The sequence below is a fragment of the Chanodichthys erythropterus genome, chromosome 10 (assembly GCF_024489055.1).
Source record: "Chanodichthys erythropterus isolate Z2021 chromosome 10, ASM2448905v1, whole genome shotgun sequence".
Classification (NCBI taxonomy): Eukaryota; Metazoa; Chordata; class Actinopteri; order Cypriniformes; family Xenocyprididae; genus Chanodichthys; species Chanodichthys erythropterus.
Window position 1 is genome coordinate 2,038,369 of NC_090230.1, and position 72,089 is coordinate 2,110,457.

At 42.7% G+C, this 72,089-nt stretch overlaps 3 protein-coding genes across 3 annotated transcripts; all 3 read right to left on the minus strand.

Moving 5' to 3' along the window:
• Positions 1-15,592: 15,592 nt before the first annotated feature.
• On the minus strand, positions 15,593-34,514 carry LOC137029736 (5-hydroxytryptamine receptor 3C-like). Its single transcript, XM_067399399.1, has 12 exons — positions 34,511-34,514; positions 33,338-33,510; positions 32,766-32,810; positions 32,565-32,671; positions 32,147-32,316; positions 31,885-32,051; positions 31,536-31,746; positions 25,666-25,857; positions 20,941-21,109; positions 18,565-18,764; positions 16,695-16,919; positions 15,593-15,609 (listed from the first exon to the last, which is right to left on the minus strand). Exons 1-12 carry the CDS (start codon positions 34,512-34,514, stop codon positions 15,593-15,595), a joined length of 1,680 nt encoding a protein of 559 aa, XP_067255500.1.
• Positions 34,515-48,499: 13,985 nt separating this feature from the next.
• On the minus strand, positions 48,500-55,944 carry LOC137028997 (5-hydroxytryptamine receptor 3A-like). The gene is made up of 9 exons (XM_067398492.1): positions 54,955-55,944; positions 54,171-54,343; positions 53,980-54,024; positions 51,252-51,358; positions 50,827-50,996; positions 50,576-50,742; positions 50,129-50,339; positions 49,623-49,814; positions 48,500-49,113 (listed from the first exon to the last, which is right to left on the minus strand). The coding sequence occupies exons 1-9, from the start codon at positions 54,959-54,961 to the stop codon at positions 48,815-48,817; spliced, it is 1,371 nt and encodes a 456-aa protein (XP_067254593.1). The 5' UTR covers positions 54,962-55,944; the 3' UTR covers positions 48,500-48,814.
• A 7,153-nt stretch (positions 55,945-63,097) lies between these two features.
• LOC137028998 (receptor-transporting protein 2-like) lies at positions 63,098-65,423 on the minus strand. Its single transcript, XM_067398493.1, has 2 exons — positions 65,019-65,423; positions 63,098-64,109 (listed from the first exon to the last, which is right to left on the minus strand). The coding sequence occupies exons 1-2, from the start codon at positions 65,162-65,164 to the stop codon at positions 63,767-63,769; spliced, it is 489 nt and encodes a 162-aa protein (XP_067254594.1). The 5' UTR covers positions 65,165-65,423; the 3' UTR covers positions 63,098-63,766.
• Between the last annotated feature and the right edge of the window lie 6,666 nt (positions 65,424-72,089).

Sequence of the window (72,089 nt, forward strand, 5' to 3'; positions counted from 1 at the left end):
GTCTGGGGATTGGTTATCACTTATGCTGTAATTAAAAAGAGCAGTATGACACAGACAGACACAACAGTTGTATTATTACAGTATTATTGACAAGATGTATATTTGTATAGTATATATATATATATATATATATATATATATATATATATATATATATATATATATATATATAATATATTTGATAAGTAATATAGTAGTGTAGTTGATTTCTTTAGTGTTTTAAGTCGATTACATTTAGCCATTGTGTTTATTTTGAAAATATGTTGTTTTGCACATACTAGGGATGTGCAACACTATTTACATTGACCAAGCATTCCCTTCCATTCCATTCCATTCCATTATTTGGAACTATCCATTTTATCTTTATATACTGTCTTGGCAGTAATGTTCACAGTTTGTACTTCATGTCCAGCCAGTTTAAGCTATTACTAAGTTATTTTTTTGGTTATTAACTTGTTAATTAAATTATTAAGTTGTTATCATATTATAGTTCAAGCTTATATAATAACCTTTTTTAACCTGATTTTTAAAGAGACCATATTATGTCCAAAGTTTGGATTTTGTTTTTCATGCTTGAATGTGTTAATTTTTTTTTTTTTTATTTTTTATTTTTTTTTACATATTTTATGTTGTTGCTGCACATCTCTTCTCAGTCTGTCAGTAACACTCTGTTTAGTTCCTGTCTCTATGAAGCCCCTGCTTCCAAAAAGCACAATGTGCTCTGATTGGTTGGCTGAATAAGTGTATTGTGATTGGTCAGCCCCTTTCAGCGTGTTTCAGAAATGTCACATCCCTTACCATAACCACAAGTTTCAGCACACTACTAACACAACTCAATCAGGCATCGTCCATTTATTTTGTGTATGGCAGGGGTGCAAAACTCAGTTTGTGGAGGGCCACAGCCCTCTGCATACCTATAGTTTTTCAAGCCTGAAGGACTTGATTAGGTGCATTTAATTAGTGTTGAAGCTAAACTCTGCAGGGCTGTGAAGTTTTGCATCCATGGTGTATGTCTTAGGCTGGAATTATTTAAACGAGGGACACTGTAAAATGACTGTAATCAAGGCGTTTCAAGGAGTTCAGAAACTGTGCTCACTGATAGAGAGAATAACTCCCTTTGGAATGACTTTGTGTCGCTTTGCAGACCTTTTTCATGTTCAAACAGCAACATTATACACTAAAGAAAGTAAAAAAATTTAAAAAAGCATAATAGGCTCTCTTTAATGTTATATTTTGGAACTCACAATTCATTGATAACAATATCAGGCCTCCAGAGTTTTTTTCTTGGCAGTGTGATTCTGTCTGTTCCACATTCAACAGGATCCCAACTCAAACCTTCAATATTCCAGTCCTTCATCAAAATATCAAAAAAATACATTTAATATATTTAAGATTTTAGGAATTTAAGATAAAGAATAAACTGCAAGGTGACAGTTCATAATAGATACGTAGAGCTCTTACAAACCACAGCCAGATAAATGTATCCAAGATTTGAGCTTTTTCATCCTAAAAGGGAAAACATCCACAATTTCTATTTAGCTATTTGTAAATTATTAATGTAATGTGACTGCATACTGTGATTGGTATTTTTGGTAATTCACTCACCACATCTAAAATGGCAAACAAAATGAAACCCAAACTGATCTTTGTAGGTGTTCTTGGATTAATAACTGGCCGTACTTTGGTTTTGTTGAAGACACTCTCTCTGAGCTCTTGTAGTAGAGACACTGCGGTTGGCTGTGAGCAGTTTAATGCATCTGCAGATCTCATGAGTGCAGCTGCCAGAAGGGTTCGGAACCAAAGAGAGAACACAGTACAAAGATAGTAATGAAGGAAACAAGCTATATGCATACTAAACCAAAAAGATGTATTACAGTCCTAGAGTCCATGAATGCCAGGCTCTTTTTATGATTTGCACATGTTTTGGACTTGATTATTTAACTGATTATCTTACATTGCATAATGAAGTAGGTGAAGATGAAATGAGTTGTAGAAGTTTGGCAGTTCATTGTCTAGCCTGCAATAAAAATTATAAACACTTGTTTCTGTTTTCATGAAACAACCAAATATGTAATAAATCAATAAGAAGGTTTCTTGAGAACAGCTGGACCTCTTGGGTTTGGAAAATATTTTGATGATCTAACAATAATTTTACCAGACCAGTCCTACATACATTTCTTTCACAGTTATTTTACATCTACAAAAGGCCATTCAAATTTGGACCTTGATTAGTTCTCTTATGATAGGCAGCATATGTCTGCAGCACAATAGGGTCCAGTTTATGTATTAAGACTGAGGCTACAAACCCTTTGTGAGTGAAACAAAAAAATGTTGGTCACACTTTACTACTATTGATGTGGGATATGGGTATGGTTAGGTTTAAAGGTGGGGTAAGGGGTAAGAGAAGGGTCAACAGTGTAATTATAAAGTAGATGTAAAAACAGATGTAATTATGCAGGATTTTTTTTTTTAAGTACAATGTATGTACACAGTAAATGCATTGTATCAAATTATTAATTTAAATGTTAATACATAGTAATTAATGACACTTAATATTTAGTGGGGCAAATGATAAGACTACATTTATTGGAAGGTTACAAAGCAAAAAGTTTATTTCCAGGTTTAAATTTGATTTTGAATCCCAGATTTTTAGCATTCTGAGACATTTGGTCTCCACTTTGTATACATGCAGTCAAACCAAAATTTATTCAGACACATTGAACATTTCATTCATTAATACAGTTTAGTCACTATAGTTAAAAAAAAAAAAAAAAAAGGTAATAAAATATGACGATTTCAGAGTTAATCTTAATTATGTCAGATAACACTTGAGCAAAACATGGTTAGGTCAAAGTGTGTGAATACATTTTTAATCAATTTTACTAGTAGTCCACTGCATGAAGAATTTTTGGGTATAATATGTTGCAGTTTACTTTATTTTGCTATCCTTACTTACATAAATTAACTATAGTGTCCTGCACCCACTAGTAAAAATATATCAAAAATATCAAAAATGTCTGAATAATTTTTGGTTTGATTGTATATATCTTATAGAAGACAGCTGTAAAGTGCATTAGCTTGTAGTTTTTGGTAAATAATGTAACTAGTGGAACAAGGTATTGTTTTCCATGTCTTGTTTTATTCATTACTATACATTATGTTTTAACTCGTCATCTTTTTTATTGCATTTTTATTTCTGAAAACAAAAATTCAACATAGCTGATGAAAGTATTATAGAGCCAATCACCAAGTTTAGGATTTTTTTTTTCAAAGTATATAGAAACTTTAAGATATTTTTTCTTTTTTAAAATGTAAAATTTTACAATTTGCATTACTACCAGTCCTTCTCTGCTTAGGTGTAAATTCAAAGTTTTCAAGCAAAACCATATCCTAATTATTGTCATGTGAAACCCAGCCTATTGGTAATTGTTGAATCTTACCTAGAATATTGACAGAAGATCTATATCCATTAAGTTCTTGGTCAGTGTTGTGACTATCAGTGACACATAGATTTTAATTTCAGAATCATTTCTCAGTTTGACAGGTAAAGTGTTAGAATGGTGGGTATGTATCATAAATACAAATAACTGATTTGCTTAGGCAAATATGAATTAGTCATCCAGCAGGCAATGTCATGCAACAATGATCACTTTTGTAAAACTCCACATTTTACTTCTAAACCTTCTGGAAATATCAGACATTGGAGACACAAGCCCAACATGCAAAATATCTAGTGTGTGTCAAAAAAAATAAAAATTAATTGTGGTGGTAACTGGGGTCTCTCTGGTGGAACATACTTTTGCATACTTAAAGCTAAGGGTAAGAAACGTGGCATTGTCTAAAATTGTAGCATGGATATGATAATAATTTTGGATGGTGTGACACCAATGTGAAAGTCTCCCTTTCTCATGTCACATTTCATATTAGAGAAATATATTTTCAATCTGAACATGAATAAAAACAAATAAGTGAAACCCATCAGCCACTGATCTGTGCGGAGTCTAATCAAGACGATTATGGAGTGGATCAGACACCAATGGCTAGTCATCCTGGCATACCAGATTTGTCTGCCTCAAATGTAGAGATGTTGACTGTTTTGTCCAATGATAGCTCATCCCAGTCTTTCTCTTATGATTCAGACATGTCTTCTCTCTGTGAACCAGCACTTAGTCCTGTGACTGACATGACCCTACCTGATGACTTAACACTCTCTCTTCACTCAGATGTTGCAGACACAGTGAATTAAGGAATCACTCAATATCCTGGTGCTGCCGATGAATTGTCTAAAGATGAAGGACATGCACAACATTCAGATGAAATTGCACAAAACTACCTCCCTCACCAAACTTACTTTAAACTGATTCATCACTGCAAGCTGATGCACACACTGATGCTGAGATTGTTAAACCTGTTAAAACAAGAGTGAGGAGAATAGTTAAATCTGTAAACAGACTAATTAAATCTATGGTACAGATACCAGTTTTGAGGGTTCAAGATGTTTGAAGTGTGATTAGATTTTTTTTTTTTTTTGAGAGTACTGACAATGTTTGTGACTAATGTAAAGTTTAATAGGGCCAAGTGCTGTGTGGCGTACTAGGCATCACAAATTTTTTTTGAGGGGGGCATATACCCATGGTTGGAGTGGCCAAGGCCACGGAGACCTCACCACCATGGCTCCCCGAGGCTCCTGACCCGTTTTATGATAATTGATTTAATAATGGTGTATTTTTGGTGGAGCAGTTGTTTAAAGAGCATGGTCTTTTGTTCAGGTACAGTTATGGGAGCTATCCCCTCTGTTTTATGTATGCTTTTTTAAAAATCTAATAATTCCTCAGTATTTTCTGCTAAACCTTGTGATACTCCTGTTGGTCAAATTTGTTTCTCTGAGTTGAAAGCCAAAGATTATAAAATAAGATCTTTATTTCTTAAGAATTTGATTTCTGTTCCTCCTGTAATCTCCTTTTGGAATAATTTGTTTGTTAACCTTAATTGGAAAAAAATCTGGTCTCTACAGCAAAAATTCTTTCCTTTAAACTCATACACAGGTTTTACCCTGTAAAGAAGTTGTCAGGAAATAAACACGGAGAGAGGATCCAAGTGCAAGTAAAACAATATTTATTGACAGAATACGCTGTACAATAACTTCACTCCAAATGGGCAGTCGTTGCAGTGACAGAGATGTGCTGAAGAGATGGCGTGCAGAGGCAGATGAACAGGTTGGCGCAGGGCTGCAACGGGTATCAGAAACCAAGGAATAATCCAACCCAGACGCGGGCACAAGACGAAAGTCCAGAACTCCAGGAAATCAGGAAGTGAACACAGAAACACGACACCGGGACAGCCTGCAATGAACTGACAAAGACTCCATGTAGACACGCACGAGATATAGCAAACACAGAACAAGACACGGCTGGCAGCACATCACAATCAAACACGACGGACCAAATAAGTAGGCTCCCCATCTACGAGTCGCGGCGGGGGAGGAACCAGAACCGGCGGATTAATGTTAGAATGAAAAACAGGTTTAATTTTAGACACGTGAAAGATTGGATTAATTCTGCGGTACGCTGGTGGCAATTTAAGGTGGACAGTCGCCGGGCTAAAAATTTTGGTGACCGTAAACGGGCCAATGAATTTGGGTGCTAACTTGTTATTCACGGAGCGGAGCGGAATGTTCTTGGATGAAAGCCACACTTTTTGACCAACGACTTATACGGGAGGCTTCAGCCAGTGGCGATCGACCTGGGCCTTGGTGCGCGCTCCCACCTGAAGAAGAGTCTCTCGGGCTCTTCTCCACGTGTGACGACACCCCTGGACGAAGGCGTGAGCGGAGGGGACCGCGACTTCGGATTCCAGACTGGGAAAGGCAGGTGGCTGGTAACCTAGACTACACTGAAAAGGCGACAGGCCCGTAGCCGACACTGGTAACGAGTTGTGCGCGTACTCCACCCAAGGAAGCTGCTGACTCCAAGAGGAAGGATTCTGAGCAACCCGACATCACAACATTCTTTCCAAATCCTGGTTGGCTCTCTCAGCTTGCCCGACAGACAGAGCAAGCCAAAACAAAATTGTGAATGCCGCGAGCCATGCAGGGCCACCAGAATCATTGTTTAACCAAAAAATTGGTACGACTAACCCCTGGATGACAAGCCAGATTGGAATCGTGGCCCCATCGGATAACGTCTGAACGTAAACCCTCTGGCACAAATAACCGACTCGGTGGCTTTACCCCTTCTAAGGCCGTGCGGACCTTCGACTCAACCTCCCATGTGAGTAAAGAGACAATGAGTCTCTCAGGTAGAATACACTCGAGAGTGGACGGGCACTCGGAACGATCAAAAACACGAGACAATGCATCGGGCTTGATGTTTTTGGACCCAGGATGGTAAGATAGAGAAAAATCTAAACGACCGAAAAACAGAGCCCACCGAGCCTGCCTAGAGTTAAGTCGTTTAGCGGATCTGATATATTCAAGGTTCTTATGATCAGTCCAGACGATGAAAGGTACCCCCGAACCCTCCAACCAGTGACGCCACTCTTCCAAAGCTAATTTGACCGCCAGCAGCTCCCTGTTACCAATGTCATAATTGCGTTCGGCAGTGGTCAAACGATGTGAAAAAAACACGCCGGGATAGAACTGCACCTACCCCCACCTCTGACGGATCAACCTCCACCACAAACTGACGTGAAGGGGAAGCGACAAGAATGGGAGCCGAAATGAAGCGGCTTTTGAGGTTGGAGAATGCAGCCTCAGCTGCATCCGACCACCTGAACGCCATTGTGGGGAGGTCAAGGCAGTCAGAGGAGCGGCTATTTGGCTGAAATTGCAAATAAAACGCCGGTAAAAATTGGCGAATCCCAAAAACCTCTGCAGGGCCTTGCGGGAATCTGGAATTGGCCAATCCACCACAGCCTTAACCTTGTCAGGATCCATGTGCACCCCCTCGGACGATACAATGTACCCCAAAAATGGAACTAACTGCATGAAAAACGTCTCGGGTTACGAGTGTAACCCCTGTTCCCTGAGTAAGGGAACGAGACGCTACGTCGAATGACGTGATGGGAACCCTCTGTATTTTGTGTTCGTGAAGCACCTCTGTATCCAACCAATGAAGAGACGTGACGTCAGAGGCGGGTGACGTCACGGATCAGGAAGCTATAAAGCACACCTGAACACAAAGCACGCCAGCTTCTGTAAAATGTCTGAAGCAAGCGCACCAGGTATGCAGGAGATACGGCCACGTGACGTAGCGTCTCGTTCCCTTACTCAGGGAACAGGGGTTACACTCGTAACCCGAGACGTTCCCTTTCGTGGGAACTATCGACGCTACGTCGAATGACGTGATGGGAACGCAATCCCAACTACGCCGTGTCTCCAAGTGCCTGGCTGCTATCTTGTAGGACCCTGGCCCCCGAAGTGATATTAAGATTAAGATTATAAAATCTGATGAAGGTGTGCTGGGATGACCATCCAGCCGCACCACAAATGTCGTCCATGGAGACTCCAGATAAGAGAGCTCTGGACGCGGCCATACCTCTCGTGGAATGAGCGCGCACCACTAAGGGACACGGACATCCCACTGTCTCATATGCAAGTGAGATGGCCTCGACCACCCACTTGCTTATCCACTTTCTTTCCTGATCCGAACTCGTAAAAGGAGGCGGGCAGAAAGCCTCGAGTACAATGGGACCTGGGACCCTCGTCGGAACCTTCGGAACATAGCCCGGCCTGGTATGCAGAAAGGCTTTCACCATACCAGGCGCAAACTCAAGACAAGATGGAGCGACTGACAGCGCTTGTAAATCACCAATTCTCTTCAAAGAAGAGACGGCAAGAGAAAGATAGTTTTAAGTGTCAAGAACTTGTCTGACACCTCCTCTATTGGCTCGAAGGGAGCCTCAGCCAGCCCTTGGAGCACAATAGTGAGGTCCCAGGTCGGGGTCTTTGTGCGCACCACAGGTCTCAACCTGAGTGCACCACGGAGGAAGCGTACTACTAGGGGGTCTCGACCCAGCGAGGAGCCCCCTACAGGGATATGATGAGCCGAAATAGCGGCCACATATGCTTTCAGCGTGGAAGGGGTTAAACCTTCCGAAAACTTTTCCTGAAGGAACTGAAGCATGTCAAAGACAGAAGAATGGACCGGGTCCAAATTATGCTGTTCACACCACACAGAGAACAATTTCCATTTACATAAGTACAACTTCCTCGTGGAGGGAGCTCTGGAGTGAAGGATGGTCTCTACAACCTCGGTTGAGAGACCAGTTCCTATGAGCCTTGCCCCCTCAGGGGCCAGGCCCACAGTTTCCACATTTCTGGGCGGGGATAGAGAATCGTGCCGCCCGCTTGAGACAGGAGATCCTGCCTGAGAGGAAGCTCTAAGGGAGAGCCTTGAAGTAGAGACATTATGTCCGAAAAACCATATTCTGGTCGGCCAGTACGGGGCCACCAATATTAGGTCGACCTTCTCCTGGCGAACCTTCTCCAGAACTCCCAGGAGCATTGAGTCTGGGGGGAACACATACAGACGTAGCCTCGGCCACGTCTGTAGCATGGCATCCAGCCCTAGAGGTGCTGGGTGCTGAAGTGAGTACCACAGAGGGCACTGAGCTGACTCCTCTGTGGCAAATAGATCGACTTGAGCTCGACCGAAAGTTTTCCATATCAACTCCACCACCTCAGTGTGGAGTTTCCATTCCCCCGGTCTCGCGCCCTGCCTCGACAGGGCGTCCGCTCCCACATTCAACCGCCTGGGGATGTAAGCTGCTCTCAGCGAGAGGAGCTTTCCCTGGGACCAGAGGAGGATGCGACTGGCCAGCCTGAATAACAGGCGAGACCGCAAGCCCCCCTGATGGTTGATGTATGAGACCACCGCAGTGTTGTCCGTGCGGCCCAACCCATGGTGATCTCTCAGGTCTGGGAGGAAGTGTTTTAATGCAAGAAACACCGCCATCATCTCCAGCCGATTTATGTGCCAGGAGCACTGATGGTCCTCCCAGAGACCCTGAGCCGAGCGACCACTCATGATCGCCCCCCAGCCAGTGAGGGAAGCATCCGTCGTAAGCATTACGCGACGACGAGAAGTCCCCAACATGGGTTCTGGGACAGGAACCAAGGCTTTTTCCACATGACCAGAGCACGAAGGCATCGCCGCGTGACTTTGATCATGCGAAAAAGGATTTCCCCTCGGGGAAAACCCCTTGGTCCTGAGCCACCACTGTAGGGGTCTCATGTGCAGAAGGCCAAAAGTAATAACGTTGGACGCAGCTGCCATAAGACCCAACAGTCTCTGAAACTGTTTTACAGTGAGTGACTGGTCATAAGAGACCACCGTCATGTTGTCCGTATGGACCAACATGTGGTGGCCCCTCAGGTCTGGGAGGAAGTGTTTCAGTGCTAGAGACACCGCCATCATCTCCAGCCGATTTATGTGCCAGGAGCGCTGATGGTCCTCCCACAGACCCTGAGCTGAGCGGCCACTCATGACCGCTCCCCAGCCCGTGAGGAAAGCATCTGTCGTAAGCATTACACGACGACCAGAAGTCCCCAGCACGGGTCCCTGGGTTATTAACCAAGGCTCTTTCCACATGACCAGAGCACGAAGGCATCGCCGCATGACTTTGATCATGCGAAAAGGATTTCCCCTCGGGGAAAACCCCTTGGTCCTGAGCCACCACTGTAGGGGTCTCATGTGCAGAAGGCCAAAAGTAATAACGTTGGACGCAGCTGCCATCAGACCCACCAGTCTCTGAAACTGTTTTACAGTGAGTGACTGGCCTAACTTCACCCCTTTCACGGCCCCGAGAATGGAACTCAAACGAGCAGGGGACAACTGCGCCTGCATCGTGGTGGAATCCCAGATTACACCTAAGTAGTTTGCAACCTGACTCGGGACCAGCACACTCTTTTTGGCATTGAGCCTCAGCCCAAGCCACTTCATGTGCGACAGGACAACATCTCGATGTTGAACTGCCAGTTGTTCTGTTTGAGCTAATATCAACCAATCGTCGATATAGTTCAGCACGCGGATGCCCTGGAGTCTCAGTGGAGCCAGCGCTGCATCCACGCGCTTCGTGAACGTGCGGGGTGAGAGGGATAGGCCGAACGGAAGAACCCTGTGTTGGTAAGCTTCGCCCCCGAAAGCAAACCTGAGGAACTTCCTGTGTGAAGGATGGATGGATACATGAAAGTATGCGTCTTTCAGATCTGTCGCTACAAACCAGTCCTCAGACCTGATCTGAGGGATGATCTGTCTGAGTGTAAGCATTTTGAGCTTCAGCTTCTTTATGGATCGATTTAGCACACGTAAATCTATGATCGGACGCAACCCTCCATCCTTCTTCGGAACAATGAAGTAGCGGCTGTAAAAGCCCGACATTTTGCTGGGAGGGGAAACCCTTTCTATAGCCCCTTTTTGCAAAAGCGTCGTTACTTCTTGCTCCATCATCAGAGACTGCTCTGGGGTTACCACCGTAGGAAGCACCCCATTGAACTTGGGCGGTCGTGAACCAAACTGAATTCTGTAGCCCTGTTCTATCATGAGCAGCACCCACTTCGAAACATTCGGGATTTTTCCACTCTTCCAAATATTCTACTAAGGGAACCAGTCTCTCGAGACTGGTCTCTGGTGTTTTTTGAGCACTTGGCTCGTCTATCTGACGCGGCGCACCGGCAGACAGACGAATCACGTGCTGGCCGACTCTCCTCGGAGGATCGGTGGAAACTGCTGTGCCCTGACTCACGCTTGGTGGCAGGGTTGACAGAACGGGCCCCTGAGGGCACCGAGGAGGACCCGATATCCGAACCCCCCCGGAGGGGGCTGCCCTCGAGAGATCCTGCACTATGTCAGGACCTCTTCTTTGAAGCCTTCCGAGAGATAATGACGGTCCTCAGATCCATCCTAGTCCGGAGGCTTTTAAATTCCTCAGAATTTAATGTATTCAATATTTCATTTAATCCTCAAATTAAATGCAGCCAGTTCTTATATTTTTGAACAGACTGAATATATTTAGAAGACAAAAAAAAGAATTATAGCTCGTAATAATTCGCAAGGTATTTTAGGGAAATAGAGAAAGGGAACTCCCGTCTACTCAGATCCCTTAATATATACATACACATACACACACATGCATAATTACGGACACGTGATATATGCGCAGCCTCGGCAAACGCAAGACCCGAGCCGTATTTTCATTCTTGCAGACTTAATCTACGCGCTGCCTCGGCAACGCGAGATCCGAGCCATATATTCTTTAATGAAAACTCAGTCTACGCGCTGCCTCGGCAAGCGCGAGATCTGAGCTATATTCTTTAATGAAAACTCAATCCACGCGCTGCCTCGGCAAGCGCGAGATTCGAGCTTTGCAATAGACTTTTATTCCCTCGAGAATAAAGCCAACAGGAGTGGAGCTACAAAACTCCCGCTAGTGCATACTTTTCTGCGGGACATTTTTATGAATGAACACGGTCACTGTCAGTTGTGAGCTGACGTGCACGCTCCACTCCCAGCAAACAACACATAAATCGTGTGTATCCCAACTCGCTTTGTAGTGTAGCACAGGGGGAAAAATCAAACTGCTGTTCACGATTGATTTGTTATAAACGTGTGATTTTGAAACACGATATGTGTGTGTGACTGTGAGGTGGCGATCCTCAGATTGATATCACAATATCCACCTCCTCAGAGCTGGACATGTGAGTATCGGTGCCTCAACCCGGGGGAAGAAACCGCAGAGCGTGCTTCCACCTGGGAGACGGCGCTGAACCTGGCTGGTGAGGGCAGAGAAAAGGCGCGCCCGTCTCTATTCCCTCTGTCAGATCCATTTGTGAACCCCATGAACGGAGCCTCCGCCCTGCCTCAGCAGAAGCGGGACCCGATCCGCGGGGAACACTGCAGCAGTGTCCTGAGAGCGAGTTTTTACAGTGCACACAGACGCTCCCTCGAGAGCTGCCTGGGCTCACTCCCATTTCACTGCTGTTTCTCGCCATAATACGTGTCTTTTTTATATATAAATATATGGATTGGTGTGAGATACTCTTGTCCTCAGACAAAGAGATCTTGACTTGTTTATATGTAATAAGACAAACAACACCAAATAAGACACACAAGATACAGAGAGCGCTTGCTGAAGACAACAGAAGCTGGCGTGCTTTGTGTTCAGGTGTGCTTTATAGCTTCCTGATCCGTGACGTCACCCGCCTCTGACGTCACGTCTCTTCATTGGTTGGATACAGAGGTGCTTCACGAACACAAAATACAGAGGGTTCCCATCACGTCATTCGACGTAGCGTCGATAGTTCCCACGAAAGGGAACGCACTTCTCTGCCTTGACAAAAAGCCCATTCTTTAACAGCCTCTGGAGCACTCGTCTGACGTGTTGCACATGTTCCTGGAGAGAAGAAGAAAATATCAGTATGTCGTCCAGGTAGACATATATGAACTGATCGACCATGTCTCTCAACACGTCATTGACGAGTGCTTGGAAGCGTCTTCCACTCATCCCTCTCCCTTATGCGGACCAAATGATAAGCGTTGCACAGGTCCAAAGGCAGCCGTTCAAAGACAGAAGACATCAACGGCAAAGGATAAGTATTTTTTACCGTGATGTTGTTCAGTCCTCTGTAATCAATGCACGGCCGCAGGGACCCATCCTTCTTACCCACGAAAAAAAAAACCTGCCCCCGCGGGAGACGAGGAAGGCCGGATGATCCCAGCGGCCAGAGAATCAGAAATATATTTCTCCATGACCTCCCTTTCTGAACTAGAAAGTGAATATAACTTGCCTTTTGGCGGAGAAGACCCTGGAACTAAGTCTATGGCACAGTCATAGGGACGATGCGGAGGAAGAGAAGCAGCCCGGGACTTACAGAACACTTCCTTCAGGTCGTGGTATTCCTGGGGCACGTTTGACAGGTTCACCGACTCCTCCTGCAACACAGAACGAGACACAGAAGAACATGTGCAGTCGTGTTACCAGATCCCAGTCCATAATGCTTCCCTCAGCGCCTGAGTCGACCAGAGCCTGGCATATGTGATGTCCCAATACCCACTGCAGTCTCACCGGGAGGAGCGTCGCAGACGAGGGTTTATCCAAGGCTAGACCGCCCGACAGTTACCTCGGCCCTATTGCCGGACTTTGTCTTTTACTGGGCAGTCTTTAAGAAAATGTCCAGCTCCACCAAGGTAAAAACAAAGTCCTTTCTCCCTCCGGTGTGTCCTCTCCTTCCAGGAGAGCCGAGCTCTCCCTACCTGCATGGGCTCAAAGGGGGACCGACCGTATTCTCTCCGCTTATCCCCACAGCAACCAGTTCCTCGAGACGCGCTACAGGCTTCCTGCGTTCAGTGCGTTCGTGCAAACGCCCATCCACTCGCAGCGCGAGCTCAATCAGTCTGTTAAGAGTGGTGGGTAGATCCAGTGAATAAATTTCTTGTTGAACACGGTCGGCCAGCCCATGCAGGAACACATCCCACTGCGCCTCCTCGTTCCATTTACACTCCGCTGCCAGGGTGCGGAACTCAATGGTGTAGTCGGAAACAGGTCGAACTCCCTGCCGCAGGTCCACGAGCTTGCGAGCGGCCTCCTGTCCCGCCACCGAACGGTCGAACACTTGCCTCATCTCCTGCGACAGGGACTGGAACGAGGAGCAGCATGGATGGTTGTTTTCTCACACCGCCGTTCCCCATAACACCACTCGTCCAGTCAATAACGTCATAACCAACACTACTTTAGACTCCTCAGAAGAGAACGTGTTAGGTTGCAGAGAGAAATAAATAGAGCATTTAGACAAAAAAGCTCTACAAGCATCAGGTTCTCCACCATACCTCTCAGGAATATGAGGTTCTTGTTGCGTGCTGGCAGATGAGTGTGGAACGGACAGTGGGGCTGGCAAAGTGGGAGATGAAAGATGTAATACCTGGGTCGAGAGCTCGGCCACCTGTGCCACCAACGCTTGCACGGCACGAGCAGTGGCCATCACCTGCTCGTCCTGCTGATCCATCCGTTGAGCGATCTTGCTCAAATAATCCTGAAGATCCGACGACCTTGCTGGATCCATTCTTGGTCAGTTCAGTTTAATTAAACACACTTGAAAGTGAAAGTTATGTTACACTTTCAAGATATAACCAATATACAAACAATTGTATATTAACAGACTATTTTTTTTAAACCAAATCAGTTTGTCTTTAAACATTTATTTCATGCCTAATACAACTGCAAAAAAAAAAAAAAAAATTAAATAAAAAAATAAAAAAATCTAGTACTACATTTTATTTATCATCTCTAAATTACTTTATCTACAGCATTACTTTAGAACAAATTGTGTTTGTGATCTATTTATTTTCATTATTATTGCTTAATAATAATGTTTTCTTTTTTTACTTTTCTCAGTTCCCCTTCGAAGTGGAACTTCGATGTTGTGTCATGGTGTTGATGCTATGGGAGCGCTCCCATGTCTGAAGCATGTGTCTAATGATTCAGCATGTGTAAGCTCCTATCCTGCTTGGCTCTTTCGTAGGGATGAGATGATCTGGCATCTCAGGTCATGGGTATCGCAGGTCGAGTTGGTGGAGGCAGAGTTTGAGACAGGTGAAAACACCCTATTTCTCATACTCTCTATTGACTCGGAGGACCCATTTTGGATCTCAAAGCTCACTCTGTGAATTCTTCAGACCAAAACGAGGAACTCATGCTGTCTGCATCTGACTCACAGGGGCTGGATGTAGGCGGGTGCTTCGACAGAGCAGCTTCCTCATTCTGCTGCATTGGAGGAGCTGCTCGAGGTTGTTACTCAAGTGGTGGCCAAGTTAAGGATTGATTGGCCAAATGAGAAGCAAGCATTCATTCGTTGATGATTGCTTCCTTACCTCAGCTACAGTGCAACCTCCCTGCTGCCAGCTCTTGCTTTTCCCTGACCTACACACTGAGGTGTTGAGGGTTTGAAAGAACCCATCTGCATACATACTAAGGCCACCTCAACATATTCTGTGATGGTCGGCATGAATGGGTATGGGGCGATGCTTAAGGTGGAAGTGATGCTTGCAGGCTATCTCAGTTGTGTGATTGAACGGTTTAAAGTCATATTAAAATGCACACAAAGGAATTGATGAGGAATCAAAAATTAAATTTTATAACAAGTATTTGATTCCTGAACTTAAGTATTCGACTCCAGAATTGTAATTGAATTTTGATTCCCAACCCTACATATGCGGCAGCGGGTCAGGCTGCACACCTTGGCAGTTCGGCAGGTGCACCAGTCTGACCTGCTAAAAGAGCAAGATTATGGTGAGGGGTTGAATCCTGAGGCAGTTCAAGAGCTCCGACAGGCCACAGATCTTGCCCTCTGTGCGATCAAGCAGATGGCCCATGCCATTGGCCAGTCAATGGCTGCTTTGGTCACCACGGAGCAGTATCTGTGGCTTAATCTAACAGGGATAAAAGAAAAAGACAAGCTTTTCTCTTTGACATACTGATTTCACCTTCTGGCCTGCTCGGTGATGCAGTCAACATTTTTACTGACCCCAAACTTTTGAATGGTAGTGTATAATGTTACAAAAGCTTTCTATTTCAGATAAATGCTGATCTTTTGAACTTTCTATTCATCAAAGGATCCTGAAAAAAATATACACAACTGTATTATAAGATTGATAATAATAATAATTGTTTCTTGAGCAGCAAATCATCATATTTGAATGATTTCTGAAGGATGATGTGACACTAAAGACTGGAGTAATGATGCTGAAAATTCAGGAATAAATTACATTTTAAAATATATTTAAATAGAAAAAAGTTATTTTATTAACATTTATTATTTTATTTAATTACATTTTATTTAATTAAGTAATTAAATAAATGCAGTCTTGGTGAACAGAGAAAAACTTAAAAAATCTTACAGATCACAAATTTTTGAACAGCATTGTGTGTGTGTACTTCGAAACAAGCCAATACACATTGGCATGCGATTTTGCATTTCGTGCTACGCCTGCAACGTGGGTATAAATATGGAAGACGAGCAGGTGACCCAGCCACTCAGAGGTGGTACTGCAACTGTGGCGACAGGTCTCCGTTCCCTCCTTCAGGGAATGAGGGTTACAAACGCAACCGAGACATTCCCTTTCAGTTGGTCACGTTCAACGTCACGTCGGAACTGAACCGATGAATTGGGATCCCTAATAAAATGCCAATGTTGCTGGCCCGTCCTAGCCAATTAGGGCAGTACAACATATGGAATGTCTCTGGGGTGGCTCTGACCAATTAGGGAGGAGACTACACTGGCAGAGACGGCAGAGCGGACTCTGCCAAGGGAAAGACATAGGCTCGCCGATAAGGGAGACGTACCATGGAAGAATACACAGAATATGGGATCGCCGCAGGGAACACAACATATGGATACCCAGCCTAGCACATGGTCCACCAATGCATATGAGTGTTAGGCCTGGCGTTGGATGCCAGGGTGATGGAGGAACTCAACAGGGTTTGCCAGATGGGGAACTCTACTGGAGCAAATAAGCACATATATTTGGTCCATAGGAGGGGAATGATGCAGCAAGGTGACACTGAGCAGGTTCCTAGCACTACTGGCTACTTGGGTCGAGTACACGGGAGGATATCAGCTCTACACAAAGGCTATAGAATTGAGCAAATGTGTTGGGTGTCATCCCAGCCTTCAGCTCTACATATATTTGCCAGTGAGGCACCATGCGCCAGCACACAGTAAGAAGTGATGGTGTCTATCACCGCTTGGGGTAGATCACCTAAGTCCACAGGGTGCCACGTCTCTGGGAAAGCAGATCCTTCCTCAGAGGAATCTGTCAGGGATGGGCTGTCAAAAGGAGCATAAATTCTCAGAACCAAGTCCGATTGGGCCAATAGGGTGCAACTATCAAGATCTGCTTCTCGTCCTCCGTGACTTTGCACAGTGTCTGTGCAAGAAGGTTCACTGGGGGAAACATATACTTGCATAGGCCTCGGGGTCAGCTGTGTGCCAGTGCATATGTGCTGAGGGTCCCCTCGGTTAGGGAGTAAAACAACTAGCAATGCGACGTGTCCAGAGAGGCAAACAGCTGGACCGCCTGGGGACGGAGTCTCCATTCTCCAGAAGCTCAGGGTATTGTAAGAGCTTGTCGGCTGCATGTTTGAGCAAGCCCGGAATGTGAATGGCACAAAGCAACTTCAGATGCTTCCAACTGCAAAGAAGGAGATGGCGGGCGAGTTGCCACATGTGGTGGTAGCGTAGACCACCCTGATGGTTGATGCTCACTGTAACACTCCAGTTAATATGCCATGAGGATACACTAAATAAGTGGAACATTTGTGTCACTTAAACAGCACAAAACAAAAAAAAGAATAAATGGGAGACAGATCATCAATAAACCCAAGTGTATTTACAATTCAATCCGTGTAGACAAAAAAAAAAACAAAAAAAAACACTATAAACATACAAGGTAAAAAATGTATATAAATGTATATGTGTGCGTGTGTGTCTGAAAAGTCTCTAGAGTCCAGCGCATAAAAAAGTCTATATAGGAGGAGTCTCACCGGGGAAATAGCCAGTCCGAGAGCAGGATCCTACAGGTACAGTCCAACTGTTTAAAGTCCTCTGGGGCGAGTAATCCGTGGAAAAAAAAAAAACAATATACTCCACAAGAGTCGGTGAAAAATCAGCACAGCTAAAAACAGTCAGGAAATGAAGCAGGGAAAAAGGAATTAGATATGAATGAAAAAGACGTGCTGTGAAACACCAACGTGCTGGTTCCTTATATGGGAAAAAAACATTGTAAAAATCCCGCTGAGATGACGTGATGTCACATGACGAAGGTGCACGAGGAGAATCTCGCGGGACCGGAATCTCGTGGAATCTCGTGGGAATATAAATAAGGTTCACACACAGACAATACATAAGGGAGAAAACAGTACACAGAGGAAAGTATATATAATATTTACATATAATACTCAATGTATTATTATTGGAAATTGATACTATAATTGGCTTCCCCTTATGTGGCAACACTACAACGCAATGGTCGCAGTGTTGTCCGTCTGGACCAGAATGTGCTTGGCACTTGGAAGCGGCCCAGTGCAAGATGTACCGCTAGCAACTTGATGTGCCAGTGCAGTTGGGGACCCATCCAAATACCCAAAACTGCATGCCTGTTGTATGTGGCCCCCCAACTGGTGGCATAGGCATCTGTGTAAACCACAGCATGCCTGGACACTTGTTCTCGGGGAACTGCTGCCCATAGAAATGAAGGGTCCAACCACGGGCTGAAGGTTTGGCGACAGTATGGGTTAAGGGAAACCTGGTGCTTGCCATGCTGCCATGTCCGTCTCAGGACTTGACCGTGAAGCAAATGCTGAAGTGGCCTCATATGAAGCAATCCGAGCAGCATTACTGCAGCTGAGGATGCCATATACCCTAGGAGCCTCTGAAAAAGTTTCAGTGCCTGTCCTGCCTTTGAACAAATTCAATTCCTCTCTGAAGCATGCTGTCTGGTTGACAGAAATCAGTTCCATACCGAGAAAAAAGATCATCTGCACAGGGGAGAGTTTGCTCTTTTCCCTGTTGACCTGAAGTCCAAACTGGCTGAGGTGACTTGGCCAGTATGAGCCAGTCATTGAGAAAGTTGAGAATATGAATGTCACGTTCTCTCATGGGAACAATGGCTGCCTCTGTGACCTTTGTGAAGATGCGAAGTGACAGGGACAGCCCGAAGGGAATGACTTTGTACTGATATGTCTGACCCTTGAATGCAAAGTGTAGGAACGGTCTGAGTGGAGAGAGTTGAGACATGAAAGTATGCATCCTTCAGGTCAATCACTGAAAAACCAACCTTGGGGATGGATGCATTTGAAAATGCATTTCTGTGCATTAGCATTTTGAACGGGAGCTTGAAAAGGGCCCGATTCAATACCCACAGGTCCAAGATTGGCCATAACCCACTGCCTCTCTTGGGTACAATGAAGAGGGACTGTAAAACCCTGTCTTCATATCTCAAGCATATCCACCAGGTTCAGCCAGACATGTTGTTCCTGGACCATCATAGTGGACATTGCCCGACCCAGGGAGTGTGCAGTGACTTTCGGCACTTGTAAGGTGAGGTCCGTCGCTGAGCACAGTTCAAGCATAACATGTGGGTTTATCTATGCATAGACCATCTGTTCTTCTTGTTTTCCTTTTTTTTTTTTTGCTTTTTTTATGCAGCATTGCGTTACCGCCCACGCCACGCAAATCGGCATGCAAGTTCACTGCAGTTATCTAGAAAGCCAACCTGGGGTGACTACTGTATTTCCTGTGACACAATATGGTGTACACTGCAGAGGAATGGCATGCATGGGTGCTGTCCACAAAAGAAGCCTTTCCTTAAAGCCCAGGCACAAAAAAGCCCACCTAGAGTTTGAAAGAGGCCATGCTGACAAAGATGAAAACTACTGGGACTCTATACTCTGGAGTGATGAGACCAAGATAAATGTTTTTGGAATTGATGGCTTCAAAACTGTATGACATCGCAAAGGTGAGGAATACAAAGAAAAATGCATGATGCCTACAGTGAAACATGGTGGTGGCAGTGTCCTTATGTGGGGCTGCATGAGTGCTGCTGGTGTCGGGGAGCTGCATTTCATTGATGGCATCATGAATTCACAAATGTACTGCTCTATACTGAAAGAGAAGATGCTACCATCACTCCGTGCCCTTGGTCGTTGTGCACTTTTCCAACATGACAATGATCCTAAACACACATCTAAGGCCACTGATGGATTTCTGAAGAAGAACAGGGTGAAAGTGATCCATTGGCTCCTGAACTTCCCGAACACCTATGGGAATTCTGAAGAGACAAGTTGAGCATCACTCTCCATCCAGCATCCAGTCTCTAAAAGAGGTCATTCTTGAAGAATGGAAAAAGACAGATGTTGCAAATTGTCGCCATTTTGTTCATTCCATGCCTAGAAGACTTGGTGCTGTCATTAAAAATCATGGAGGCCATACAAAATACTAGATGTAGATGTTGTGGGGTGTACTCATTTTTGCATCACCCAAATTTGAGTAAAACTGAAAAATGTGTAATCAAAGTTATATTATTAACCTTACTTTCATATTATAAGTTAAACAGATGTTATATTAAACTTAGTTGTGTCAACATTTTGGAAATTGTTTTTGTGTTCATTGAGATATTGATTAAAATGTTACTTTTCAAAGGGTGTACTCATACATATAAGCGTTCCATCAGCATAATTCACATTCTACTTTGGGGGTGACCATATGTAATATCCTGATGTTTTTATAAAGTCCTAAATGTAAATATGTAAAGGATGTACTTGTACTGAACTGTAACGAGAAGGTAAACATCCATGGTGCAACAATTCATGTTTTGTATAAACCCACATAGCATCCTTGAATCTCATTAAAAAGGTCATGGTCAGTCTTGTTTGGCCTTTTTTATTATAGTATTTTATGGTTAAAGCAGATCCTTCAAAAATGAAAAAGTGGCACTTTTCAGAAATCATGCATGTTTATTGATTGATTTATTCATTTTTTCATTCGTTTCAAACAACAGCAAGAAGGAATTTTTTTTTGTTAATATAAAAAAAATTCTCCAACCAACCAGTGATTTCTCAAAAGTTTCTTGAAGCAGTTCTTCTACCATAACTTACTAAACTTTATACCTAATAAACATCTTACAACATGCATTTATGCTGATTAATCAATTGGATTACAAAATCTTCATTATAGACTATTTAATTTAATAAATGGCAACTTGTTTTTATAGGTTCAGTGATCATATACACTTAACAGCATTTATTTTCATGTTGTTCATTTATGTCAATTATGCATTTTTGTTGTACCAGGACAGCCAAATGATAAAAATAGTAATGAAACTCACTGAGAGAAAGATAACATACAGCCCAAAAAGCAAGCGGTCAATGACTTGACCCAAATGTACCCACTCATCTGCGCTCCCCTCAGTTTTAAAATGTTTATTGACCTGCTGACGGATGGATAGTAACTCGTGGCTTATCTTCCTCAGTTCCTGAAGAGTAGGAGATGTCTTATAGACCGCTTCGCTCTGAGGAGCGTCAACTATGGGATCACAGCGTTTGGTCTCAGTTCTGTGCTCTACAGGTACAAGAGAAGTTTTTGAAATAAATAATTTTTTTTATACATGAATAGAATACTCTTAAATGACATATGAAAACAGGCATTGTGCAGAGGGGGGTGGGGGGTGCTTTGGGGGCTCGAGCCCCTGCCCTTTTTCGAAATTAATCGAAAGTGTCCCTCTGAGACAAATAGCAATGATAATATTGTGGTCAATAAAACAAAATGCATTTAAATTACAACTAACATTAATGTATACAATAGTAACGAATCACTCAAAAAGCCAGAAAATTCCCGTTTTTATTTTTACATATCCATCAGTCTGATGCATTGCCATAACACTATGGGTTTGCTATGGGTTGCTTGCATTTTAATTGGCTGATTGGTTTTCTACAGTCTGTTCAAAACCCAGGCTCTTGAGCCAAATATGGTGAGTGCCTATATGGCTCTATGGAAGAAAAAAATATACCAAACAATTTTTTTTTTTTTTTTTTTACTAAAAGTCTTTTTTTCCCATCAAAAATCAAAGCTAGTGTGTCGATTTTATAAAAAATCTTTATATTGCATATTTTAAAATATTACATTATTCATCAATGCCCGTTTGTCATGTATAATACACCATCCAATTGTGATATGGCACAAGAAGTTAAAATTTCATTGGGCAATGTAAAGTAAAACTGAAAACTGTTTCCAACACTGATAATAAGTCAGCATATTAGAATGATTTCTGAAGGATCAGCTGACACTGAAGATTAGAGTTATGATGCTAAAAAAATTCAGTTTTGCTTTACAGAAATAAATTATATTTTGAAGTATATTAAAATAGAAAATCATTATTTTAACTAATAATATTTCTCAATATTACTGTTTTTTCTGTATTTTTGATAAAATAAATGCAGGCTTCTTGCAAAACCATAAAATAGTAATGTATACAAACTTTTGACAGACATACATATTATACATATCACGTATTACACACACACACACACACACACACATATATATATATATATATATATATATGTTACAGATCCCGTGTGCCCCTGGACTCCATTTCCCAAGATCCTCCTGTTCTCCACACCTGCACTCACTTCCCTCGTCAGCTCCTCATCGTCACTCATCACCTGCACCTGGACTCTATTGTCAGCACTCCCCATATATTGCACTCACTCCCTTCACTCCTCGTCCGTTCTCTGTTGTGTTTATGTGTAGTTTGGTGATCTCTGCTTTCTGTTTAATAAATGTATAGTTCGTCTTGTGGAAATCCGTATCTGCCTCATTCCTCTACCAGCTACCGTAACAGAAGAACGGACCTAAAAACGTTGGATTTTCACAAGGAGAAAATGGAGACTTCCCCCGGCTCCCTGGCTCCAGCTCCTCCAACGCCTCTCACCCTGTCATCCGGCGATCGCCTAATCGGGCTCCTGCAGGTAGGTCGTTCGCTGGAGAGGTATGTGGAGGAGTTCGTTGAGCTCGCTTTTTTTTCTGACTGGCCTGAAGCTTGTTTGATCTCCTTGTTTTTGGATGGACTAGATGATGACACCATCCGTTTTGGTGAACCCGATTACAGATTCTCCTTAAGTGAAACTATAAATTCCATTTTATGGTTAAATGACTCCAAATTCGTAGTTGATTGGGTTCAGGATGGGTGTCTGTCTCTAGTCCATCCAGAAACATGGTTGGCCGGGCCAGTCAGTCAACCTCCGTCTTCCTCCGCATACCCCTCCAGCAAACTCCCTGCCTGCCCCATGCTGGACCCTCATTCCGCTACTGGGCCCAGTAAACGGAGGAAGAGGAAGAAGGGCGAGCGCTCCAGTGTCTCCAGAGCCCGCTCCAGTGTCTCCAGAGCCCGCTCCAGTGTCTCCAGAGCCCGCTCCAGTGTCTCCAGAGCCCGCTCCAGTATCTCCAGAGCCCGCTCCAGTATCTCCAGAGCCCGCTCCAGTATCTCCAGAGCCCGCTCCAGTATCTCCAGAGCCCGCTCCAGTATCTCCAGAGTCAGCTCCAGTATCTCCAGAGCCAGCTCCAGTCCCCACAGAGCCAGCTCCAGTGCCTGTGGGGATTTTAATTGTATTTGAGGGGATGAAATGGCCCTCAACCCCAGTCTCCGCCGCCGAGCCAAGTTCTCCAGCCTCCTCCGCCGAGCCAAGTTCTCCAGCCTCCTCCGCCGAGCCAAGTTCTCCAGCCTCCTCCGCCGAGCCAAGTTCTCCAGCCGCCGCCGCCGAGCCAAGTTCTCCAGCCGCCGCCGCCGAGCCAAGTTCTCCAGCCGCCTCCGCCGAGCCAAGTTCTCCAGCCGCCTCCGCCGAGCCAAGTTCTCCAGCCGCCTCCGCCGAGCCAAGTTCTCCAGCCGCCGCCGCCGAGCCAAGTTCTCCAGCCGCCGCCGCCGAGCCAAGTTCTCCAGCCGCCGCCGCCGAGCCAAGTTCTCCAGCCGCCGCCGCCGAGCCAAGTTCTCCAGCCGCCGCCGCCGAGCCAAGTTCTCCAGCCGCCGCCGCCGAGCCAAGTTCTCCAGCCGCCGCCGCCGAGCCAAGTTCTCCAGCCGCCGCCGCCGAGCCAAGTTCTCCAGCCGCCGCCGCCGAGCCAAGTTCTCCAGCCGCCGCCGCCGAGCCAAGTTCTCCAGCCGCCGCCGCCGAGCCAAGTTCTCCAGCCGCCGCCGCCGAGCCAAGTTCTCCAGCCGCCGCCGCCGAGCCAAGTTCTCCAGCCGCCGCCGCCGAGCCAAGTTCTCCAGCCGCCGCCGCCGAGCCAAGTTCTCCAGCCGCCGCCGCCGAGCCAAGTTCTCCAGCCGCCGCCGCCGAGCCAAGTTCTCCAGCCGCCGCCGCCGAGCCAAGTTCTCCAGCCTCCGCCGCCGAGCCAAGTTCTCCAGCCTCCGCCGCCGAGCCAGCCTCTCCAGCCGCCGCCGCCGAGCCCCCCGCTCCAGCCGCCGCCGCCGAGCCACCCTCTCCAGCCGCCGCCGCCGAGCCCGCCGCTCCAGCCGCCGCCGCCGAGCCCGCCGCTCCAGCCGCCGCCGCCGAGCCCGCCGCTCCAGCCGCCGCCGCCGAGCCCGCCGCTCCAGTGAAAATAAATCTGCATCGTTAATACTTTTGATCTTTTATTTAAAACCTTTCATTAGAGAATAATAATTTTAAATGGGGGGAAATCTCATTATGAGAGAAATGTTTTTATCTAATACACATTGCTCACAAATAATCATACCCTTTTATTCAATACTTTTTGCAACCTCCTTTTGCCAAGAGAACAATTGCCAAGAATGCCTGATGAATTTGGAGAACACCTGACAAGAGATCAGAGAGCATTCCTTCATGTAGAATCCTTCAGATTCCCAGCTTTTACCCATTTTTGTGTTGATTTTGATGTTTGTTTTGGATCATTGTCCTGATGGAAGATCCAACCACGGCCCATTAGATGACTTCTAACAGGGACAGTCAGGTTTTGATTTTTTTTATCTGTTGCTTTTTATCTAAACAAGATGTCCAGGACCTCCAGCAGAAAAATAGGCCCAACAACATTAAAGAAAGAAAAGCTAATTTTTTATTTCATCTGACCATAGAACCCAACCTGTTTGAAGTTCCAGTAGTGTCGGTAACTTTCAAATGTTCTATGGTCAGATAAAACAAAAGAGCTTTTTGAGAGCAAACACTTAAGATGGGTTTGGTGCACACAGGGGAAAAAGTACCCCATGTGTACAATGAAATATACTGCTGTATCTTTAATGTTGTGAGCCTATTTTTCTGCTGGAGGTCCTGGACATCTTGATCAGATACATAGAATAATGGATTCTATCAAATACCAACAGATAAAAAATCAAAACCTGACTGTCCCTGTTAGAAGTAATGGGTTGTGGTTGGATCTTCCAACAGGACAATGATCCAAAACAAACATCAAAATCAACACAAAAATGGGTCACTGAGCACAAAACCAAGCTTCTGCCATGTCCATCCCAGTCCCCTGACCTGAACCTTAAAGAAAATGAGTGGAGTGAACTGAAGAGAAGAAGCACCAACATGGAGCTGGGAATCTGAAGGATCTGGAAAGATTCTGCATGAAGGAATGGTCTATGATCTCTTATCAGGAATTATAGGTGAAGACTCAGAGCTGTTATCTTGGGAAAAAGAGGTTGCAAAAAGTATTGAATAAAAGGGTATGATTAATTGTGAGCAATGTGTATTAGAGAAAAACATTTATTTCATAATGAGATTTTCCTCACATGTAAAATTATTATTCTCCAATGGGAGGTTTGATTTTTGTAGATTTTAAAAATAAAAGATCAAAATGATTAACGATGCAGATTTATTTTCACAGCCTTCTTTGGTCATATTTTCTAGGAGTATGAATACTTTTTAGCACAACTGTATACATATATATATATATAATATTTTTTTTTTTTTTTTTACATTTGAGTCCCTGTCCCTGAGGAACTCTCTGCACTTCCCTGTATGGAAAAGATTAGTTAAATATAATTTATTAAAACTTTAGCTTGTGGGGTCACCACAGCAGATCATCCATAAATTTATCTATTAGGTTTTAATTTTATAAACAACACTAAACAGACTTTTAAAAAAAATATTTTTGCATATAAGACCCACCTTCAGGATCACAGTTTTGGTCATTGCATTTCTTGCTTAAAAAAACAAGTTTAGCAAGGTAGTTGAGGAAAAGCACCCTGGCCCATTGAGGTAACGGTCCATAGTAACTGGAGCCACACTGAATATTTACAATAAGAATTGTCTCCAGAAGACTGGCCACCATCAGTGCCAAACAGAGAGAAAAAAACACATCTGGAAAGAGATTGAATATAAAAGAGAGGAAATGTAATGTCATAAAAATTAGCTAAAACATTACAATATTAATTCCTGTTAGCAAGAGAGGAAAAAGACGCTTTAAAACTGTCATAACCAGCAGTGACTGAGACAAGTGACAAGAAACTTTTGGCCAGATTTACTAAACGGCAAATTTGACTACAATCCCATTAAAGCACCAAAGGGAGTAAAAGTTTTGTGGGTGATCTACAGACAATGTTCAAATTAAAGAACACAGATGCAGCCAGCTCATTTCCATAATGAATAACACAATCTACCAAGAGAAGCACAAATGAGCAGAGGGTGGCAGCAAATTAATAATAATATGGCTTAGTAAAATCTCGGATAAAATCTTCCTCTGGCTTTCCAAATTAATTAACACTAGTGGAGAAAATTCTCTCCCCCCTACCACACACTCTCATGCCTCCTCCTAGCAGCAACTATTGCAGTCATGTCAAGCACAAAATGTGCTAAGACAATGGGCATTAATTAATGGTGCCAATACCAGTAAATCATGTTGCATAATTCATTTAAATAAATGAAATTCTGCTCCCAGAAATTTTGCATCTGAAAGTGAAACTTCTACAAATGCAAATATAGCTGCAAACATCTATTACAGTGTCACATGCACTCTGGACTCTGCCCCACTTTCTCACTTACCTGCTTTCAGTCTCCTAAGTATTAACAAGACTCACCTGGTGAAAAGAACCAACTCTCACAGTCATAAGTTGTCTGGCCTTGGTAATATTCTAGGACTCAACATTTTGCTATCCTGAACTCTTTCCTGCCGGTTTCTTTTGTTATTCTTTGTCCTGTTGTTTGGAATTACCTCATTATTTGTTTGATGCTGGATTTACTTTATACTTCCCTGCTGGAGGACTCTAATCTGTACCTGTTCAGTTAAGTTCCTGTTTTTACCCATCTCTTACCTGCAATCATTATTTGGATGCTGTTAAGCCTCCCATTTATTTGTTATTTGGAAAGGACTGAAATTACCTGTTAATACTTGCCTGTTAAAGATCCTTAGTTGTAGTTCCTGACATTGTGGCTTTCTGTTTACTAAAGACTCTGTGTGAAGGGAAAGACTGTTACCTGTTGATACTTAACTGTAATGCCAAAATCCTTAGTTGTAGTTCCTGGTGCTTTGGCTATACCTTCTGTTTCCTGTAAGAAGAAAAGTGATCATTACCTGTTTTACTCATCTGTTGGTAAGTGCATCTACCTATTTTGTTAAAGCCTACTTACCTGTTTACCCACCTGCTTTAGTTTTTTGAGAATAAATGCCTACAACTGGGTCCTAACCTATTTCTGAGTTGGTGTCATTACAAAAGGCCAGACCTTCAATATGGACCCAGCAGGAGACGTTCTGTGCTCCATATGTAAAGATGGCAGTAACATAGAACCATATGTGGAGCAATCTGTCCAATATTGCCATCTAACCACCTTGGATGACTGAGATTTGATGGATTTGCTCTTGGACAATCACATTGCACCATTGATACCAGTAGGCAATCAGACCCCTCTCCCTGAAACAGTATCTGGATTGGGTGCTGTGGATATGTGGCTCTCCTTACATGGTTGGTGATGTTTATGAGGTTGAGCACAACAGTGCCACAGAACAACTATTCTTCTGTGCCCAACCCCTTCCTATGTGGCAAGTCTTGTCACCCAGCATCAAGCAGGTATCAATCACCAAAGCCAAGCCAAAGTCTTGTCATGCCAAGTCAGCCAAACACAGTTCTGAGTGAAAAGGTTCTGTGAGTAATAGTCTGGCTTCTAAATTGGAAGATCTTCCCATCATGTCCATCCAAAGGGCTAGGATAACAAGCTCTGCAGTGTATCCATTTTTAATAAAGAGCTCCTTACATGTTCCATGCCAGCCCACTAGTCTGCTCTAGCCCAAGAACCCGCTCCATCCCAGGAGTCCTCTCCTGAGTCTGCTTCCGTGTTCCATTCAGCTTCTGAGTCTGATCTGGCCCTGGAGCACAGTCATTGTCAGCTCCAGCCCATGAGCAGAGTCTAGAATCTGCTCCAGAAATCACTTTGACCCCAGGAGCTTTGCCCAAAGTCCAGACAAGTATTCCACAAATTCTCCAGTCTGAACACCACATTGACCCCTGCCAAGAAGAGGAGGCAAAATAGGAAGAAAATTCCTCCCTTGAACATCCTGAGGGGTTCTTTATTCCAGAGGTTCCTGCCTGTTCTTTTACAACCAAGGACGTCATCCCTGAATCCCTTGCCTGTTCCTTGTTGGTCATTGAGGCTTGTTCTGTTATGACCAAGGAAGTTGTCCCTGAATGCCATCCCTGTTCAATCTTGGCCAAGAATGCCATTCCTAGTTTCCTTGTCTCAGCCACAGAGGCCATTCTGGGTTCCCAAGTATCAGCCTTGATGGCCACCATTGAATTCTCTGTTTGTAGTCTTTTTGTCTAAGTAGGTCTACTGAAGCTGGCCATCCAGATGTCTTCAAGTCAGCCGGCCCCCCAGACGTCAGCAAGTCAGCTGGCCCTCCGGATGCTCTCAAGTCAGCCGGGCCTCCACACATCCTCAAGTCAGCCAGTCCCCCAGATGTCAGCAAGTCACCTGGCACTCCAGATGTTAGCATGTCAGCCGGCACTTCAGATGTCAGCAAGTCAGCCAGCCTGTTAGACGCCCATCTTTCAGCTGGCCCTCCAGGTGCCCTCTAGTCAGCCAGCACTCCAGACGTCAGCAAGTCAGCCGACCCTACACATGCCCTCTAATCGGCTGGCACCCCAGTTATCTGCTGTCAGCCTGACCAGGGGTCAGTTTCTCCACCTGCGCTCCAGATTTCAGCCAGTTAACCAGTTCTCCAGATGGTACTGTAGATAATCTCTGTTCAGCTGGCATTCCAAAAACTTTCATGTCCCAGGTGAAAAAAAGTACATTTCTATAATATACTTAAAGTGCTCCTATTTCCGTGCACTAATTTTGTATTTAATATACTAAAAATACATCTTTAGTACTTCTTTAGATCATCCTAAGAACATCTAAGTGTACTCAACTGTGCTATTTTGAGACAGCATGAACTATGAACTAAAATATGCTTTTAATGTACTATCTCTGTATTTAAAAAATATATTTAGCTACCACTTGTGGTACACTATGAGTTCAAATGTACTATAAGTGGTATCTAAATAAATTTTTTAAATACAGAGATAGTATATTATTAGTATGTTTTAGTTCATATTTCATGGTGTCTCAAAATAGCACAGTTGAGTACACTAAGATTATCTTAAGAAGTACCAAAGAAGAATTCTTAGTATATTAAGTATAAAATTAGTGCACAAAAATAGAAATGTACTTTTTTTCACCTGGGGTGACCCAATATATATAAAACTAGAGAGATGTTCTGCCTGGACCTCTCTACTTGCCCTGTCCTGGTGGTCGCCTCCACTACCTGCTCTGCCCTGCTGGCCACCTAATCCTAGTCTACCCTGGCTCCCCAAATATATCATGTGCACTCTGGACTCTGCCCACTTTCACTCACTCACTCACTCACTCACTCACTCACTCACTCACTCACTCACTCACTCACTCACTCACTCACTCACTCACTCACTCACTCACTCACTCACTCACTCACTCACTCACTCACTCACTCACTCACTCACTCACTCACTCACTTTCAGTCTGTGTTCAGTCAGTGTTCAAGACTCAACTGTGGCTCGTTATACCCAATCCTAAAATTACTAAAAAATTAAGAAATTTGTACAATGCTGAGCCAAGTCAACACTTGAATGTATCTGGCATATCATATCAGACATTGCATCATATGGTATTTGAACCCCCAACTTTCTGATAAAATTTTCATTGCTTACTACCACGCACCACTCAATTTTTTTGTATCTCTGGAACACCAGGTGGTGTTGTGTTCAAACTTCACAGGTACCTTTAGGACATGCTATCAGTGAACCCTACCAAATTTTGTGTCTATGTCAAAATGTTTTAAAAATATCACAGATGTCAAATTTCAAAATGGCGGACACAGTTTTTCAGATCCAAAATTGGTATAGAATCTGCAGACACCAAGCTCATAATTCTGATAAACATTTCAAAAGTTATGAGCAAAAACAGACATTTTATTGGATCTCATGACCCATAGGTGGAGCTGTTCCCAAATGTTGCATGTACCCTCAGATCATGGTGTTGAACAGGCATCCAGAGTTCCGTTTCGAAAGATCAAAGTTTGGCAGAGATATAGCATCTAATATGATATTGGGTCACCATTGTTAACTTCACATCATCATAACTTTTGAACATTTCTGTGCGGCTCAGTCCAGTGATCATCTGAGCCAGTGATCATCGTTTTGCCAAATTTGAAGGTGTAGCGAAAAAATGGAATACAGTTCATTTCATAATGGTGACAACTGTAATGGGTGGAGTTTTTCCATTTTCCATTCCCATTTCCATGGTGGGTCGAGGGCTGAGAACAATCTGATTAATAAAATAATATAAAAAAGTTAATTTACATTCCAATTAAAGTTAAATGTGCCACCCATTTGGGAAGAATAGTAATAATAATAAAAAATATAGCTGCAAGCAGCAATTACAGGGCCAATGCACAAAGAAGGCAAAACAAGTCATGCCAACATGGCTGGGAGCATCAGACCAACTGCAACAGTGAGCAATTAAAGACCTATTAAGGCCATTTTAGGCAAAATAGCTGAAAAAGCATAAATACAGTCAATAATAAAGATTTACTGGTTTATCACTTTAGACCAATAGGTGGCGCTGTGACCAAATTAATGTGATATGGTCAGAGTGAGGTGATAATGACATTTGCAAAATTTGGTGTCAATATGTCAAAGCATTCCAGAGATACAGCCTCAAAAGTCATTTTGGCATCAAGCCTCTAATTCATTGCTGTGGTATACGAAAATGGTTTTGTTTATCAACACAAAACTCATAACTTTTTGCCAGCATTGTCTGCAGATCTGAAATATCTGAAGGACAAACCCATCAGAAGTTATATGCAAAAAAAGCCATTTGTATCTCCGGATCAGTAGGTGGCGCTGCGCCAAAACTGCATGTTGCCTCAGGCCATGCTTGTAATGACAAGTACCAAGTTTGGTCTGAATGAGATAAAGCATTGCGGAGATACAGCCTTATGTCTGTTTTTGCAAGCACTACATAAAATTAGTTTGTGCATTTTTTCGAAAACAGTTTGAGAAATTGACTTGTATTCCATAACGTTTTGTTGGCATGGTCTGCAGATGATCTGGTTCAGTTTTTGTAAAAATTGGTTAATGTTGGGACTGACCTCTATCAGTGTGTTCTATGGACTTCCATAGACTTCCAGAGCGGGAATGGAAGAATAAAAATAAGAACGCCAACAATTACAATAGTTGCCTATGCACCTTCGGTGATTGGCCCCTAACTAACAAATACACTAGGGGCTACAGGCTTTTGTCCATGCCTTTTCATCACTAATTTATCACTGCGTGTCTTTAGTAAATCCTGACAGCAGGTTTTAATGTCACAAAAAGGGTTTGCGTTGGCACAAGCAGTTAGTAAATCTGGCCCTTTAGTCACTTCACTTGAGAATTTTTCTTTTGGTGAAGACTGAAAACTCTGGAAGCTTGTCATATGCCTGGTTAGGACAAAGTGTAATGCTACAAAAAAGCTCCTATACAAACTTATGAGAGGTAAGGTGTTTCCTGTGACGGGCAGCAGGTCGTTCATTAGCAGCAGGAACACAGTGTAACCCAAGATGAGAGTCATTTTGAAGGCAGAACGATCCACATTCTGAGGTGGTAGAAGAAAGCTGAATAGATCTACAGCAATGAGGAAACAGCTGGGAATCAGGAGGTTCACCACATACATGGTGGGTCGACGGCGGAGAACAATCTGATTAAAAAAATAATATAAAAAAAAGTTAATTTACATTCCAATTAAAGTTAATTTAATTAAAAAATGGACAAAAGATTTTTTCCCCCAATTTATCCTTATCTAAGTTATACAAATTTAACTTCTGTTTGTTCATACATAGTAAATGAGTGTGTCAAAAGAAGTGTTTAGCTCTTCAGGAAGGATGGTAGGTTTTTCAGCAAACATGGCGACTAGCTCCCACTCTCCTTTAGTTCTCATTGCAGCTAGGGAATTTTTAAGTGTGTCTTCAACTGGTTCGGCAAAAGACAATTGAACATCCGCCGCTGTAGAGAAGACCAAACCAATGAGAGATGACGGGGACACAAAGGTACAGTAGTAGTTATAACTGAAAATTTACCCTTCAGTCAAACCAACTTACCATTAAGCTTGTACGAATTAAAAGTAAATGAACAGTTCTGAATATCAAATGGAAAGGTGTAGATGTCCATGTTGCAGGAACTTATCACATGAATTGGAAGATCATCCATTACCAAACCAGTATGTTGGACATAGAGGTAATATGTGTCTGGGGCTTTATTTTCATCCATGCTTCAAATTAAAAAAAAGCAGCATTAGGAATGAGTAGTATGCAAGGCACTCCTTCTATTATCCCTTCTATTACAGGGCATTCCTTCTATTATCCATCATATTTATTTAAGCTTTTGAGTAAGCTTTTTACTCGAATGTACTAAAATGCAAACAAGTCCTGTAACATTTCATGAGATACAGGAGAAAGATTTCAGTGTGTGCAGTGATCAGCACTGACATATTGTAAATCATATAATAGCTGTACTCACAATTCATTAATAACAATATCAGGCCTCCACAGTTGTTTTCTTGGCAGTGAGATTCTGTCTGTTCCACATTCAACGGGATCCCAACTCAAACCTTCAATATTCCAAAACTACAAAACAAAATATCATTATAATAAAAGCTGCGTGAAATAATGGGGAATCACACTTGTTTTGAAGCCTAAAGACAGCTGCAATAGGTCTTACCAAATACACCCAAATGAAGGAATCAAATATTTGAGCTTTTTCATCCTGAAAGAGAAAAATTAAGAATGTACGCAAGTTTTACCCCCACAATTGCCAAAAGACCTGCTCTCTAACATTTATTTCATAATTGATATCATTCACAAACCTACTCAATATGACAGCAAGGTGGCGAGCAGGAAAATCAAGTATTCTTTAAATTAAAAACTTTAAAAAGTAAAGTTTTTTGAATCTATATATTCCTATATTTTAATAATTCCTAAATTTTAGGGATTCCTCAGGGTTCAATGCTTGGTCCTGTCCACTTCTTGAAAATACACAACCTCACTTAGCCCTGTTGTCACAAAGGCATACTGCCTTTACTTTTGCTATCACTGCTATACAGATATGGAGCTCATTTTGTTCTAGCTAGTCAACCCAAAGTCAGCTAGTCAGCAACAAAGTCTGCTTTTATTTCTGGTCGCCTTGCCTTTTCAGATGCTTGCCTCTGCTCTGATTTTTTTTTTTCTTATGTGGCTCACTCTTTTGTCCCAACTCCCACACATTTGATTGCCAGTGATATTAAATAAACTTACCACATCTAAAATTCCATACAGAGTGAAGCTTATACTGATGTTGGTGGGAGTTTTCAGGTTAATAACTGGCCTCACATCAGTTTTGCCAAAGATATTCTCCTTCAGGGCTACTAAAAGAGCATCTGTAGTTGGTTCGGAGCAGTTAATAGTCCCTGTAGGTTTCACTAATAGTGCTGTAAGAATAAATTAATATATTAAACAAAATAACAAGAGGAAGTCATGGAAATCATTTTATGCAAATATGGGTTTTCAGTTCAGTGAAATAAGTAAAATATCAATTGAACATCTTTTTGTTTGAATTTGAGACCGAAAAGTGGAGAACAGTTTATAATAACTTTTAAGAACAGCATTACACAAACATCAGTTTATTTAATGCTTAATGTTTGGCAGATCATCAACTGATCACTAAAATGTATCACTTAACATTTATTATTTATTCAATTCCAAAATAAAAAAATTCTCTAATCAAAATGAGCCGAGTGTTAGCAAATGATGACAGAATTTTCATTTTTTGGATGAACTTCCTTTAACTTCAGTAATGATTATGATTAATGTATTAAAATATACACAAGCAACAACAGTAACCATTAAGCATTACATAATTTTGTTAATTACCTTGTTAATTAAAGCTTTTTAACTAGTTTGATGTTGAAAATGATTTGATGAGAGAACAGCTTTATTATTATTAATGAAAATCTAATTTCTTCTTACACTGCATTAGAAGACAGTAGATAATGAGCTGTAATTGTGGAAGACTGGCTGTGAATTCAGCACCCTGTAATGATGACATATTTAAAAAGTAATTTTAATGAGTCAAGGAGTAGCATTTCATACTACAATGTATATATAACATATACTGTGTAACATGTTCATATATTATAACAAACACCCAAATGTGTAAACTGCTCCTGGAAATGATTACATATTAAATACATTAAAACTGCTCATTCCATATGTAATGGCACCATAATGTACAGAAGATGAACTACAGTATATTATTAATTTCAGATGTATTAATATTTTATCTTATAAACACGCTATTTACACAGTTTACATGCAGTAGACACATGAAATGTGCTTGCATTTATGAGGTAAAACACTGTTGAAAAAAACAATTCAGAAAAATATCAGAGATTTACATTAATGCTTTACTATTTTAAGAGTATGTCTTACCCATGATCTTGAGAGCAAAATTACAGCCATCACCTTCCCAAGAATGTGAAAACAGTTGGCAATGAATATGCTATAAAATAAAATGTACTATTAAACCAACAGTTTCATGATGTCTGTGATTTAAATAGAGTGTCAAACTATATACCAAAACTGATTTGCCTAGATATGTTTCTGTATCCCATAAGTCTGAGAAGCCAAAAATATGCAAAGCAAAACATATGCGGTGTAAATCCCACATTACAAATATGGTGGTTTCTGTGGTGCTTCTATATGAAGGGCAAAATAAATAACTGATATCAGGAATTAAGAATTTATTTACAAATCTTATTAAAACAATAAAGAACATAAATCAGTAATAATTAATTAATAAAATTGTCTTTTTTTTAGACTGATCAACTGATCCCAACTGATGAACTGATCCCAGCACTATCAATGACACCTTTGTGAATGGACATACAAAGTACATAATCATAAAAAAAATCCCAAAACAAACAAAACAAAACAAAACAAAAATAAATAAAATAAAATAAAAACACAAAGTCCATTATTTAAAGAAACTTATACTACATATTAAATCCCACTATCCACTAACACAAAGCTATCCATGATGATCATTAAATATTTCATAATAATGTTGACAAGGTCAGGAAGCAGGTCATAGAGACTCTTTCACCTAGATACCATCATGTAGAGACTGTGTCTGTTCCCCGAACTAAGAAATGCAAAAAATCCCAAACCCATTTAAAGGTAAAAATGTTACACTACCCCCTAAACCTACTCATAAGAGAAAACATTCTGCATTTTTACATTTTTAATAAAATAATTGTTTAGTATGTTTTTAAAGCTATTTTAAATATAAGGAAGGACTTGGGACTTCCAGTGGTGCGCGCTGCAAGATGGCTGCACAGCATTAGGCTCCTGATTAAAACCTCCTAATTGAAGGTATTTTTTTCACATTGAGGAAAGATAACGTCATTGTTTTACAACTTGACAAGTCCAATTCTAGAATGGCAACTAGTAAAAAGTCGATGTCTCCCCTAAAATCGGCTGTGGGTGGCAAACGTCTCAAAACACTCGAGGACAACGTAGCTTCAATTGTGAAGCACAAGAAGCTATGCGCGAAATGGTTTCCCGCATGTTGACAGAGGCAATAAAATCCGCTCTTAATCCCTTTAATGACTTTATTAATGAAAACAGCACTGTTCTTCATTCTTTGAAAGAAGAAATGAATTCATTGAGTAAAGGTATGGCGTCGATTACAACGAAAGTGGACGATCTCCAAGGCTGTTTACGCAAAACAAAAAAAAGATACGAACTTTTGCATGTCTCAGCTTGACCAGATGCAGCGAAAATGTAACAACCTCAAAGACCGGTCACGACGCAACAATGTCCGCCTGGTTAATCTACCAACAGGAATGAAAGGTGATGATCCTGTCGGCTTTCTACAGAAAATGCTACCTAAATCGATCCCCGACCTCACAGTGCGCTCAAGCCTGATCGAGATCGAGCTCATTGTGTTTACTCAAAAATCAACTTGCCTTAACCACGATCGTTGATATTCCGGCTCCTTCTCTATCCTGACAGGCAAGCCATCCTTCAAGGAGCACGGAAAGTGAAATCCACTCCGCCCGGAGGAGCACGCCTGGAATACTATGCTGATTACAGTCATGAGACGGCGCAAAAGAGGAAGGCATTTTCGGCTGTAAGATTCAAGCTTCACCAGAAAGGCGCTGAAACTTTCCTGATCTACCCAGCATTGCTGCAAGTCACACATAAGGGTCAGAAATACTCGTTTGAATCTCCAGAGGACGTTGAAAAATATCTCGTGGGTCTTGATGCCGCTACAGCACCTGCTGCCCGAAGATCTTTAAACTTCCCGCTTCAACAGGAGATGGAGGAGGCCAACTAAAGAGACTTACATGTCTTTGCTGAGAAACCTGTGCAATTCAAGGACCAAAGACTTTTTCAGCGTACATTTGTGTTTCAGTTCACCAAAGTGAAATGGTAACTACTCTTTTATTTCTATACAATTGCATTTTTTTTCAAAATCTCGTTTAAACAATTTTCATGTGCAGGTTGTTGACTTATTTGTAAAGAATTTTTTTTTCTCTTTTTCCCCTTAATTTAAATCTGGTTGCCGCTAAAATCCAGTTAAATTGTTGCATTTTATGCTGTTCTTCTAGAAATAGTCATTGTACAATTTTAATTTCCTCAGTTGTTTAATTCTTAGGAGGCAAATAAGGTGAATAGTGTTTAGACATTGCCTCACGACCGCCACAGACGTTTGCTATAGGAGGGATATGTGAGAGGGAGGGGGCGCTCCGGCGCATAAAGCACGCAGGACTATCCTTGTTTTTGTTTTTGCATATACTGATGGAACTTTTAATGGTACACTTATTAACCTGCACTAAACATTACATGTTATTCTGTGTGAGCACTGTGATTTCAGACTATGGTTAGAATTAACATGTTGTCATTTAATGTTAGGGGGTTAAACTCTTCTATCAAACAGACATTGGTTCTAGATTTTTTACACAGGAAAAAGATTGATGTAGCGTTTCTTCAAGAAACCCACCTTACCGCCAGAGACTCCCAAAGAATGCAAAACAGGCGTTATATTCCCATAGTATCATTTATAATAGTATAGTATAGTATAGTAAGTTGTAAATCTAAGAAGAAAGGGGTGACACTTCTTTTCAAACACAACTCTAACTTTATTATTGAGCACTCAGGGTCTGATGATGATGGCAGAGTAGCTTATTGCTGTACGCTAATAGAAAGAAAGAAGTTTGCATTTGACAATGTATATGCTCCAAACTCATATGACGCCTCCTTTTTTCTAGTGTTTTAAAAACCCTACTTCTCCAAGGCTATTCAATTATCATTGGATCCAACATGAATGCTGTGCTTGACACAGTTTTGGACCATTCCAATCCTTCAGTTTAAGTAGCGCAATCTCAGTCTTCTAGTCTTCTATGGCGCTAAGGTTGTTCACTAAAGATGTAGATGTGTGTGATGCTTGGTGAATACATAATCCAACAGCTAAGGATTACACCAATTTTTCCCCAAATTACAAATCATTCTCAAGAATTGATTATATTTTAATTTCATCTTCACTACTTCCAGGTCTTATCAATATTGAATTTCTACCACAAAGTATTTCAGATCATAATGCTGTATTAGCACATTTTCAGATAAATATATCCTGTCAACCATCCAATTTTTTTTTGATGCAAAATGAAGACTTTCTTACGCAACTGAGAGCAGGATGGATTGAATTTATCAGTTTGAACCAGGACTCTGTTTCCAATCATGAAATGTTATGGCCGTCCATCAAAGGGTTTTTAAGGAACAATTATATCTCCTTTTCCGCTAGACTTAAAAAGAACTATCAATATTAGAGAGAAGATGTGAACGTTAAAAAATTAAACATTGAAAAGGCTGCTCTTAATGATTTACTTTGAAGAAGAGCAGAATATTTAGATAATGTTCAGATAATGTTCGTCGAGTACTACACATCATTGCCAAATCTGGGAAATTAGAAACACCCAGTGGCCTGCTATTTATTGAATGCGAAAAGGCCTTTGATCAGCTGGAATGGAACTATTTTTGGTATACATTAAAAAAGTTCAAGTTCCAGCACTACGTTTCCCAGCATCTCTTCTGTTCTGCACCTGCACGTCATCTTCACCACCCGCACCTGAAGACACTCACGATCATCCCTCATCTGCACTCCCTTTATAAACAGTCACCTTCCTCACCAGTGTTGTCGGTTATCTTACATTGTAAATGTTGTGTGTGTAAACCTCTGTTCCTGTATCTTCCATTGGGTTGCCTAGTAAAGTTTGACTCTTTGATTTTTATTCCTCGTCATGTACACAGCAACTTGTAACAGAATAACCGACCACCCTAATGAATGAATGGGCCAAATTCATCAATGAGGCTCTGGAGAGCCACGATTTTTTGTTTTTCACTTCCCAGTTTTTTTAACCTTGCAATCCATAGCCAGCTGGAGGATTAAGATTTGAAGAAACTATTCTGGATCAAGGTGAACTACCACGGACCCTGCAATCTTCCAGATACCACCAGCTTGAACTGGAAGGAAGCCCTGCTGAAGTGCTTGGAGTTCAAGCGGCCCCGATCCGGAACCCCACTGAACCCAGTTCTCAACCAGAGACCCACCACAGATGGAGACGACGACCCACCGTGATGTCAGAGCCCGCGCCAGTAGGAGCGACCGAGTCTGACATCACCCCGGAGCCTGAAGTGATTCAATCAGAGGAGAGGTTAGAGTCGGTGGTCCCATCCAGCTTAGAGGGAGTAGGTGTCGGAGAAGAGCAGGTCAGTAGGCCCACCCACCCACCACCCACCTGTCACTGAGAGTTTGCTAACAACAATACTGCTCCCCAGCTTTTTGAACTCTATAGTGGACTCATTAATCCCTACCAGTCTCTCTCTCCCACATCCTCTCTTTCCTCCTTCCTTATCTCTTTCCTCTTTCCTTATCTCTCCTCCTTGACCCGTTGCCCTGACTCCTTCACCTACGCTTTTCCCTCCCTCATCGTCTGCTGGGACCTTCGAGCCATTGGCTTCGCGGAGCTGCCTCGGACCGTTGGTTTCACCAGGGTCGGACGTCACATCGCCTAAGCAATGGACCTGCAGGCCGTACGTTGCTCTCCGGCCCTCCACCCCTACTGCTCCAGCTAGCTTCGCCCTCCCTCAAGCTCTGCCGCCGTCTTCAGTCGCTCCAGTTACACCTCAGCCCTCAGGATCCCTGCATCCCCCTTGGATGGTCGTCGCTGTGGCTCTGTTGCGGTCGCCTGGGTCGTCGGCATCGAACCGCTCCATCTGCCTTCCATTCGGCTACCTTCATCTGCTCTCCCTTTATAAACAGTCACCTTCCTCACCAGTGTTGTCAGTTATCTTACGTTGTAAATGTTGTGTGTGTAAACCTCTGTTCCTGTATCTTCCATTGGATTGCCTAGTAAAGTTTGACTCTTTGATCTTTATTCCTCGTCGTGTGTATTCCTACACAGCAACTTGTAACAGTGACCAGTTTATTAGTATAATAAAAACTCTATGCAATAACCCAATGGCCAGAGTATCTACTGGTGGACTCATCTTGGACACTTTTAATAACAGAAGGTACGGAGGAAGCGGCCGATCTCCTGGACCTTCCTTTCCGTCTGCCCGTTCGACTGCGGATGGTATCCCGAAGTTAGGCTGACGGCCACACCTAGGAGGGAATGGAATGCCTTCCACACTCTAGAAATGAACTGGGGTCCTCTGTCTGATACTATGTCCTCTGGTATTCCGAAATACCTGAACACGTGGTTGAAGAGCATTTCTGTGGTTTCCATGGCAGTGGGTAATCCTCGTAGTGGAATGAGACGACAGGATTTGGAGAAACGGTCTACGATGACTAGGATGCAGGTATTTCCATCAGAAACAGGGAGGTCTGTGATGAAGTCCACTCCTAGGTGTGACCATGGTCGGTTGGGAACGGGCAGAGGAAGGAGTTTCCCAGCTGGCAGATGACGAGGACTCTTGGAGATGGCGCACTGCCGACAGCCCTGCAAGTACCTTCTGACATCTGATGCCATCCCTGGCCACCAGAAGCGTTCCTTTAGCAATGAGAGGGTTTCATTGACCCCCGGGTGACCAGTGCCTAGTGACGTGTGAGCGGAGTGGATGGTTTGAGTGCGTCGTGTCCAGGTGATGTAGAGCAAGCTGGGTGGACAGCCCGGCGGAGGATTTGTGGAGGCATTGGAGGAGGGTATGGTCTCCTCTGACCAAGTGATGGGGCTTACAATGAGTGAGCTCGGGATGATAGGCTCGGATTCTTCTATCTTTTCTTCTGGAGCATGGAGACGGGAGATAGCGTCGGCTTTTATGTTCTTTGAGCCTGGACGATAGGAGATGGTGTAGTTGAATCGGGAGAAGAACATGGCCCAACGGGCTTGTCTTGGATTTAATCTTTTTGCAGAATGAAGATACTCCAGGTTTTTGTGGTCGGTTAGCACCAGGAACGCATGTTTGGCTCCCTCCAGCCAATGCCTCCACTCTTCCAAGGCAAGCTTTACAGCTAGGAGTTCCCTATCACCGATGGAGTAGTTGACTTCTGCCGGGCTGAGCTTGCAGGAGAAGAAGGCGCATGGATGGAGTTTACTTGGCGCCCCCTGCTGCTGCGACAACACCGCTCCCACTCCGGTGGTAGAGGCGTCTACCTCTACGATGAAGGGTTGTTCAGGATCGGGATGAACGAGCAAGGAAGTGGTGGTGAAGGCTTCTTTGAGGCGGTTGAATGCGTTGGTGGCTGCTGGGTTCCAGGACAGAGACTTGGGCTTGTTACGGAGCAGGCTGGTGAGTGGATGGGTGATGGAGCTGTAGTCTTTGATGAATCGACGGTAGAAATTAGAGAATCAAAAGAAGCGTTGCAGTTCTTTGATGGTAGTGGGTTCTGGCCAGTTGGTGATGGATTCCACCTTCCTCTCATCCATCCGGATGCCACTGTGGTCTATGATGTATCTGAGGAATGAGACGGTGGGTTGATGGAAGGAACACTTTTCTGCTTTGAGGAATAGATGGAACTGGCGTAGACGGGTGAGGATTGGCTCTGGGAGTAGATGAGTATATCATCGATGTAGACTAGGACGAAGCGGTTGAGAAACTCCCGGAGCACCTCATGTATGAAATCCCAGAATACGGAGGGGGCGTTGACCAGGCCATACGGCATGACAAGGTATTCGTAGTGCCCTGTAGGGGTGATGAAGGCGGTCTTCCACTCGTCCCCCTCACGCATCCGGATGAGATTGTACGCGCTGCGGAGGTCCAGCTTCGTAAACACAGTGGCACCACGGAGAAGTTCCAGGGCTGCTGGGACGAGAGGAAGGGGATACCTGAACTTGACGGTGATTTTATTGAGTGAGCGATAGTCTATGCATGGCCGCAAGCCTCTGTCCTTTTTAGCCACAAAGAAGAAACTGGAAGCAGCAGGGGAAGTAGACGGCCTGATGTATTCTTGGGCTAGGGCTTCCTTGATGTAATCCTCCATGGCCTTCTCCTCTGGGATGGATAATGGGTAGATCTTACCCTTCGGCACTGGTTCACCCGGAAGCAGGTCGATGGCACAGTCCCGGTGTGGAGGCAGCTTGGAAGCCCTCTGCGGGCAGAAGACATCGCTGAAGGGGGCGTAACACTTGGGGATGACGATGGAGCGTTGTTCAACTGGACTCTCGATGGAAGTTGCACAGAGGGAGAGATCAGAAGATGGAGAAGATGGCACAGGAAGTTCAGTTAGACAGCGAGAGAAACAGGTGTTGCCCCACTTCAGGATTTCGCCCGTCTTCCAGGAGATGGTCAGGTTGTGCTGCTCCAACCAGGGGCGCCCTAGAACAGTGGTTTTCAAACTTTTTCAAGAGCGACCCTTTTTTTTTTTTTTTTTTTTTTTTTTTTACGTGACCCATAGGCTTATTCTTAAGCCAAGCATAAGAATAACAATAACAACTGCTTTTGATGATGCACATGCACTGGATGATCATTGACGCAATTGCAATGCAAAGTTGATTCTGCACTAATTTGATCTAGCTATGGGATACTCATTAACCTGTTAACCATTAACCATCATAAGAATTTTAACCAATTAAAAGCCTACTATCGTTTGAAGACAAGAAGACAAGGCTCATGTTCACTGAACTCTTTAATGTGTGTGTTTGTTGCTGCCGATGGAGCGAACAAGCGAACGAGTGTGTGTGTGTGTGTGTTGCTGCCGATGGAGCGAACGAGTGTGTGTGGGTTGCTTATTCTGCATAATTTGGTCCCAAGCCGGTTCGCAGGATGAGAGGGCAACACGCATGTCCGGAGAAGCATTCAGTTTGTTTCGTTGTTTCGTCTTCATTTTGGTTAAAACTGAGAATCCAGTTTCACACATATAGGTAGTGGTGAAGGGTAGTAGCAATAAAATGCTTGCTTTGCTCAGCATGGGATACTCGGTGAAGGGGCCAATCCAGAACGAAGACAATTTTTCTGTTTTGTGACGAGTTTTCAAAGTGTTGTCACTGGTTAGTTGGATCATTTCTGATTCTTCAGAAGGAGTTAAATTCAGTTCAGCAACTGAATCTGGAGTTTCAAAGTCAAAGGGATTTTTCACCCACCGCTTGTCTTTTAATTCATCGAACTTCGCCTGGGGAAAGTAGCAAGAAAATTTCCCCATCAGTGCATCCAGATGTGACTAAATGAGACGCGTCAGGCCAGCGACCGATTCGTTGGGCACATCGTTTTCTTCAATGCGTTTCATCATTGTCGGGAACATATAGTAGCTCGCGGTTTTGAGTCACAGCTGCCAGAGTTCGAGTGATTTTTGGAAAGCCTGAATTTGTTCGCAATGTCTGAAAATATTGTCTTCCCGTCCTTGTAGTTTTAGATTCCGTTCGTTTAGAACAGAAAATATGTCAGCCAGATAAGAAAGGGTTAAAAGCCATTTCTCATCACTGAATTGGCTTGCGAGAGGTGACAGTTTATCAGTAAGAAAAGCACGTATTTCATCCCTCAATTCGTATACTCAACTGAGCACCCTACCCTTCGACAGCCATCTCACGTCTGTATGAAATAGTAAATGTTTGTGCTCGGCTCCCATTTCAACACACAGGGCCTCGAAAAGTCGGCTATTAAGAGCACTGCCTTTAATGTAGTTCACAACTTTGACAGTGTCTCTCATTATTATTTCAAGCTCAGGTGGGATTCCTTCTGATGCCAACGCTTCACGATGAATAAAACAATGGTACCAAACAATGTTTTGTCCTGCTGCATCCTTAATCCTTCTGACAACTCCACTATTTTTGCCAATGAGGTTGGCCGCCCCGTCGCTGGTGATGCCTTTGCAATTGGCCCAATCCAGACCGCTTTTTGTTATGAATGCATTTAATTGTTCAAAAATATGTGCTCCTGATGTGCTAGAAGGCAAAGTTAGGCAGCACAGAAGATCTTCAAGAAATTCCCCTTGCCAAATGTACCGAACATAAACAAGTAACGTAGCGCTTGATGCAACGTCAGTGCTCTCATCCAGCTGAATAGCAAAATCCCTCGCTGACTTCAGTCTCGCTATGAGCTGTTCTTCTAAATTCTGGGCAATATCCACAATTCGACGTGACACCGTATTGTCACTAAGAGGAATTAGTTTTAGCTTTTCAGATGCCTTTTCATCCAGAACTGTATTAACTATGTCTAGTGCAGCAGGCAATATTAATCGCTCTGCAATTGTGTGTGGCGCTTTTTCTTTGGCAACACGATATGAAACTTTATAAGTGCAATTTGTCATTGTATGTCACACTTCTGCTGAGTAACTGAGCTGATGACTTAATTTCTTGACACTTCCTCTGAAAAAAAGATAATGGTTTGTCCGCAAGATCTGCATGGCGTGTACTTAAATGTCTTTCCAACTTTGCTGGTTTCAAACGTTCATTTGCCAACTTTTCACCGCATATTACGCACATTGGTATTGTAGCACGGAGTGCGTCCAAACAGTTGACAAACCCAAACTTCAAAAAAATCATCTTTATATGGCCTTACTCCGGATTTCTGCTTTTTCTTTGCTGGGCAAGTACTGCTACTCTGTTCACATGCATCGCCTTCGTTATCTTCCCTGCTGATCTCCGCTGTTTGCGGCAGGGTTTGACGACTGGCTGTGTTTTCTGCTGCTTCATTTAAAGGGGTCTCTGTCTCTTTTTCTTGTGAAAAAATCATAAATGCTTTTTGACTTTGGCTTGCTCATGTTCAGCATAAAATAAATTAAACACGGGCTACTAATGTCACGCTACCTAAGATGTTGCATCATCATCATTTTTTTATTTTTTTATTTTGCATGTATTTGAATGATTTTTCAGTGTACTTCTATTCAAAGTTATTATTATTAATATTATTATGATTAGAAAACGGAATTAATTATTTTAGTAAAAAAAAAAGAAAAATCACTGGCCATTTTTTAATTCTCGCGACCCACCCGAGGGTCACGACCCAGGGTTTGAAAACCACTGCTCTAGGGGTCAAACAACTAAAAATCAAGTCAGGAATCTTGGTGTGATTTTGGAGTCAGACCTGAGTTTCAGTAGACATATAAAGACAGTTACTAAATCAGCATATTATCATTTCAAAAATATTGCAAGAATTAGAGGCTTTATCTCCAGTCAAGATTTAGAGAAACTTGGTAATGCTTTCATCACCAGCATGGTGGATTATTGTAATGGGCTCCTCACTGGTCTTCCCAAAAAGTCCATAAGACAGCTGCAGCTCGTACAGAATGCTGCTGCCAGGATTCTGAGCAGAACCAGATAACATGAACACATCACACCAGTCCTCAGGTCCTTGCACTGGCTTCCAGTTGCATTTAGAATTGATTTTAAAGTACTGTTACTTGTTTATAAATCACCCAGTGGCCTAGGACCTCAATACATTGCAGATATGCTCATAGAATATAAACAGATCACTCAGATCATCAGGATCAAGTCATTTAGAAATACCAAGGGTTCACTCAAAGCAAGGAGAGTCTGCTTTTAGCTGTTATACCAGCCGCAGCTGGAACCAGCTTCCAGAAGAGATCAGGTGTGCTCCAACTGTAGCCACATTCAAATCCAGACTCAAAACTTTTTATCTATGCATTTGCTGATTGAGAACTGTGCTATGTCCGAACTGTTTGCATTTTATTTTATATGTAATATCTTTTTATTCTTTTAATTCATTTTCCTGTTTTTATTTCATTTTTAATGTATTTTATATATTTTATGTATCATCTTGTTATTTCTACTATACTTTTAATGCATTTGAAATATTGCTGTCTGGTTGAAAGAGCTGGGAGAATTAGGAAAAAAGCATTTGTGATTAGGTTAAAATTTGGTCAATTTGTATAAGGGGACAAACCATGGGGATATTTGAGCTGTGGTGCATGGTTAAGTTATCTCTGGATTACAGTCAGGACACTCTCCAAAGGGGAAATTTGAACCGCGTTGCATAGATATCTCCGGAAGGGGGATTAGGGCTGTGTGGTGCAGTTTGAGGTGTCTTGGCAAAAGGGGAGACTGAAACTTTGTTTATCAGTTTGAAGTGCCTTAACACAGGTAGCAGTCCTGTTGTGTGAGGCAGATCCATTTAGATCTGGTCTGATGGATAGATCCGTATAGATCCACTCTGACGGACAACAACAACAACAAAAACTCCCTGAGACTTCCTAGCTCTTCCATCCATATTTTATTAATCTTCTTTATGTAAAGCACTTTGAATTACCGTTGTGTATGAAATACGCTATACAAATAAAATTGCCTTGCCTTGCCTTTTCATCCTTACAGAAACAAAACTGAAACTAGCAGGGACACAAAGCACAAAGCACTAGCACAAATCACAGAAATGCAACTGAAAGTTATTTTTCACCCCTGCTGGACAACATGTTACAGAAGTACAGATAATGTCAACATGAAATTAAAACATAATATATTTAGGTTTGTAGTTATTGTTTCAAATCTTATTGTGCATGAATATAAAGTATAAATTAATAAATAATTAATTGTAAAATAACTAGAAATGTGTCTAAATATTTTGCTCCTCCTCTGAAGCAAGTTTCCTTTTCCTGATATAAAAAAAACCCTACATATTCACGTATATTACTCAAACTGTTCAAAATTGAGTCAACTTCTGATAGATAACATCAAATTACCAGCCCTACATTTTTTTTCTTGTTGACTGAAATAAAGATCACTTCCTCATATATGATATTAAAAGATTTTTATTTGCAAAATAAAATCTGCAAAAATATCATGACAAAAAACGCCAATTTGCAACTTATACAGTATAAAGTACTTCATAGATCTCATCTTACTGGACAGAAATTATTTAAAATGGGTTTTACTTCAGAAACATGCTCACATTGCACACAAAACACCCCAGACACCTATTTACACGCTATTTGGGACTGCACTTCGGTTAAAAAACTCTGGGAAAATGTTACTGACTCACTGTCCAAAATCATGAGATGTCACATCCCGCTGTCTCCCTCCCTCTGTATATTAGGTGATATATCCATAATCAATTTAAGCAGTACAAACAGTCAATTACTCCTAGTGGCTCTAACTATTGCCAAGAAAACTATCCTCATGAACTGGAAATCAAGGAACTCCATACACATTACAACTTTGAAAAATTTACTAATAGAATACATCTCCATGGAAAACTTGTCTACCTCCACTCAAAATAATACATCAGAATTACATCCTTCTTGGTCATCTCTCTTAAACTTCATACAGTCATGAATCCACTGACCTTCTTTGTCTGAAGCCATCCTCAATGTTACACCATAAATATTCACGCATGGGGGAGGGGGGGTCAGGAAGAGGTATGAACACTTTCTAATATCAAATATAAATGAAATACTTTTAAGATTACATTTAAATCTCTCTCTCTCTCTCTCTCTCTCTCTCTCTCTCTCTCTCTCTCTCTCTCTATCTTTCTCTATCCCTTCCTTTCTCTGCTTCTGGACCCTGGCATGCTATGGCATGCTAATCCCTGCCATGTGAGGTTCTGATTAGTTGGGGGTGGGTGGGTGTGGTGGGTTCGGGGGCCTTGGGCTTTCACTCCCCGGCTTGTACCTTCACCTGGGATTTATTGTCTCCGGCTGGTTTGGCACATGTCTCGCTATTTTAATGCACATATTAATTAAGATGCACACACTCATTCATTTGGAGCTTAAAACATGTTACAAAAAAAAACAAAAAACACATAGGGTAAGTGTGGCGTGTGCGTGGCGGCCTGGGCATTGCACTGGGCTGGCTCCATGCTGCACGCCATGCTTTTTTAATGCATTACACACTAGTTGACATGAATATATGCCTATCACAAGTATAGCAACAAAAGCAGCCATATTTATTATATATATATATATATATATATATATATATATATATATATATATATATATATCTATATATATATATATATAAAAAACAAAAAACAAAGACAGGGTAAACGTGGCATGTGCGGGACGGCCGGTGATGGGTGTGGGGACCCTGGGGCCCGGGCCTCCGTACCGCCTCACCTTGATACCCCATTGCAATATGTTGGCAGGGGTCTATCCTATGCCATGGCAATGAGGGGGTTCAGAGGCAGCTTTACAATACTTTATCATTAATAGCTCTCTTATTATTATTATTATTATTATTATTTATTATTATCATTGCTATTATAACCACTACTATTATCATTATTACTAATAACTGTATCAATATTACCATTATTATCATTATTGTTGTTATTATTATGATCATTATTACTTTTATTATTAGAGTTACTATTATCATTGCTATTCCAAGTACTATTATTTTTATTTGGTCCTCCTCCTGATCCTTTAACCTCCCCCTCACTCCTGATGAAATTAGTATATTGGTTAATATGTTTGTCATTACTGCTATTGCTATTACAATTTGAATTTATTATTATTATCATTGCTATTAATACTAATGTTTTTGTCACCCTCCTCATCTTCCATTCTCTAGTTTTCTTGTAATATTATTGTTATTATCATCATTATTGTCATTAAAATTATTATATATATTTTTTTATTATTAATATTATTAGTAGTAGTATCATTTTACTGATATTTTCCCTTTTTTTTATCTTCTCATTATAATGTTATGTCTGTTGTACTTCCCTACATGCTCCTTTATATATTTCCATTCCCTCACCCAGTTACAATTACTTATGCACACACACACACACACACACACACACACACACACACACACACACACACACACACACACACACACACACACACACACACACACACACACACACACACACACACACACATAAATCTGTCTGTTATGTATTGTTTTATTGTACATGTATTTGTATTTTGCATTTAATGTCTCAACTGTAAATATTGTAATTTTCTGTTTGCATAATAAACAAAAAATAAATAAATAAATAAATAAATAAAAATAAAAGATTTTTATTTTTCAAGAGGGGAAAAACACAATGGACAAAACGTTTAGAAGAAACATGGTAACACCCATCAATCCTTGTCCTATGTAGGTTAGTGGGTAGACAGCAACAGTAAAATTATACAATATTTTAATTTGAAAACAATTTTTTATTCAATTTAAGAACTTTTGCAAAATAAATAAATAAATAAAAATAATAATAATAATAAAAAAAATCACTATTCACATTTCATTAGATTTAATAAATGACAATGTTACAGGTTCAGTAATCATGTACACTCAACAACACTTATTCCCATATCATTTCAGTAGGTTATTTATACTATATCAAAAATGCAGTTTTGTTGTACCAGTACAGCCAAAAAACAACAATAGTGACAAAACTCACTGAGAGAAAGATCAAATACAGCCCAAAAAGCAATCTGTCAATGACTTGACCCAAATTCACCCACTGATCTGCACTCTCATCAGTATTAAAATGTTGATTGACCTGCTGACGGATGGATAGTAACTCGTGGCTTATATTTCTCAGTTCCTGGAGAGTAGGAGGTGTATTATGGACTGCTTCGCTCTGAGGGCTTTCAATTACAGAATCACAGTGTTTGGTCTCAGTTCTGTGCTCTACAGGGACAAGAGAATAATAATGTAACAATCTATTGGCAGATGCTATTTGCACTAAGTGAAAATAGCAGTATTTTCTTAGCACTAAGTGTATATAGTTGTTAGTTGATAGTTATTTATACTTAGTGCAAATAGTGTGCACAATACATATAAGTATTTGTTTCTGATTCTCTGCTTGCAGCAAAGTCAATTTAATGATTCCTGATCTTGCTACATGATCTGAGCACTGTACACAGTAATATCTTTTCTGAGAGTTGATAGACAATCAAAACTGAGTGTTCACTGGATATACAGGTTAACTGATTTTAATATTAATTTTGCTACATCAAGTTAATTCTATTAATTGATCTGAATATTTATATAATTATAACAAGTTGTGATTAATTATGAATATTTCCTCTTTTTTAGCTAATTTGCTGCAATATACATTCAGCAATTCATTATTGCAAAGTACAATAGGTGATTCAAGACAAAAGATTGCGTTATTGGATTTGCATGGTAAGACTCACCTTCAGCATCACATTTTTGGTCACTGGGTTTCTTGCTTAAAAAAACAAGTTTAGCTAGGTAGTTGAGGAAAAACACCTTGGCCCACTGAGGTAACGGTCCATAGTGATTGGAGCCACACTGAATATTTATGATAAGAATTGTCTCCAGAAGACTGGCCACCATCAGTGCCAAACAGAGAGAGAAAAATGCATCTGGAAAGAGAGAATATAAAAGATAGATAATGCAATGTCTTAAAAATTAGCTAAACTTTTACAATATTAAGTTGGCAAGAGAGAAAATGAGGTGCTTTAAAATCGTCATAACCAGCAGTTAGTGCGATAAGTGATAAGACAATTTGTCACATTAAGTTTACAGAAAGGTCCTATATAAAATAAAATAATTATTATTATTACTTCACTGGTGCATTTTGCTTTTAGCAAAGACAGAATAAGGAATTGACTCTGGAAGATTGTCACATGCCTGGTTATGACAAAGTGTAATGCTACAACAAAACTCCTATACGAACTTATGAGAGGTAAGGTGTTTCCTGTGACGGGCAGCAGGTCGTTCATTAGCAGCAGGAACACAGTGTAACCCAAGATGAGGGTCATTTTGAAGGCAGAACGATCCACATTCTGAGGTGGTAGAAGAAAGCTGAATAGATCTACAGTAATGAGGAAACAGCTGGGAATCAGGAGGTTCACCACATATAGCGTTGCCCGTCGCCTGAGGACAATCTAATGAAGGACAAAAGTAATTTAACCAACTTCAGTTAGAATGCTGATTCATTTAATCAAAATACCAACAAAGGTTAATTTGACAGCTAAAGAAAACATATTACTATCCTATTTAAGCTTATTATATTCTTTAACTTCAGGGAGCAAATGCCATGAGAGTATGTTGGTCTTGATAAGCTTAATTTTCTTGTTTAAAGCTAAGATTTAAAAAAAAAAATGTTTTAAAATTGTAATACATAGTAAGTAAGTGCGTCCCGTGAGTTATTCATTTCCTGGGAAGGTATTGTAGGTTTTTCAGCAAGCATTTCGACCAGCTCCCACTCTCCTTTAGTTGCCATCACTTCAAGAGAATATTTGAATGATTCCTCCACCGGTATACCAATGGACAACTGAACATCCAGCACTGCAGAAAAGACCAAACAAATGAGTTAATGGGGTCACACAAAGTTAATAAGTGATAATTTACTCTTCAGTCAAGCCAACTTACTGGTGTGCTGGTATGAATTAAAGGTGAATGAACAGTTCTGAATATCGAATGGAAAGGTGTAGATGTCCAGGTTACAGGAACTGATGACATGATATGGAAGATCGTCTGTTACCTTACCAGTATTTTCGACATAGACGTAATATGTGTCTGGGACTTTATTTTCATCAATGCTTCAAAGTAAAAAGGGGTATATATTAGGGACGGGAATTGTCCAAGCAAAGCTTTATTATTATTATTATTGTTGTTATTTAAAAAATTGTAATCCAAATCAGCTTTAAGCCACAAAAAGTCTAGCACCTAGAGGGCTGGCAACATTTTATGAGATTTGGGGTAATGACTGCAGCATCACATGCAATATATAAATTAAAAGTGGATAGTGGTCAGCTGATCACAGAATTTAGAAATACGGATGCTGTAGAACTCACAATTCCTTAATAACAATATCAGGCCTCCACAGTTGTTTTCTTGGCAGTGAGATTCTATCTGTCCCACATTCAACAGGATCCCAACTCAAACCTTCAATATTCCAGTACTTCAAAACACAAAGTATCAGTATTATGCACTTTGGATTTAAATAAATAAATAAATAAATAAATAATTCTGTCAAATGCAAATATTAATACATTTTAATGAATTGCCAATGTCATTTAATTCATTAATTTAATAGGCAAACTGTTAAGGTTAAACTTTATTTTGATAGCCCCCTGCATTCTGTTGAGCATAAGTAACATAGCACCTACTTTTTAACTAAGGGTGCTTTCACACTGGAAGTTTAGTTTGAAACGGGGCACGGTTTGAATGAAAAATTGCTTATATGAAAACTGTAGTACTAATGCGAACCCGGGTACCGAACAAGAGACTGCCTTAAGGAGGTGGTCTGTTTTTGTTTGCACTCAAACTGATTCAAACTGATTCAAAGCAACAAATAAAATAAATAAAAAATAATATATATATATATATATATATATATATATATATATATATATATATATATATATATATATATATATATATATATATATTGACTTCGTTCTGTTCTTTATCATGTGGCATGCACATTTATGATGATATAAGAAGAACACAGGTGCACCAGGGCAAGGCCATAACCATGGTTGCATCCAAAATCGCATATTTCTCTACTGTATAGTAGGCGAAAAGCAGTATTTGACAAAAGCAGTATGTCCGAATTCACAGTATTCACAAAAGTGTAGGCAGAAAGTACCTACATTTGCTGCCGAGATTCTGAAGTGTAGGCCATGGGAGAGGATTTGTGAATGGCAGTGAAGTGATGTAACTGACGCTGGTAGGTCACGTGATAAGGACAATGGTGAATGTAGTATGTCCAGATTACATTCATACTATACACATTCATACTATATAGAACATACTTTTTCAGCGGTTGTGAAGTAATTACTTTTTCATAACAAGTACCTACTCAAGAGAGTAGAAAAAATGTAAAAATGAAAAATGTAAAAATTGTCTCATTGCATTCAGTTATTATTGACATCATCATAAATTATAGCATATTTTAAATTCAAAATGGTGAAATTACATTACAACGTTGAGTAGTTTGCCTCACTGTATGTTACTGTGGGTCATTAAACATATCCATCGTAGTGTCAAATATTAAAGGAACACTCCACTTTTTTTGAAAATAGGCTCATTTTCCAACTCCCCTAGAGTTAAACAGTTGAGTTTTACCGTTTTCGAATCCATTCAGCTGATCTCCGGGTCTGGCGGTACCACTTTTAGCATAGCTTAGCATAGTTCATTGAATCTGATTAGACCGTTAGCATTGCACTTAAAAATGACCAAAGAGTTTTGATATTTTTCCTATTTAAAACTTGACTCTTCTGTAGTTACATCGTGTACTAAGACCGGCGAAAAATGAAAAGTTGCGATTTTCTAGGCTGATATGGCTAGGAACTATACTCTCATTCCAGCGTAATAATCACAGAAGAGTCAAGTATTAAATAGGAAAAATATCAAAACTCTTTGGTCATTTTTAAGCGCGATGCTAACGGTCTAATCAGATTCAATGAACTATGCTAAGCTATGCTAAAAGTGGTACCGCCAGAACCGGAGATCGGCTGAATGGATTCGAAAACGGTAAAACTCAACTGTTTAACTCTAGGGGAGTTGGAAAATGAGCCTATTTTCAAAAAAAGTGGATTGTTCCTTTAAATGTTTAGTTTCTTATATCTTACCACGCACACACTTTCACTATAAAAACTAAAAGCGTGGTGTTGGAATTCACACTCGTCTTCAGTGAATAGTAAGCCCCGCTTTCTTTGATCTGATTGGCCATTATTTTGACATTCACAAGCGCTGTTAGACTGTTGAGGCCTTTGTCCATTGCCTATGGTGGTTAGAATCAATGGTAGAATCAAGTTAAGTGTGAAACCAGACCAATGCTGCGGGGGGTACTGCGAACAATCGCGCTCTGATTTGGGCCAAAGCAAACATGCCCAATGTGAAAGCCCCATCAAAGTATTAGTTGAGACATACTGAGTTGGCGTTCTGATGTAAAACCTGGAAGCGCTGCACTGTCTCAAACATAAACAGTGCAGGAGAATGACATGAAATATAAGAAATTGTTGAATAAAGTTGTTATTTTAGTTTTGTTTTTCCGCACAAAAAGTATTCTCTTCACATAAAATTAAGGCTGAACCACCGTAGTCACATGGACTATTTTAATGACGTCTTTACTACCTTTCTGGGCCTTGAAAGTGGTAATTAAATCGCAGTCTATGGAGGGGTCAGAGAGCTCTCGGATTTAATATCATAATATATCTTAAAAATATCTTAATTTGTGTTCCGAAGATGAACGAAGGTCTTACAAGTTTATAACAACATGAGGGTGAGTAATTAATGACAGAATTTTCATTTTTGGATAAACTAACCCTTTAGGGCTGCCGTTATTCATGCAGGAATCCATATGACTCCAGTCGTAGTTAAGGATAGCTCTTCATTGGTTCGTGATTAGTCCCTTTATTAAACATTAGTTCATGTTGAATTAAGTGTTAATTCAGGTAGGCCTATTAGTATTGTACCCTTATTGTAAAGTGTTATAAAAAGCATCTGCTAAATTAATTAGTTTTATTTGTTTTAAAGTTTATAAAGTAAATCAGACCTTGTTGCAATAAAACTTACCAAATTCAACCAGAGGAATGTGTTAAGTTTCTGTGCTTTTTCATCCTGAAAGAAAAAAAAAAATAATAATAATTTGTCATGTCACAACAAAGCTGCTAGCATCTTGTCTGCAAATGGTTGAGAAGTTTCTAATGTATTGAATAGGCTACAGATTTTGTGTGGCCATAATTGTTGGAATGATCAGAACTTACCACATCTAAAACTCCATACAGAGTGAAGCTCACACTGATGTTTGTGGGAGTTTTCAGGTTAATAACTGGCCTTATTTCAGTTTTGCCAAAGATGTTCTCCTTCAGGGCTGTTATTAGAGCATCTGTAGTGGGTTCGGAGCAGTTAATAGTCTCTGTGGATTTTATTAGTAGAGCTGGAAGAATAAAATTGCAAATTAAATATTAAAAAGCTTGTCTGTTGTATTGTCAGGTTCTGTTCAAAGAGAACCTGAGCTGTTGATGAAAGATAGATTATTCTTTTTTCCTTCTTTCTTTCTTTTTTCTTTTTTTTTTTTTTTTGCAGACCCCTGCACATGATGTGGGGGAAAAAAAACATGTATATTGTGGCCACAAATTACCGACTCTTTTCCACGACTTACTAATATGTCAGCACGTTTTACTGATCCGTTTTAATTAATTTGTATGCACAATATTAATAATAATATTAATAGCAATATCAATATGAATTAATATTAATATTTATTTATGGGAACAGTGTATATATGTATTTTTTTTGTCCGCATGTCATGTGCTGGGCCTCGTATTATTTAACACTTTAAAATATTTCCATTATTTATTTATTTATTCATTCATTCATAACATTATTATTACAAATAAAACCAAAAAAAGTCATGAATCAAATTACAATGTACTACTGTAATATTGAATACATACAAATGATTGTTGGTTGTTGATTGTTGTTTTTACATATAGAGTCTATGAACTATGTATCGAAATTTGTACTGAAAATCTATTTTCTTCTTACACAGCATAATGAGACAGCAGATAATGAGCCGTAACTGTGGAGGACTGACTGTGAATCCAGCAGCCTGTAATGATAATGTTATCAGACACTGCAATATACAATTTAATAAACCAGTAAATCGCTACAACAACACTAAACAATGACAACTTTACCTCAAAGCTATTGCATTACTATTTCATGACTATGCCTTACCTGTGGTCTTGAAAGCAAAACTACAGCCATCAGCTGAAGAATGAGACGGCAGATTACAGAAAGAATGTTCTAAAATATATTTAAGCTTTTACCTCACAGTTCATGATCACTTTGATGATTGAAATGTACTATCAGACAAAACTATATACTCCAAAAATGATTTGTTTAGGTAAACTAAAACCAACAGACTTTTTCCCCCCACCACATTATTTTCATTTATTTCATAATCCCAGGATACAAAAGCAACAACATGCAAAGCACAATATGTCTGATGTAAAACCCACAGTAAAAATATGGTGGTGTCTGTGGTTGCATGCTTTTTTACATACAGCATGTAGGGCTGCAATGAATTTGTATAGTCAGTAAATGGCAAAGATTAAGATATTGCTAAGAATATTAGTTCATCAATAAAGAGCAAAATTCATCAGTAATGAATAAATCATCTTAATATTGCGGCAGGAACAGGTGGGTACTTTCTTGTAAAAATGGCTCCAATAAATGGCATACATACGTCAAACCAAAAATTATTCTGACATTTTTTATATATTTTTACCAGTGGGTGCAGGACACTATACTTCATTTATGTAAGTGAGGAGAGCAAAATAAAGTAAACTGTGACATATTATACCCAAAAATTCTTGACCATGTTTTGCTCAAGTGTTCTCTGACATAATTAAGATTTTTTTTTTTCTGACCCAGTTTAACTCTGAGATCTTGCCATATTTTATTACCATTTTTTAAATAGAGTTTATTCACTATAGTTTAATGAATGAAATGTTCAAAGTATCTGAATAAATTTTGGTTTGACTGTATATATACAGTATCTCACAAATGTGAGTACACCCCTCACATTTCAGCAACCATTTTAGTATATCTTCTCAAGGGACAATACTATAGAAATGAAACTTGGATATATTTTAGAGTAGTCAATGTGCTGGTTGTATAGCAGTATAGATTTCCTGTGCATTGCTTTAGAGGTTGCAGAAGCAGAAGGTTAGCTTATCAGTGCTCAGATTATACGCCAAACACTGCAACAAGTCAGTTTGCATGGCAGTCATCCCTGAAGGAAGCCTCTTCTGAAGCTTGCTCACAAGAAAGCCCACAAACAGTTTGCTGAAGACAACCTGTCCAAGAGCATGAATTGTCTACAAGCTGCACATTGTCTACTCTAAAGTATATCCAATTTTCATTTCTTTTGTATTGTCTCTTGAGAATATATAATAAAATGGTTGCTGAAATGTGAGGGGTGTACTCACTTTCCTGATATATATATATATATATATATATATATATATATATATATATATATATATATATATATATATGTGTGTGTGTGTGTGTGTGTGTGTGTGTGTATAGGCCTTCTACTTACCATGTAAATGTATATTACTTTTCTTAAATTCCACATATTTTATTCTTTCTCTATTCTATTGTACTGGAAACCATATCAAATTCCTTGTGTTCTTGGGCACACTTGGCGAATAAAGAGCATTCTGATACTGATATTTCTCTCATTTTTAATTACCATAACTTTAACTAATATTGTAAATTATCTTATCTTATGGAATGCATGGCATGACGCTGATGTTCAGAAGTCTTGACCAATCAGTTAATGTTGAGTAACTGACATTAAAACGTCTCGGTTACGTATGTAACCCTCGTTCCCTGAAGGAGGGAACGGAGACGTACGTCAGTAGTGACCGACGAATTGGGATATCGCTTAGAGAGCCCTATCATCTTCGTGTAAACTAAAACAAGCCAATGGAATTGGCGTGCGATATTTGCATAATGCGCACCGCCCCCGACAGGTGTATATAAATAGGAAGCAGATGCAATCGCACTCTGTTTTTCGCTGAGGAGACAACTGGTGTCCGCACTACAGCGAGGGTACAGAAACTGTGGCGACGGGACGTACGTCTCCGTTCCCTCCTTCAGGGAACGAGGGTTACATACGTAACCGAGACGTTCCCTTTCAGTCGGTCACGTTCGACGTACGTCAGTAGTGACCGACGAATTGGGATCCCAACTAAAGCGCCACAGTTACGAAACCCCTTCCAGTGCCCAGCACAAGCTCAGCCGCCCATAGCACCGGCTGGCGGTGAAGGGGGCGAGCTTACACCGAGAGAGTCTACTGCTGTCTAACCACTACCCACTAAGTAAACTAGACACACTGGGGAAGCGAACCCGTAAGGGACGCTGCGGAAACCACTACCTACCCAATGGGGGAGGAGTTTACGTGGGAATGCACATATGGACTGGCCCGGAGGGGCAGTACGCATATGGAGTCCCTGGGATGGCTCCACCTGGTTAGGGGGAGACTCATCTGACAGGTGACAGCAGAGCTGGCTCTGCTAAGGGAAAGACACGGACTCGGCCCGTAGGGAGTTTTAAACCGTGGAAAATACACATATGGGACCGCTCACGTAGAGGGGTCACGACATATGGGCCCCAGCCAACAGACAGCGTCAGTGACGGATGTAGGCCTGGCATCAGACACTCCGCAATGTCCGAGCCGAAGGGGGAGGCGGAGGAACTCGACAGGGTTCACCAAGCGGGGAACACGACTGGAGTGAAAGTATGCACGTATCCGGCCAGTGGCGGGAATGGCATTGCAAGCCGACACTTAGAGTGGGTACAACACGTCTACCGACTAGTGGATGCGAGTACACGCGAGGATACCGGCTCTACACGTAGGCTATAAAACCTAGCGAACGTGTTAGGTGTCGCCCAGCCCACAGCTCTACAGATATCTGTCAGCGAGGCGCCATGAGCCAGCGCCCAGGAAGAGGCCACCCCTCTGGTGGAGTGGGCTCTCAACCCGAGCGGGCAAGGCACGCCCTGGGATTCGTACGCCAAGGCGATGGCATCCACTATCCAGTGGGCCATCCTCTGCTTGGAGACAGCCTTTCCCTTCTGCTGGCCTCCGTAACAGATGAAGAGCTGATCTGAGGTCCTGAAGCTTCGCGTTCTGTCCACGTAAACGCGCAGAGCGCGGACGGGACAGAGCAAAGCTAGGGCTGGGTCTGCCTCCTCCGAGGGCAGCGCTTGCAGGTTCACTACCTGATCTCTGAAGGGAGTGGTAGGAACCTTGGGCACGTATCCAGGCCGGGGTCTCAGGATGACGTGAGAAGCACCGGGCCCGAATTCTAGGCACGTTTCGTCGACCGAAAATGCATGCAGATCCCCTACCCTCTTCAGGGAAGCCAATGCAACCAGAAGAACCGTCTTAAGAGACATTAGTTTCAGGTCGACTGATTGCAAAGGTTCGAAGGGATGACCCCGGAGAGCTGTGAGAACCAGGGTCAAATCCCAAGAGGGTACGGAGGAAGGGCGAGGAGGATTCAGTCTCCTGGCCCCCCTCAGGAATCTGACGATCAGATCGTGTTTCCCCAGGGACTTACCCTCAACTGCATGGTGATGTGCGGCAATGGCGGCAACATACACCTTGAGGGTGGAGGGAGACAGCCTTCGCTCCAACCCATCTTGCAGAAAGGAAAGCACGGATCCGACCGAACATGATCGGGGGTCCTCTCGGCGAGAGGCGCACCATTCGACGAACAGGTTCCACTTCAGCGCGTAGAGATTCCTAGTGGAAGGAGCTCTAGCGGAAGTGATGGTGTCTACGACCGCTTGCGGGAGATCACTCAGAACCTCCGCATCCCGTCCAGGGACCACACGTGGAGGTTCCACAGATCGGGAGGCGGGTGCCACAGGGTGCCCCGTCTCTGAGTCAGGGTGTCCTTCCTCAGAGGAATCGGCCAGGGAGGTGCTGTCACGAGGAGAATGAGGTCTGAGAATCAGGTCCGAGTGGGCCAGTACGGAGCCACTAACAGAACCTGCTCCCCGTCCTCCCTGACCTTGCACATGAATAGTGCGAGAAGGCTCACTGGGGGAAGCGCATGTTTGCGCAGACCCGGGGGCCAGCTGTGTGCCAGGGCATCCGTGCCGAGCGTGCCGCCGGTCAGGGAATAAAACCACTGGCGGAGGGCAGTTTCCGGGGAGGCAAACAGGACTACCTGGGCCTCGCCGAACCGCTGCCAAATCAGCTGGACCGCCTGGGGTGGAGCCGCCACTCGCCCGCAAGTAGATGCTGCCGTGACAGCTCGTCGGCTGCACGGTTGAGCACACCTGAGACACGAGTGGCCCGAAGGGACCTCAGATCCTTCTGACTCCACAACAAGAGATGGCGGGCGAGTTGCAACATGCGACGGAAGCGTAGACCACCTTGACGGTAGGTGTACGCAACGGCCGCAATGCTTAGTGAGCGGACTAGAACGTGCTTGCCTGACAACAGCTCCTTGAAGCGGGCCAGCGCAAGACGAACCGCTAGCAACTCGAGGCAATTGGTATGCCAATGCAGCTGAGGCCCCGTCCAAAGACCTGTCACTGCATGCCCGTTGTACGTGGCCCCCCATCCCGTGGCAGAGACATCTGTGGAGACCACAGCGTGCCTGGACACTCGTTCGAGGGGTACTCCGGCCCACAGGAACGAAGGGTCCAACCACCGGATAAGGGTGCGACGGCAGCTCGGTGTCACGGGGACACGGAGCGTGCCGCACTGCCACGCCCATCTCGGGACCCAGCCGCGGAGCCAGTGTTGAAGCGGTCTCATATGAAGCAATCCGAGCGGCGTTACCGCGGCTGCAGATGCCATATGCCCCAGGAGCCTCTGAAAATCTTTCAGTGGAGCCGCTGTCCTGCACTTGAGCGAGCTCAGGCAGTTCAACACCGACTGGACGCGCACCTCGGTGAGACGCGCAGTCCGTGCGACCGAGTCTAGCTCGAGACCGAAACAAGAGATCCTCTACCCGGGGGCGAGTTTGCTCTTGTCCCAGTTGACCTGAAGACCCAACCGGTTGGGAGCTACAACCATGTCGGGTAGGACTTTGTACTGACATGCCCGACCCTCGAACGCAGACCGACCTAGGAAGGGTCTGTGTCGAGGCAGAATCGAGACATGAAAGTATGCGTCCTTCAGGTCTTTTGCTGCAAACCAATCCTGGGGACGGTCCAGGATTGGCCGTAGCCCACCGCCCTCTTACGGTACAATGAAGTAGGGGCTGTAAAACCCCGACTTCATATCGGCTGGAGGGACCGGCTTGATTGTGCCCTTCGCCAGGAGGACAGCAATCTCCACCCGGAGAACAGGAGCACTGTCCAACGACACCGGAGTGAAGTGGACAGCCCTGAAGACCGGGGGACGCCGGGCGAACTGAATCGCATAGCCGAGTCTGATAGTACGAATGAGCCAACTGGACAGGCTGGGGAGCGTGCTCCATGCTTCCAGACACTGAGCCAGCAGGACCAAAGGCACCACAGACGCACCGGGGGTGGGGCAGCAAGGCAGAGAGGGACCCGACCCGGACAGCTTGGGGGCGGCCCGGAGTGGGGTCAGACTCTGCGAGGCAGCAGTGTGCATGGGAGACGGCGCACGGGACGCGGTCTGCACCATCACACTGCCACCTGCTGGCGAATGGGGAGGGAGCTGACAGCAGCGAGGCGGAGCCTGGCACACTGGCAGACACCCCCTGTTGTGACCTGGAGTTTGAGGAAACTGCTCCTTTTGTGGCAAAGTGGGTACCGCTGGACTCCGGAGAGCCAGCGGCGGTAGATGGACAGCCGCCACAAAATCCCCCCCGGCCCTCCTCCGGGGGTGGGAGAGCAGATGGAATACTCTCCCAAAGGGCAGGGTGCCGGGCGCGGACGTGGTGCCCAGCCCGTCTCTGCCAGCCAGGTGGCAAGCGGTCGGGGAAAACTCGGCCCTGAGACGGGCGACCTGGAGCGGAAGGTTCCTGCCCTTTGGGAGAGTATTCCATCTGCTCTCCCACCCCCGGAGGAGGGCCGGGGGGGATTTTGTGGCGGCTGTCCATCTACCGCCGTCTTCCTGTTTGGCTGGTGTAGGCTGCTGCTTTGCCAACTTAGCAGGGGCGGAGGAAGACGCAGGCGGGCGCCCTCGGCGACGAGCGGGCTGAGGCTGAGCCACGGGCGGCTGGGTGGAGGCAGCAGCGGACCGCCGTGGCATGACATGTCTGATAGCCTGAGCCTGCTTCTGTGCAGCGGAGGACTGTTGGGCACAGCTCTCCACCGCGTCGCCGAAAAGGCCGACCGGAGACACGGGGGAATCCAGGAACCGATGTTTGTCGGTCTCCCTCATGTCTGCCAAGGTCAGCCAGAGGTGGCGTTGCTGGGCTACTAGAGTAGACATCGCCTGGCCAACAGAACGCGCTGTCACTTTCGTTGCCCGGAGGGCAAGGTCAGTGGCAGCGCGCAGCTCCCCAAGCAGCTGTTGGTCAGGACCTTCCTGGGGCATCTGCGACAGCGCTTTTGCCTGATAGACCTGCAAAAGGGCCACCGCGTGCAGGGCAGAGGCAGCCTGCCCACAGGCACTGTAAGCTTTCTCAGTCAGACCGGCTGAGAATTCACAGGCCTGGGACGGGAGACGCGGCTCACCGCGCCAGCCAGCGGCCGTTGGACACAACTGCGTCGCAACAGACCGCTCGACTGGCGGGATCTTCGCGTACCCCCTGGCTAGCCCGCCGTCCAGGGAGGTGAAGGCGGACGAGGGACCAGGCCCCGTACGAGCCCCAAGCGGAGCTTGCCAAGACCTGGTCACCTCATCGTGTACTTCCGGGAAGAAAGGCATTGGGGGGGACGCTGGATTTGACCAGCGTGACCCCCCGCCAAGTACCAATCGTCCAACCGAGATGGGCCGGGACAGGGTGGAGGGTTCCACTCAAGCCCGACGCACAAGGCGGCCCGGGAGAGCACAGCCGTAAGCTCGGGATCCGACTCGGGCAACGCTACCGTCCCGGGCGGCAGCGCGTCCGAATCCTCCCCCGAGGACTCAGGCTCACCTTCCGATGCAGCGATCGACATCTGATCCGCCGCCGGCACACCAAAGGTAACGGCTGGACAGTCCGTAGAGGGCCCAGCGGAAACCAACGGTGGCACGATGGGTTGCGGTGCTGATGAGGCGGCAGGGGCCCGAGGAGCGTTTCCGCTCGGCGGGGAAGCCCTGACCGTAATCCTCCGGTCACCCTTCCTATACAGCGCCGTACCGTCATTCCGGTTCCCGGGGCCGGAAAAAACGGTCGTACGCGGCATAGGAGAGGGGACCCCCGCTTCCTGAGACTTCAGGAAGGAGAGTCTCGACCTCAGCATCGCGATAGTCATGTTCCCGCAATGGGAACATGAACCATCCACAAAAGCTGCTTCAGCGTGCAGAATGCCCAAACACGAGATGCAACGATTGTGCCCATCAGCAGGGACCAGGGAACGACCGCACCCATTAACGCACAGACGAAATGACATACTGTCAGGGTTCGTCTGTAAAGCTCTTTTAGAAGGGGAAGTCAACTCACTCGTGCTGAAGCACCCAGGGAGCGACGCGATGTGTCAGGTACACCACTCCCTGACACACCGAGGAACCGGCCCAAATCGCTACACACGCACACGCTCTTTGTGTTGCTGTGAAAACAGCAGTTTTCGAGCTTATAGCTCAGCTCCTCGGAGACTCGCGACCTCGCTGAACGTGCCCTTTCACCAGCACTGAAAGCTCGCTGTAAATCCTCTTCTGAGGCAATGTTTTAGAATAAAACAAACGAAGAAAGGAGTCTTCTAAAACAGGACACCAGTGAATGGCTCCGAAGCGAAAGACAGAGTGCGATTGCATCTGCTTCCTATTTATATACACCTGTCGGGGGCGGTGCGCATTATGCAAATATCGCACGCCAATTCCATTGGCTTGTTTTAGTTTACACGAAGATGATACGGCTCTCTAAGCGATATCCCAATTCGTCGGTCACTACTGACGTACGTCGAACGTGACCGACTGAAAGGGAACACAATATTTACTATCTTACTTTGCTTTGCCTATGAAAATAGTTTCAAACAAAGCCACAACTGCAATACATAGATGGTGTTTTGTCCTGAATGAACCGTCATGATCAAATCGGGTGAATGAATGATTCAGTGACTTTGCAGAAAGTATCATTGAAAAATTTATAACACTTATGCACACACTGATAAAAGCTGGTCCATGGGTGCAAATTATGGAACAGTGTGAAATGAAATGAAATAAAATAAAATATCACATGGAGGTTTTTTTTTTTAAAAGATTTATTTATGTCCACATTAGGATTTCACGACTACTGATTTCTCCTAATTGGTTATTCTTCAAAACAATACTCAAGTACCTGTGGTTTATGTTACCATTAAAAATAAATAAATAAATAAATTTAAAAAAACAATAGTTCATGTCATTCATGTTTATTAATCAACTGTATATGTATGTAACAATAACTACATACATACTAAATATTATTGTTATAATATAAATATTAAAATGTATTTTAACAGTTAGGGGTATTATACAACATTTAGTCTAAACAACAACAGATCTGTTGTTGTTTAGTCTAGTCTAAACAACAACAGATTTGATCTGTTAGATCATCAATCAACAGGTTCAAAATAGTTTAAAATAGAATAAGACCCAGGAATAAGTCTAACTAGTACTCAATGGCTTCCGAAAGTGCTTCCTACTACTACCAGACTAGTCTATGCAAGACCTAGTCCACATTGGATACATCATCATTATTTGAAATTTGAAATGAAATCAATCTCAGTTGGCCTGACTACAGACACCAAGCCGACAGGCTTCACAATGAGCACTTTCATGTGGCCCATTAACTCTGCCATTGAACACGGAGGGTCTGTTCTTTTCACCCAGGTTTTCTTTGTAGCATCTCACACGGATCTTTTCAACTAGTCTCCCAATCAGCACATCAATGTTTTCCACTGGAAAATTTGGATTCTCCATCTGAGCTTCATTGCACCTCCTGCACATCTGTTTGAAGCGTCGCAGTTTAATGGTTCCCTGTTTCCTTGCTGTGTCCAAGTGGAAATGGAACACCACCTGCACTCTTTTAGACATCCAGGCTCTTCTACAAAGAGAACACTCAAACCTACATATTGAAATGGAGAATAGATCAGTTTTCTATATTCATTAATTATATATATATATATATATATATATATATATATTAAAATGTATTATGCCATTACACGCACACGCACGCGCACGCGCACGCGCACGCGCACACACACACACACACACACACACACACACACACACACACACACACACACACTAAAAGAAAGCATCAGAATGGAAAAAAACATTGGTAACACTTTACTTAAAGTCTTTATGTGTAATATATTATGAAATTATTTTTAATGCATTAATTATGACTTTATGTTATGAATTAATTTATGAATTATGAATTAATTATTTTTTTATTTATATTTTATTTTATTATGCATTGTATGGTCTCATTAATATTTGAATAATGAATAATTGTAACCACAGTTATAATACTTAGGTTTTAGAAAGCAAATCATTATGCCTTTAGAAAGTATAATGCATTAAAACACATGACAAACAACCAGTTATAAGATATAACATATATAACAAGGAATATGCAAATATTATAATGCATTTTAGCTTTGGTTACAGTTATTTATGAAAAGATATAATGCATTAACATACATTATTAATGCCTTAATAAGGCATTATACATAAATCTTATGAAAACTCCTTCAACTGATCATTACCATTGTGCATGTACCACTTAATGTATGTGTTGGTAAGACAGAACATGATGTGTATATGTGCAATTGTAATTAGAACTGATAACTGTGCATTTTTATATTGCATTAAACATGACATATCCATCCGGATTAGATTCTTTCAATATTATGAGTTTAAATGAAAGGAATCATCAAAATATCTCCATACACCATAAAGCCTAATATAAAACATATCTTGGAAAGAATTTTCTGTATATTTTATTGTGGTAAAGTTGTGCTCTTACCTTGCAAAGGAGCCAGAAATGTATTGGTGCCAATCACAAGCTTGTTTGTGTGGCTCAATAGACTCATTGATTGTAATGTGCCATGTGTCCCCGTGAAGCTCACTCGCCTTCGCCTGTAAAGAACTTTCCCACAACATTAATGCCATGTCTTTGTCCTTACAGCACTGTTATGATGTTACCTTGTAATTACCCACTAAATATATACTGTGCAGCTTATCTCTCACTTCACAAGAAACGAAACTGAAACTATCAAGTAAGTATCTGTTTTCTGCAACACAAAAGTGAACATTGCTTTACAAGATGTTTTGAGCTAGCTATAACATTAAACTGTATTATAATGCACTTAACCTAAAATAATGGACAACTTTAACTACAGTAACTATAACACCATATCTAATAACTTTATTATACCAGTTTACCACTTTAAATACCCATTATTTTCTTTTTATGAGTTATTTTTGAAATAGCAAAAATAAGTTGGAAACTAATTGTCCAATGAATGTGAACAGTCAAGAAACTGTGAAGAAAGTTACAGAAAGAAATGGTTGTTATTGTTTTACCTCCTCCTACTGGACAACACCGTAGCCTACATATGGTGTGCATTTGTTCTTCTCTGTTGCATTTTCTTACTTAAATGTGTGCAATCCAATATCAAGTATCAGATCTTAGAAGTCTCAAATCTCAATAAGTAAGGGATAATGCACAGTCAGATGGACATTATTTCAAAATAATAACCAAGGTTACAGTTTTTTTCGATTGCTAAATGACAGTGAGCACAACTGGAGCTACATGTGCAAAACTCTAACTACAGTCTGCACTACCAACAGTCACCTGAGCTAAACAGTTAACACATGGCTCAAAACAGGCTCAGTGCAGCCAAACACTGTGCACAACCCTCACTGAGATAACACACACTGTCACTCAGAACACACTGAGAGTAAAAACACTAGCATCAAACACCAACACAGAAAATACAAACTTTTCATCTTTACAGTTTGAACAATTTCAAACTGTGACTTCATACAAAGTAGTATTTTCTTCAAAAAAAAAAAAAAAAAAAAAAAAAGAGTGACATTCTTTCACATGATTAATTTAAATTTTTAGAACCTAATTCTTTAAGGTAAATGAAAATCAGCAGTTTGCTTCAATTGTCTGTAGTAATTTACGGAATTACAGTAATGAGTTACATATATATATATATGTGTGTGTGTTCACTAACAAGTCTAAAACAAGACACCTACTTTCAGCTGAAATTGCAATGTTTGAAAGGCACAAGGTTGAAATCTATTCTGTTTTGAATGTGTGGTTCACAGTTTTGACAGCAGTGTGTAAGCATTTGAACAAAGTGCTGTAAATCCACAGTGTTGTGCAGGTTGTGGTTAAAGTCATGGGATAAGTGTGTAGAGTTTTGAAAACTGTGTTCAAGCAATGAAAATGAACTAGAGTTTGGTCCACATGAACTGCTGCTGTGCAGACTGTAGTTAGAGTTTTGCACTCCAGTTGTGCCCACTGTCGTTTAGCAATCGAAAAAAAACTGTAATAACCAGGTTATTCACAAAACATTTTATCTTACCACTAAGAGTTCTCCTAAATGGCAGTAAACGTTCTTAGTTAAGAGTTTTCTCTTAAAACCTATTCACAAAGCTGCTGAGACCAACTTTTACTAAGTATAGAGAGAAGCCTTAAGCTAAGAGAAAGGGCGGGGTTAACCTTGTTGCTATGGATCATGGGTCACACAACACGCTTACTAACTATGCACACAGTGATTAGGGGAGGGGTCTCTGTCATTGATTTATTCATAGAAATATTACAGAACAAGGTATCATGTTGCCATATTCAAAATAAAGATTTTAAAATAAAAATGTTGCCAAATTCAAATAAAGATTTTGGCTAAATGTAGGCTAATTAGTCTCTCGATGTTTATCCCGAGATTTGCCGCATGGCTTACAGATCCAGGCCGTATCCAGATGAGATGAAGGACCTGTCCCTACATGATGACGTTTCAACTAAATTATCCCCTGTGAAGGCCTCCTTCCCTTTCCTTTCCCTATGTATAGATAAAACGTTATCAAAATTATTCTAGTTCGCATAGATCTGCGGACACAACTCATTTTTTTGTATTATGTGGACCAGACAAGTAATTTGGTAAATATCACTTTAAAAAAAAAAAGCTTGGGTTCTGGAGCGGACTCAATGGCTGGAACAACCCCTATGTTCACAGACACCGGAGGGGCGGCCATCTTGCCTGTGGGCACTGGCGAAACAGCCATCTTGTCCACCGTATCCAGAGAGCTTGAGTGCGTAGTAACCGGCGAGCTCGAGTCCGTAGCAACCGGCAGGCTTGAGAGCGAAGCGGCCGACAGGCTTGAGTGCATAGCGACTGGCTGACTTGAGTGCAAAGCGGCCGGTGTGGGTTTCGGGATGCCAGCTGCTCGTGCCGAAGTCAATGGTGGGTCGTTCACACTAGACAGCAACCCTCTCCACTCCCGGACAGCTTCACAAACGTGCCGTGTCTCTGGGCGATCAGCGGAGACAGGACGTGGCTCTGGGCGATCAGCGGAGACAGGACGTGGCTCTGGGCGATCAGCGGAGACAGGACGTGGCTCTGGGCGATCAGCGGAGACAGGACGTGGCTCTGGGCGATCAGCGGAGACAGGACGTGGCTCTGGGCGATCAGCGGAGACAGGACGTGGCTCTGGGCGATCAGCGGAGACAGGACGTGGCTCTGGGCGATCAGCGGAGACAGGACGTGGCTCTGGGCGATCAGCGGAGACAGGACGTGGCTCTGGGCGATCAGCGGAGACAGGACGTGGCTCTGGGCGATCAGCGGAGACAGGACGTGGCTCTGGGCGATCAGCGGAGACAGGACGTGGCTCTGGGCGATCAGCGGAGACAGGACGTGGCTCTGGGCGATCAGCGGAGACAGGACGTGGCTCTGGGCGATCAGCGGAGACAGGACGTGGCTCTGGGCGATCAGCGGAGACAGGACGTGGCTCTGGGCGATCAGCGGAGACAGGACGTGGCTCTGGGCGATCAGCGGAGACAGGACGTGGCTCTGGGCGATCAGCGGAGACAGGACGTGGCTCTGGGCGATCAGCGGAGACAGGACGTGGCTCTGGGCGATCAGCGGAGACAGGACGTGACTCTGGGCGATCAGCGGAGACAGGACGTGACTCTGGGCGATCAGCGGAGACAGGATGTGACTGTGGGCGATCAGCGGAGACAGGACGTGACTGTGGGCGATCAGCGGAGACAGGACGTGACTCTGGGCGATCAGCGGAGACAGGATTTGACTCTCGAAGATCAATGGTGACCTGCCTTGGTTCATGAAGATCACTTGTGACTTGACTTGGTTCAGGATGATCAGTGCTGACTTGACTTGGTGTTGTTATAATGGTAGCCACCATTTTGTGAGTATCCTCTTTAATGGCAGCCATTACAGGAAAAGATGAGGTGTTGTGTTCCTCCGCGACACCCACTGTACATGGAGAGCCACTCAACTGCAATGCCAGATCAATATAACTTTCCAATGTCCCCTCAGGCTGATGCAATGGCATGACGGAACTGAGCAGGTCAGGTAGTCCACCGCGGAAGAATATCATGAGGCACACCTCATTAAAACAAGTTAACGGTGCCAGTTCTATAAAGTCCATGACATACTCCTCAATGGTTCTCTCTCCTTGACGGAGACACATTATCTGACCAGACGGATTCATGATAGCTGAGACTGGAACACTCACCAAGCTGCTGGATCTGAGGATGGCCAGGTCTTCTGTTACAAAGGGAGACTCAGGCAGGGGATCCAAATGCAGCGTTTTATTAGAAGTGAGCGCGGTCGTACAGGCAGGGTCAAACAGGCACAAACAGGAACAGCAAGGGCTAGGCAGAATCATGGTCAGGATACAGGCAGTAGATCAGGGCAGGCAGAGAACGTTCACAAAACCAGGAATCAATAAACAATCCAGAGGGCAGGCAGCAAAGAATCATAAACAGGAAATCCAGACAGGAACAGGAACCGGAACAAATAGGCAGGACAATATACACAGGGAAAACGCTAGGAAATGCCACACTGGGTAAACAAGACCTGGCCCTGAGCTGGCGTGTGTGTGTCTTATATAGTCCAGGTAGTAGGCTAAGCAGTATGTGTCAATAGATGATTGGTGGAGTGAGTGCATGTGACTGGCAGGGAGGATTATGGGAAATAGAGTCCAGGAACTGACAGGAACAGATGGTGATCGTAACATGTGTGTTGTGCCTCGGCACAGCTCGCCAGCGCGGATGAATCTAATGCTTGCTGTCAGTCACCGAAACAGTGTGGATACTGTACTTCAGAATCACAGATTCTACGTCTTGAAAGTATGACCAAAATAAGAATTTTCACTGGAAAACATAATCTGAACAAGTAATATTTCTGCCACTTTTGTTCTGACCAACTGAGGAAAAAAGCATTAAGCCTAATCGCGCTGCCAATGATGATTAAATCTAATGATGGCTTAGCTCGGATCAAGCCAAACCGTGCAAATTATTATTACTGTTATACTATGTTCTCAAATCGTTAATGTTAACAACATCAGCATTACTATGACTGTGTATATTAGCATTACCTGTAGATTTCAATTTCTGTAGCCACTCAACAGTCCAAAGTTTTTTGCTTTTTGACTACGGCTGAATCTCCAGTTCTCACTGATGATTGTCATTTGGACCTTTCTGGATTATAATCCACCATCAAAATGATAAGTTTAATTATTTTAGCTGCTGTGAGAAAAGGCTATAAATGATCCGCTACCAGCAGCATCCTCACATATTAAAACCGATTAGCCTTCTCCTTCCTTTCTGTTTACAGACATGACATAATGACGCACAGAGGAACTGCTGCATGCTCAAATTTCCCGTTGAAATCCACCATGTCGCTCTTATTATAAAACATTATTACAAGCTTACCGTTGTGAATCGAGCTAAGATAATGAGATAGTTTTGAACACTGGCTGGTTATGTACTTGCTCAAAAATTGATTTTGGATAATTTTTAACCAAAAAAAGTTACGGACTGCAACTTTAAAAATCATCATTTGTGTTCTACTGAAGAAACAAAGTCACCTACATCTTGGATGTAGCAGGGTGCAGATAAACATCAAAATTTCATTTTTTTTGGGGGGGGGGGCGCGCTAGAGAGCACCACATGGAGTGGACATAAATTTAGGGAGCTCCCTCGATAAGCCTCTATAAACTTGTATTTTCTGACTATTTTCATTACAAAAGTTTGCTCAACAATATCTAACAGTGAGATGAAGAAGGCTAAACCCAAGAAAGGTGATTCACCAAGCTGCACAGGCTAAACCCAAGAAAGGTGATTCACCAAGCTGCACAAGTGAACAACTGGCCGAGAGTGCGTCGTAGAACGAACACGAGTCTGACCGTGATCGCTGCACGGCCCCAGACTCAGTAGATATCCTCTCCGCCATTCAAACTATGAATAACAGTATGAATGACAGATTTAATTCGTTGGAAGCGACTCTATTTCAGTTTCAAACGGCGCTGTTTGAAACCACCACGCGTATCTTGGACCTTGAGAGTGTTAAAGCTGAGCACGAAAGCCGCATTTCTGCTCTGGAGGCCTCCTGTCAGGAAATCCTAGCAGCTAATAAGGCCCTACGTGCTAAAGTGGATGATTTCGATGGCCGTTCCCGAGAACGTGGAGTCCGGTCGACCAACGGAGTTTGTGGAAAAACTCTTCCCGGCCCTTCTGGGAGCAGAGAACTTTCCTGGGGGGATTAAAATTGACCGCGCACATCGCACCGGGCTGTTACCATCAAAAGGAGGGCGTCCCCGAATTCTGATCGCGAGGATACATCACGATCAAGGAGACGATCCTTCGGCTTGCGCGGCAACACTCGCCAAAATATGACGAAGTACAAATCTCCATCTTCCCAGACCTCACTGCAGAGGTACTTTCACAACGAAGGGCGTTTGACGGTGTGAAGTTGAAGGAGGCCAGTATTCGATTCGGAATGTTGTTCCCCGCACGTCTGATTGTCACCCAGGGTTCCAACAAGAAAATCTTTGGCTCGGTTTCGGAGGCTGAGGTTTTTGTGTACACCGTTATTGAACAAGACCCTTCTTGATCTGCTGCTTAGGACTTTTTTCTCATTGTTGTTACCCTGGCTGAAGGAGTTAAATCATCGTTCCTTCTGTTTACTGGCGGCCTATTATAGGAGGTGAGTATATTTTCAGAAAAAAGAGACATTCACAGACTTTTGCATTTAAGTTACTTGTTCATAATATTTGTTATGCTGTATTTGCACGTACATTTGTAAGACTACACTGTTTAATTCATTTTTAATAACGTCAAAAAATTCTTTGTTACAGTGGGTGTTTGCTTTATGCACTATAGGCCAGGTGTATTGAGCAATTCTTTTGTTAATCACGTAGTTGTACGGAGGCTGTTGGGGAGCCCCTGATCTCTCTGTTAGAGGTTACTTTCGTAGGCAGGTTTTCTTCTCCTTTTGCTGCCCAGCAGCTCCACTGTTCCTATGAGGGGGTTTTTCCCGGCTTTGTTTAGGGAAGCTGAAGGAAGGGGAAGGGTGGGTGGTTTTGTCTTTTTTTTTGTCTCGTGTTTAGCGTTTTGTGTCTGTATAACTCCTTCATTGGTTAATATCCATTCAAATTCCCTTTGCAGCTGGCATTATGCTAGATATTGTACTTCATGACTAGTAGTGTGGGGCTTCCACTTAAAGGTGGCAATGTCACTCTCGTCAGCTGGAATGTCCGGGGATTAAATAACCAAATTAAGAGAGCTAAAGTTTTTTCTTATTTGAAGTCCATCCCTGCTGACATAATATTTTTACAAGAGACACATATTAGGCACTCTGAACAAAGGCGACTGAGATGCAATTGGATTTCTCAGGTATTCCAATCTACTTTCTCATCCAGGGCCAGAGGAGTAGCTATTTTGTTTCGTAAATCAGCCCCTTTTAAGCACATATCTATTATCAGCGACTCTAATGCCGCTATTTAATTGTTTCCGGCCTACTTTCCTCAATTCATGTCACACTGCTTAATGTGTACAGACCTA

Coding starts and splice junctions, on each gene's coding strand:
- LOC137028997 (XM_067398492.1), bottom strand. Junction 54,025..54,170: donor TGTATGGAGTTTTAGATGTG/GTAAGTTCTGAT, acceptor TTTTTCTTTCAG/GATGAAAAAGCACAGAAACT. Junction 51,359..53,979: donor CATTCCTCTGGTTGAATTTG/GTAAGTTTTATT, acceptor TGTGTTTTGAAG/TACTGGAATATTGAAGGTTT.
- LOC137028998 (XM_067398493.1), bottom strand. CDS start 65,164: ATGGCATTAATGTTGTGGGAAAGTTCTTTACAGGCGAAGGCGAGTGAG. Junction 64,110..65,018: donor ATTTCTGGCTCCTTTGCAAG/GTAAGAGCACAA, acceptor TTCAATATGTAG/GTTTGAGTGTTCTCTTTGTA.
- LOC137029736 (XM_067399399.1), bottom strand. Junction 32,317..32,564: donor GATATTGTTATTAATGAATT/GTGAGTACAGCT, acceptor TTTAATTTGAAG/CATGGATGAAAATAAAGCCC. Junction 21,110..25,665: donor CCAAAACTGTGATCCTGAAG/GTGGGTCTTATA, acceptor TTGTACCTGTAG/AGCACAGAACTGAGACCAAA.